Source organism: Bombina bombina, chromosome 9, assembly GCF_027579735.1.
Source record: "Bombina bombina isolate aBomBom1 chromosome 9, aBomBom1.pri, whole genome shotgun sequence".
Classification (NCBI taxonomy): Eukaryota; Metazoa; Chordata; class Amphibia; order Anura; family Bombinatoridae; genus Bombina; species Bombina bombina.
In genome coordinates this window covers 21,521,088-21,593,176 of record NC_069507.1, presented here as the reverse complement: position 1 = coordinate 21,593,176, position 72,089 = coordinate 21,521,088, and the positions used below count along the sequence as shown (strand labels likewise).

Sequence of the window (72,089 nt, the reverse complement as noted above, 5' to 3'; positions counted from 1 at the left end):
ATCCTCTTCCTCTAAGGCAAAACAAGAGGGAATTTTTGCTCAGTCCAAGGCGGTCTGGAGACCATCGGACCTGGAACAAAGATAAGCAGGCCAAGGAGCCTGCTGCTGCCTCTAAGGCAGCATGAAGGAACGGACCCCTATCCGGTAACGGATCCTATAGGGGGCAGACTTTCATTCTTCGCCCAGGCGTGGGCAAGAGATGCCCAGGATCCCTAGGCATTGGAATTTATATCCCAGAGATATCTTCTGGATTTCAAAGATTCCCCCCCCAAAAAAAGGGGAGATTTCGCCTTTCACAATTATCTGCAAACCAGATAAAGAAGGAGGCATTCTTACATTGTGTACGAGATCCATCCAGTTCCAAGAGAGGAACAGGGACAGAGTTTTTACTCAAATCTGTTTGTGGTTCCCAAGGAGAGGGAACCTTCAGACCTATTTTGGATCTAAAGATTTTAAACAAATTCCTCAGAATTCCGTCATTTAAGATGGAAACTATTCGTACCATCTTAACTATGATCCAGGAGAGTCAATAGAGGACTACAATGGATTTGAAGGATGCTTATCCTCACATTGTGATGCATAAAGATCACCATCGTTTTTCAGGTTTGCCTTTCTAGACAGGCATTACCAGTTTGTAGCTCTTTCCTTTGGGATATCTACAGCCCCAAGAATCTTTATGGAGGTTCTGGGGTCGCTTTGGCGGTCGGGGCATAGAAGTGGCCCCTTATTTAGACGACATCCTGATACAGGCGTCAAACATCCAAATTGCCCAGTCTCATACGGACGTAGTACTGGCATTTCTGAGATCACATGGGTGGAAAGTGAACAAGGAAAGAGTTCTCTATCCCCAATCTGAAGGGTTTCCCTCCTAGGGACTCTGATAGATTCTGTAGAAATGAAAATTTACCTGACGGAGTCCAGGTTGTCAAAGTTTCTAAATTTCTGCCGTGTTTTTTTTTTTTCATCCCATCCGCGCCCTTCGGTGGCTCAGTACATGAATGAAATCGGCTTAATGGTAGCGGCAAGGGACATAGTACCGTTTGCACGTCTACATTTCAGACCGCTGCAACTATGCATGCTCAGTCAGAGGAACGGGGATTACACAGATTTGTCCCCCTGTTAAACCTGGACCAAGAGACCAGAGATTCTCTTCTCTGGTGACTATGTCGGGTCCATCTGTCCAAGGGTATGACCTTCCGCAGGTCAGATGGGACAATTGTTACAATAGATGCCAGCCTTTTAGGTTGGGATGCAGTCTGGAACTCCCTGAAGGCTCAGGGATAGTGGACTTAGGAGGAGACCCTCCTTCTAATAACTATTCTGGGAGTGATATTCCATGCTCTTCAGACTTGGCCTCAGTTAGCAACTCTGAGGTACATCATACTCAGTCGGACAATATACACGACTGTGGCTTACATCAGCCATCAAGGGGGAACAGAAGTTCCCTAGCGATGTTAGAAGTCTTACAATAATTCACTGGACAGAGACTCACTCTTGTCTATCAGCTATCCATATCCCAGGTGTTGAGAACTGGGAGGTGGATTTTCTAAGTCGTCAGACTTTTCTTCCGGGGGAGTGGGATTTCCTCCGGAGGTCAAGACCAAGCAGGAGAGGGCTTTGGTGTTTTTGACAGCGCCTGCGTAGCCACGCAGGACCTGGTATGCAGATCTGGTGGACATGTCATCCTTTCCATCACAGTCTTCTTCTGAGACAGGTCCCTCTACCTCAGGGTCCTTTCAACCATCTAAATAGAATCAATCTGAGATGGACTGCCTGGAGACTGAACGCTTGATGTTATGAAAGCATGGCTTCTCCGAGTCAGTCATTGATACCTTAATACAGACATGAAAGCCTGTCTCTAGGAAAATTGAACATAGATATGGTGTAAATATCTGATTGTTATGAATCCAAGGGTTACTCATGGAGTAAAGTCTGGATTCCCAGGATATTATCTTTTCTCCATGATGTTTTTGAGAAAAGGGTTGTCAGCTAATTCCTTAAAAGGGGACAGATTTTTACTCTGTCTATTTTTTTGCACAAGCGTCTGGCAGGTATTCTAGACGTTCAGGCATTTGGTCAGGCTTTGGTTAGATCCAAGCCTGTGTTTAAAACTATTGCTCCGCCATCGAGCTTAAACCTGATTCTTAAGGTTCTTCAAGAAGTTCCGTTTGAACCTTTTTTGTTCCATAGATATCAATCTTTATCTTGGAAAGTTCCTTTTGGGTAGCTAATTCCTCGACTCGTAGAGTCTCCAAGTTATCTGTGTTACAATGTGTTTCTCCTTATCTGGTCCTTCGTACGGATAAGGCAGTCCTGCGTACCAACCTGGGTTTTTTCCTAAGGTGGTATCTAACAAGTACATCACTCAAGAGATAGTTGTTCCATGCTTGTATCCTAATCCTTCCTCAAAGAAGGAACGTCTATTACACAATATTGGACGTGGTTTGTGCTTTAAAGTTTTTCTTACAAGCTACTACAGTTTTCATCAAACGTTCACCTTGTTTGTTGTCTATTCTGGACAGAGGAGAGGTCAAAAGACTTCAGCAGCCTCTCTGTCTTTTTTGGTTAAAAAGCATAATTCATTTAGCTTATGAGACTGCTGGACAGCAGCTTCCTGAAGGGATTACAGCTCATTCTACTAGAGCTGTGGTTTTCACTTGGGCCTTTTTTAAATGTGGCTTCTGTTGAACAGATTTACAAGACGGAGTCTTGGTCTGCGCTTCATACTTTTCAAATTTAACAAATTTGATACCTTGCTTCTTCGGAGGCTATTTTTGGGAGAAAGAGTTTTTTACAGGCAGTGGTAACTTCCGTTTAAGTACCTGCCTTGTCCCTCCCATCATCCGTGTACTTTAGCTTTGGTATTGGTATTCCATAAGTAATGGATGATCCGTGGACTGGATACACTTAACAAGAGAAAACATAATTTATGCTTACCTGATAAATTTATTTCTCTTGTAGTGTATCCAGTCCACGGCCCGCCCTGTCACTTTAAGGCAGGTAATTTTTTCATTTGAACTACAGTCACCACTGCACCCTATGGTTTTTCCTTTCTCTGCATGTTTTCGGTCGAATGACTGAATATGGCAGTTAGGGGAGGAGCTATATAGCAGCTTTGCTGTGGGTGGACTCTTGCAGCTTCCTGTTGGGAAGGAGAATATATTCCATAAGTAATGGATGATCCGTGGACTGGATACACTACAAGAGAAATAAATTTATCAGGTAAGCATAAATTATGTTTTCTTATAAAATCGGACGTCTCCGATATACATAAAAAACTAAAACATCAAAAAAACTTTGTTGCCACCATAGAGTATATATTGAAAATATACAAGATGCGCATATAAATGCAAACAATGTATGAATCGTCACAGTCCCCAAGTTTAAAAGTCATAAACCACAGAGGCTTAGGGTATTCAGGGTGACCGGGTGTTTGTTACCTTACTGTCCGGATAATATTGCAGCCCCGATAACTTGCAGGTCTCTACACCTCCGTAGGAGTACACACATGATTACTGATGTCACAGATGTGGGCGCTGTTTCAACGTTGCAGTCCTATTGGTCAGGACTGTTCCTTCAGACGGCAACATTTTTCTCAGCTGATTTCAAAGTGTAGAATGTGTATCTGCTCTTTAGTGCAAATTGCACGCAGGATACCGATCACAACATTTGATACAAACAATGGCCACATAAAAATTATCTGATAGACGCTAGTTTCTAGATAGGAACTAGCGTCTATCAGATAATTTTTATGTGGCCGTTGTTTGTATCAAATGTTGTGATCGGTAGTGCAATTTGCACTAAAGAGCGGATACACATTCTACACTTTGAAATCAGCTGAGAAAAACTTTGCCGTCTGAAGGAATGGTCCTGACCAATAGGACTGCAACATTGAAACAGCACCCACATCTGTGACGTCAGTAGTCACGTGTGTACTCCTACAGAGGTGTAGAGACCTGCAAGTTATCGGGGCTGCAATATTATCCGGACAGTAAGGTAACAAACACCCGGTCACCCTGAATACCCTAAGCCTCTGTGGTTTATGACTTTTAAACTTGGGGACTGTGACGATTCATACATCGTTTGCATTTATATACGCATCTTGTATATTTTCCATATATACTCTCTCTATGGTGGCAACAAAGTTTTTTTGATATTTTAGTTTTTTATGTATATCGGAGACGTCCAATTTTATAAGAAATACCTTGTTATTGATAGGAATTACCTTGTTATTAACTCATGGTTATCAGGCATACCTACATTTTAATTTAAATAAATTTGGCAGAGCCATTTCTTTTATTCATTTTTCTATGCATGTTTTTTAGATACACCTTTAGCTCTAGCGCTCCTCTATTCTTTCCTGGTTTATCAGAAATAGTCTGTACCACCCACTAGCAACCACAACTAGATGTTTAATACATCATGATACCACAGAGCAACCACAGCAAGGCTGGTAATATGCTGTTTCACCCTCTAGCAACCAAAGCCAGAATAGCTACCTATACACAATGACATTACCAAACAATGTAGTTTCACCCTTAGCTGTCAAAGCTAGGTTAGCAATAAACTGTACAAACACACATTATATGCCCAGCCAACATTACTCTGTGACACTCCTAACAACCTCTGTTAGGTCAGTCATATGTGTGGTATGTCCCTAGAAACCCATGCCAAGTTAGTAATACATATATGCTATACCATAGCATCCTAAGCCTGCTTAGCAGTTGCTGTATAGAGGCTAAGGGGGGTATTTAACAAAGCGTCAACTGAAAATATGCTGGAATTCTGTGTCGTAATTGTCGTGAGATTGATCCGCCGTAGTTATTTCGGCAAATGTTGAAATTTGTGATGTAACATACAATCCCGTGATCTCAATCCGACGCACATCGATGCGAGTTGAAAACCTGTGGAATTTGAGCGGAATCGTGTTCATTCGCCCTCCTATTCGACACTATTTGAAGCTCTCACAAAGTTATCAACATTTATACAGTTACGCTCATGTCTTTTCTGACACAGCGTACCTGGTTTTCAATCCGCCACCCTTCAGGTCGCGGATGCCATAGAACTCAATGGGAGTCTGAAAACACAGAAAGCTTATGTTCGATGCTGCAAGAGAATGAAGTATATTACATAATAAAAGTAAATTAGAAACTTTATTAAAATTGTATACCCTTTCTATATCAAATAATATTATTGCTCCACATTTGGTGCACTAGTAGATATAGGGATAAAAATGAAAAATACATTACTACTGATGGATTATGCTACAACTTTGTCTCTCATTACAAATCAAGGGGACAATATTATTTTTTACATATTTGGTGCAAAGTTTTGCCCCAAACTTGTCGCACTAATAGATATAGAGATAAAAATGAAATAAATACACAACATAATATAGCTAACATCCTTTTTATTTTTTTAAAAAATCTATGTGCACCATGTTTAAGCAATATAATCTTAAGATGATAGCTCAAAGGGATAGCCCACCTAACTTTAAACTGTCATGAATCAGATACAGCAGAAATTTAAATCACCTCTTTACTGGCATGCTATTTTCAGTGTATTTCTTCCTTCTCTTGAATTTCTTTTTCAGTAAGAAATGTCATTTTATAACACCTGTGAAGGGGTGGTTTTTAAAAATAGATTGCAATCAGGAGGGGTGCGACAGGTGCAGAGAGAAACCTGGCCCAGCTCTTAAAGGGACAGGAAACCCCAAAATATTCTTTCATGATTTGGATAGAACATACAATTTTAAACAGCTTTTCAATTTACTTCTATTATCAAATTTGCTTCATTCTCTTGTCATCCTTTGCTGACGGAATAGCATTTCACTACTGGCAGCTAGCTGAACACTTCTATTTAGCCAATCACAAGAGACAAATGTGTGCAGGCACCAATTAGCAGCTAGCTCCCACTTGTGCAGCTTAAATGTTTATTTTCCTATCCCTTAAAAATATCCATTGATTGCAAATAAATACATATGATACTCTGATTACGTTATATTTGCAATTATTCCTGGTCAGACTAATAATACCTTTACACTATACATATATAGTGGTATAAATAAACACAGAGATATGACAGACAACATTGTTTAGAACAAAAAAAGGACCTTAGGGACTTGTTAATATGTTTGCAAAATATTTCTGACATAACACACACATATACAGTATGTGTATATATATATATATATATATATATATATATATATATATGTGTGTGTTTATATACATACTAAAATATGTACGTCCAATCTTAAAAAAAATATGTCGCTACTTGCTATATCCGCAATTAGTCCTGCTTAGAAAAAGAATACATGTACACTATATACAATAATGTGCTAAAGAGAAATGTCCTTGTTCGTGGACAGTAATGAAATGGTATAAATAAAGTTGAGAAAAACCCGAATAGCTGCAATATCGATGACTGTTAGTTAACACCAGTCCGATGCTCTTCGCACCGTACTTGACGCACATGTTTTTGACGGCTTTTTTGATAAATAAGGAGATCATATTCAGATCCGCGGCCACAATGTTTGGCGAGCGTATTGACGCCTGTGAATGCAACATAGTTGACACTTTGATAAATATCCCCCTAAGGCCTAGTTTCCATTGAGGTAGTAAGGTTTGGAAACTGTTAGTAACATAAAAATTCTCCATAGACTAATTTATATAAAAGTTCTTAACAACAGCTTCCAAACTTTGCCGCCTAAGTTGTTTAACATAACAAATGAGAACAGGTTCTCTGGAGAATTGTCCTGATAACCAACAGGCAGGATCATGTTTTACCCATTTTTACTTACCCCTGTCACTATATATATATATATATATATATATACAGAAAGAGAAGCAATCTACCAGGAACAAACAGCTTAGTAGCTTATTCTATGACAAGTTACCACCTAGGAGCACTGGAGTGTAAAAAGGAGCGCTCTAGGCTAAGGGGGACAAATGGACAGATCAACAATATATGTGGAATAATATATAAAACTTTACTTAAATTTATAAAACAAAAAATAACTGAAAGATGAATTAAAGATCAAGGGCGTGATCCAATATACGGCGTAGTTTTCGGCACAAGCGAGGAAACCCGTGCTGCCCGTACTTTCACCTTGCACATCAGGGTATTACATATACCCCGCAGGCAGTTTCAAAAGTGCCGTAAGTTGGATAAACTAGCGATGTCCAGAAATGAGCGTAACTACAAATTTCTGGAGTTTCTAGTGACTTACGGCACTTTAGAAACTGCCGGCGCCTAAGTAAAAAAAAAAAAAAAATCTCCCGTAACTGTCTAACCTGCCTCCAAAAAATAAGCCCAATTACGTATATCCCCCCCTCTCACTCCTAATAATAAATGTATTAACCCCTAGACCGACAACCTCCCACAACACAATAAGCCTAATTATTAACCCCTAAACCGCCATAGCCCACACCGCAATAAACCTATCCTAGTATTAACCCCTAAACCGCCGCTCCTGGAGCCCACCGCCACCTACATTATATGTATTAACCCCTAAACCGCCGCTCCCGGAGCCCACCGCCACCTATATTATATGTATTAACCCCTAAACTGCTGCTCCCAGACCCCGCCACACCTAAATAAAGTGTTTAACCCCTAAACCGCCGCTCCCGGACCCCGCCGCCACCTACATTAAATTTATTAACCCCTAATCTGACCCCCCTACACCGCCGCCACCTACATTAAATTTATTAACCCCTAATCTCCCGCCCCAACGTCGCCGCCACTATATTAAATTTATTAACCCCCTAAACCTAAGTCTAACCCTAACACCCCCCTAACTTAATTATTATTTAAATAAATCTAAATAATATTACTATTATTAACTAAATTATTCCTATTTAAAACTAAATACTTACCTATAAAATAAACCCTAAGATAGCATACAATGTAATTATTAATTATATTGTAGCTATCTTAGGGTTTATTTTAGGATTTATTTTTATTTTACAGGCAACTTTTTATTTATTTTAACTAGGTACAATAGCTATTAAATAGTTAATAACTATTTTGTATCAGAAACTGACATTTAACACACACTCCTCTTCCAATTAAATACATCAAGTAAGGACTGTGAATCCGTTTTTTTTAACCATTTTTTATTGACCGGTCACTATAAACCTAAGATTGTTTTTATGCTGTTTTTGAAGAAAACCCATAGGGTGGCAATATATATTTTACCATTGTGTATAGTATACACTTGATCTTTTATTTATCTTTTAGTTATTTTTGTTTTATAAATTGAAGTAAAGTTTTATTTATTATTTCACATATATTGTTGCTCGGTCCATTTTTTCTCTTAGCCTAGAGCGCTCTATTTTACACTCCAGTACTTTTTAACCTGTTCGTGCAAGCAGGTACTTATAGAGGGGCCTATTTACTAATGCGTGAACGGACATGAACCGATATTCCGGATTATGTCTGCTGCACATCGATACATGCCGACAGCATACGCTCTCGGCATTTATCATTGCCGTCCCTGCAGATTCGCGGCCAATTGACCGCTAGCAGGGGGTGTCAATCAACCCGATCGTATTGGATCGGGTTGATTTCCAGCGATGTCTGTCAGCCGCCTCAGAGCAGGCAGACGGGTTATGGAGCATCAGTCTTTAGACCGCTGCCTCATAACTTGTGTTTCTTGCAAACCTGAAGGCTCGCCAGAAACACGGGGCTTCAAGCTCCATATGGAGCTTGATAAATAGGCCCCATAGAGCTTTTAGGGGTTTGTTCTTGGTGGACTTCGGTCTTTTTTCAACCTCATCTACTATTCTACTAGGTTATAGGGCCTGAAACTTCATCAGTAGTTTATCTAAGAACCTTCGTCAGTACTGGGAGGTACATTTTACCTTGAGAGATGTTTAGCTCACTATACGGGTTCCATATGTGCGGGTTCCATATGTGCGGGTTCCATATGTGCGGGTTCCATATATGACACCTTGAGCTAAAAACAACTGCAACTTTTGTGATATTATTTTCTATCAGAAACAGTCTAAAAAAATATTCTGTGTGATTTCTCATGCTCATTATAATTATGAAATTAAGTTAGCAAGTAATGATTTATTAACCATTTCTTGGTTAACTGTTAGCTCTGTCTATAGAAGTGAGAGCACTGCTCCTTGATGCAGGTGCATAAGTAGAAATCACTGAGCTCAGTAAAGTCTGAACCTTCCTCCCTTATTTCAACAGCTTCCCTTCAAAAGCACCACTAATACCAATCTGGATAAGGTAACCAGTGCATCATGCAACAAGCAGCTACCGCCATACACAAAACAGCTTTTTCTACCAACCCAAAATTATTCAAAAAGCACTTCCTGGAGTCATGAGGAGTCACTCTTTATTGTTTAGATGAGAACAGATAAGTGCCTCTCTCATTGTGAGATGCAAAGACATACAACTACTAGCTACTGTAATTATCCCCATCTAAGTAGCCCCTACCAATTAAAACAGGCCAAGTAGCTGTGCAGGGATAGTGTTTTGCGACTCAACTTCTCTGGTTTATTAAATTCAGTTAATTTATGCAGTAAGACCGGGGTACTGTAGGGCTAGATGGGTGGGCTCTAGAATGCTAGACCCTTTTTCTGTTGAGACCCAAGTTATGCACCTGGGTCCTCATAGCTTCCATGCATGTTCATATTCTTGTAATGGTGTTTTTTTGGACACACAGAAGGATGCGGAAATACTTGCAGTTCATCTTTTATGACTATGTAACAGGAGTAATCTTAAAATCAGACATGTCCAACCTAAGTCCCTGTTGTCACAATATGACCCAACAGTGTCCAAAACCCACAAAGCCACAGATTCAACTTTTTTGCTCCTGCTACTGAGAAAGAAGTTTCTGTTCTTATATCCTCCTCTCACCTTACTACCTGTCCGCTTGATCCCATCCCCTCACAACTACTGCCCTTCCTCTCTCCTACTGTTACTTCTGTCCTCACATATATTTTTATATTTCCCTCATCCCTTAAACATGCACTTATCACACCTATCCTCAAAAAATCTTCTCTCGATCCATTATCCCCATCCAACTACCTCCCTATTTCACTACTCCCTCTTGCCTCAAAACTTCTGGAAAGACTCGTATATACAGGTTTATCACATTTCCTCACATTAAGCTTACTCCTTTATCCATTGCAATCTGGTTTTCGCCTCCAAAACTCCACAGAAACTGCAATCATTAAAGTTACTAATAACCTAATTACAGCAACATCAAAAGACCACTTTTCTCTGTTAATCCTTCTTAATCTGTCTGCAGCCTTTGAAACTGTACACTTTCGTGCTCCAAACCCTCCAATCCTTCGGCATCTGCTACACAGCCCTCTTGTGGTTCTCCTACCTGTCTAACCTGAACTTTAGTGTAACCTTCTCTGGCACATCCTTTGACCCTTTACCACTTTCTGTTGGGGTACCACAAGGCTCTGTCCTTGGTCCCCTTCTCTTCTCAATTTATACATAATCCTTAGGTTCCTTAAAACAGTCCCATGTGTTTCAATATTATATGTATGCTGATGATACCCAAATCTACATCTCTGCACCAGACCTATCCTCTTCCTTACTAACTTGTGTCACTAACGGTCTTTCCAATATTTCATCCTGGATGTCCTCTCACTACCTTAAGATAAATCTCTCTGAGTTCTCCCCCCTTCTTCCAAAATCCCTACACCCCCCAAACTTTCTCTAATTTTTTTTTAATAACCTCATTAACCCAACCCTGCATGCCCGATGTCACAAGACTCAGATCTCCCTTTCACTCCCCACATCCAGTCTTTGGCCAATTCCTGATACCTCCACCTTAAAAACATCTCCAACATTTGACACTTCCTCACACAAGACACAACTAAGATTTTAATCCACTCTCTCATCATTTCCTTATTGCACTCCATCCTCTCTGGCCTCCCTAGCTGCTATCCATCTCCCTTACAATCGAATCTATCTTATTTACACGTCACTTCTCACCTGCTGCTCCTCTCTGACAGTCCCTTCACTGGCTTCCTCTAACCTCCAGAATAAAACACAAAATCCTGACTCTAAGTTTTAAAGCTCTCAATAACACTTTTCCACCCTATATCTCTGACCTCATCTCCAGATACTCTCCCTCCCCTTCGCTCTGCTCATGACCTCCTCTCCTCTCTTGTTACCTCCTTACATTGCTGTATACAAGACTTCTCCAGACTGGCCCCTATTTTGTGGAACTCTCTGCCTTGCGCCACAAGACTCTCTCCTAGTTTGCAAACTTTCAAACACTCCTTAAAAACTCTACTGTTCAGGGATGCATATAATATACACTAACATGTTCTTATATTAGTTCCTCTCCCCCTTTACTTATCCCCTTTATTTGTGGAACACATTCATGAGAGCTGATTTACAACAGTGAAACTCTTGGCAAGGCCCTCTATCTCTTTGTCTCCAACAATTGTTACCTTGTATATTAGAGCCATGTTTTTAGAGCTGCAGAATCTGTTGGTGCTTTACAAATAACTGATAATAATAAAAATAGTGGCTTTTATTTCAGTGTTTCTCAACTACACTCCTTAAGTACCCCTAACAGGCCAGATTTTAAAGATATCTGAAGTAGAGCACAGGGGAAATAATCATCTGACCAGTAACTATGGTTACTAACCTGCTGTCATCCATCAGCTGATTAAGCTCTAGATAAGATATCATGGTCATCTGACCTGTTAGGAGGGACTTGAACATTTTCTTTCATGATTTGAATAGAACATACAATTTCAAACAACTTTCCAATTTACTTCATTATCTTGTTATCCATTGCTGAAGGAATATCATTGCACTACTGGTAGCAAGATGAGCACAACTAGTTAGCATATCACAAGAGACAAATGTATGCAGGCACCAATTAGTGTCAGGTGGGAGGCTGATCTCTATGCTAAAGCTAAAATTAACCCTACAAGCTACCTAAATTAACCCCTTGACTTCTGGGCATAATACAAGTATGGTGCGCAGCAGCATTTAGCGGCCTTCTAATTACCAAAAAACAACGCCAAAGCCATATATGTCTGCTATTTCTGAACAAAGGGGATCCTAGAGAAGCATTTACAACCATTTGTGCCATAATTGCACAAGTTGTTTGTAAATAATTTCAGTGAGAAACCTAAAGTTTGTGAAAAAGTGAACAATTTTTTTATTTGATTGCATTTTGCGGTGAAATGGTGGCAGGAAATATACCAATATGGGCCTAGATCATTACTTTGGGTTGTCTACTAAAAAAAAAAAATATATAGATGTCAAGGGATATTCTTGGATTCCTGACAGATATCAGTGTTACAACGTAACTATCGCTAATTTAAAAAAAAAAAGTGGTTTGGAAATAGAAAAGTGCTACTTATTATTATTATCGGTTATTTGTAGAGCGCCAACAGATTCTGCAGTGCTATAAACAAAGGGGAAGTACAACAAAACAATTATAGGGATCAAATGGGTAGAGGGCCCTGCCAAGAGTTGCACTGTTGTAGTCAGCTCTTAAGAAGGTGATCTACAAACAGCTGAACTCTTAGGCTTACATGCTAAGGGGGTTCAGGGGATAGCAATGGGGGAGTGGAACTGGTATAAAGTAAGGTTAGCATAGGTTGTATGCATCCCTGAACAGTAGAGTCTTTAGGAAGCCCTTGAAGCTTTCAAAACTAGGGGAGAGTCTTGTGGGGCAAGGTAGAGAGTAGGGATGGGCGAATGTTTCTAAAAATTCGAAATTTAAAACGAATTTTGATACATTCGTTCGTTCGAATCGAATTTTGAATGTTTATATAACATTCTAACATTCTATTTTCAAATTTTCGTTTTCAAATTTTTCAATTTCGAAATGTAATATTCAAATGTGATATTCGAATTCGAATTTAAAATAGTATTTCTCTTGTAAGGTGTATCCAGTCCACGGATCATCCATTACTTGTGGGATATTCTCATTCCCAACAGGAAGTTGTAAGAGGACACCCACAGCACAGCTGTCTATATAGCTCCTCCCCTAGCTGCCATATCCAGTCATTCTCTTGCAACTCTCAACAAACATGGAGGTAGTAAGAGAGAAGTGGTGAAATGTAGCTGTTATTTTACTTCAATCAAAAGTTTATTATTTTTAAATGGTACCGGAGTTGTACTATTTTGTTCCAGGCAGAAAAATAGAAGAATCTGCCTGTGATTTCTATGATCTTAGCAGGTTGTAACTAAGATCCATTGCTGTTCTCACACATGACTGAAGAGAGAGATAACTTCAGCGGGGGAATGGCGTGCAGGTTATCCTGCTATGAGGTATGTGCAGTTAAGATTTTTCTAGAAGATGTGAATGCTAGAAAATGCTGCTGATGCCAAAATTATGTAAGTTAAGCCTGAATACAGTGATTTAATAGCGACTGGTATCATGCTTACTTTCTGAGGTAATACTATTTTATATTTTCAATATAAAGCGTTTGCTGGCATGTTTAAACGTTTTTATATATACTTTGGTGATAGAACTTTATTGGGGCCTAGTTTTTTCCACATGGCTGGCTTAAATTTGCCTAGAAACAGTTTCCTGAGGCTTTCCACTGTGTTACTATGAGTGGGAGGGGCCTAATTTAGCGCTTTTTTGCGCAGTAACTTTTACAGACTGAGACATCCAGATTCCTCCAAGAGTCCCCTGAATGCTATAGGACATCTCTAAAGGGCTCTTAGGCTTTCCAAAATCGTTTGTTGGGGAAGGTAGGCCCACAGCAAGGCTGTGGAAGTTTGGTGTGTCTGTTAAAAAACGTCTATATCGTTTTTTTTTATCCGGTTTTTGAACTAAGCGGTTAATCATCCATTTGCAAGTGGGTGCAATGCTCTGTTAGCTTATTATACACACTGTACACATTTTGTTTGATTTACTGCCTTTTTTCACTGTTTTTCAAATTCTGACAAAATTTGTTTCTCTTAAAGGCACAGTACCGTTTATTATATTTGCTTGTTAACTTGATTTAAAGTGTTTTCCAAGCTTGCTAGTCTCATTGCTGGTCTGTATAAACATGTCTGACATAGAGGAAACTCCTTGTTCATTATGTTTAAAAGCCATTGTGGAGCCCCCTCTTAGAATGTGTACCAAATGTACTGATTTCACTTTAAGCAATAAAGATCATATTCTGTCTTTAAAAAATGTATCACCAGAGGAATCTGACGAGGGGGAAGTTATGCCGACTAACTCTCCCCACGTGTCAGATCCTTTGACTCCCGCTCAAGGGGCTCACGCTCAAATGGCGCCAAGTACATCTAGGGCGCCCATAGCGTTTACTTTACAAGACATGGCGGCAGTCATGGATAATACACTGTCAGGGGTATTAGCCAGACTACCTGAATTTAGAGGAAAGCGAGATAGCTCTGGAGTTAGACGAAATACAGAGCATACTGACGCTTTAAGAGCTATGTCTGATACTGCCTCACAATATGCAGAAGCTGAAGAAGGAGAGCTTCTTTCTGTGGGTGATGTTTCTGACTCAGGGAAGATGATGCAACCTGATTCTGATATTTCTACATTTAAATTTAAGCTTGAACACCTCTGCGTGTTACTCAGGGAGGTTTTAGCTGCTCTGAATGACTGTGATACAATTGCAGTGCCAGAGAAATTGTGTAGACTGGATAAATACTATGCAGTGCCGGTGTGTACTGATGTTTTTCCAATACCTAAAAGGTTTACAGAAATTATTACTAAGGAATGGGATAGACCAGGTGTGCCGTTCTCTCCCCCTCCTATTTTTAGAAAAATGTTTCCAATAGACGCCACCACACGGGACTTATGGCAGACAGTCCCTAAGGTGGAGGGAGCAGTTTCTACTCTAGCAAAGCGTACTACTATCCCTGTCGAGGACAGTTGTGCTTTCTTAGATCCAATGGATAAAAAGTTAGATGGTTACCTTAAGAAAATGTTTATTCAACAAGGTTTTATCCTACAGCCCCTTGCATGCATTGCTCCTGTCACTGCTGCTGCGGCGTTCTGGTTTGAGTCTCTGGAAGAGGCTTTACAGGTAGCAACTCCATTGGATGACATACTTGACAAGCTTAGAGCACTTAAGCTAGCCAATTCTTTTGTTTCTGATGCCATTGTTCATTTGACTAAACTAACGGCTAAGAATTCTGGTTTTGCTATCCAGGCGCGCAGAGCGCTATGGCTTAAATCATGGTCAGCTGACGTTACTTCAAAGTCTAAGCTACTTAACATTCCCTTCAAGGGGCAGACCCTATTCGGGCCTGGTTTGAAGGAGATTATTGCTGATATCACTGGAGGAAAAGGTCATGCCCTTCCTCAGGATAGGTCCAAATCAAGGGCCAAACAGTCTAATTTTCGTGCCTTTCAAAACTTCAAGGCAAGTGCGGCATCAACTTCCTCTAATGCAAAACAAGAGGGAACTTTTGCTCAGTCCAAGACGGTCCGGAGACCTAACCAGACCTGGAAGAAGGGTAAGCAGGCCAAAAAGTCTGCTGCTGCCTCTAAGACAGCATGAAGGAACGGCCCCCTATCCGGTAACGGATCTAGTAGGGGAAGACTTTTGCTCTTCGCCCAGACATGGGCAAGAGATGTCCAGGATCCCTGGGCATTGGAATTATATCCCAGGGATATCTTCTGGACTTCAAGGCTTCCCCCCCAAAAGGGAGATTTCACCTTTCACAATTATCTGCAAACCAGATAAAGAGAGAGGCATTCTTACACTGCATACAAGACCTCCTAGTTATGGGAGTGATCCATCCAGTTCCAAAGGAGGAACAGGGACAGGGATTTTACTCAAATCTGTTTGTAGTTCCCAAAAAAGAGGGAACCTTCAGACCAATTTTGGTTCTAAAGATCTTAAACAAAATTCCTCAGAGTTCCATCATTCAAGATGGAGACTATTCGTACCATCCTACCTATGATCCAGGAGGGTCAATACATGACTACAGTGGATTTAAAGGATGCTTATCTTCACATTCCGATACACAAAGATCATCATCGGTTTCTCAGGTTTGCCTTCCTAGACAGGCATTACCAGTTTGTCGCTGTTCCCTTTGGGTTAGCTACAGCCCCAAGAATTTTTACGAAGGTTATGGGGTCGCTTCTGGCGGTCCTAAGGCCGCGGAGCATAGCAGTGGCCCCTTATTTAGACGACATCCTGATTCAGGCATCAAACTTCCAAATTGCCAAGTCTCATACGGACATAGTGTTGGCATTTCTGAGGTCGCATGGGTGGAAGGTGAACGAGGAAAAGAGTTCTCTATCCCCCCTTACAAGAGTTTCCTTCCTAGGGACTCTGATAGATTCTACTAAATCTGGATCAAGAGACCAGGGATTCTCTTCTCTGGTGGCTATCTCGGGTCCATCTGTCCAAAGGTATGACCTTTCGCAGGCCAGATTGGACAATTGTAACGACAGATGCCAGCCTTCTAGGTTGGGGTGCAGTCTGGAACTCCCTGAAGGATCAGGGATCGTGGACTCAGGAGGAGTCACTCCTTCCAATAAACATTCTGGAACTAAGAGCGATATTCAATGCTCTTCAGGCTTGGCCTCATCTAGCGACAATGAGGTTCATCAGATTTCAGTCGGACAACATCACGACTGTGGCTTACATCAACCATCAAGGGGGAACAAGGAGTTCCCTAGCGATGTTAGAAGTCTCAAAGATAATTCGCTGGGCAGAGATTCACTCTTGCCACCTATCAGCTATCCATATCCCAGGTGTAGAGAACTGGGAGGCGGATTTTCTAAGTCGACAGACTTTTCATCCGGGGGAGTGGGAACTCCATCCGGAGGTGTTTGCACAATTGGTTCATCGTTGGGGCAAACCAGAACTGGATCTCATGGCATCTCGCCAGAATGCCAAGCTTCCTTGTTACGGATCCAGGTCCAGGGACCCCAAGGCAACGCTGATAGATGCTCTAGCAGCGCCTTGGTCCTTCAACCTGGCTTATGTGTTTCCACCGTTTCCTCTACTCACTCGTCTGATTGCCAAAATCAAGCAGGAGAGAGCATCGGTGATCTTGATAGCACCTGCGTGGCCACGCAGGACTTGGTATGCAGATCTGGTGGACATGTCATCCTTTCCACCATGGACTCTGCCGCTGAGACAGGACCTTCTACTTCAAGGTCCTTTCAACCATCCAAATCTAATTTCTCTGAGGCTGACTGCCTGGAGATTGAACGCTTTATTTTATCAAAGCGTGGTTTCTCCGAGTCAGTCATTGATACCTTAATTCAGACACGAAAGCCTGTCACCAGGAAAATCTATCATAAGATATGGCGTAAATATCTTTATTGGTGTGAATCCAAGGGCTACTCATGGAGTAAGGTCAGGATTCCCAGGATATTGTCTTTTCTCCAAGGAGAAAGGATTGTCAGCTAGTTCCTTAAAGGGACAGATTTCTACACTATCTATTCTTTTGCACACGCGTCTGGCGGATGTCCCAGACGTTCAGGCATTTTGTCAGGCTTTAGTTAGAATCAAGCCTGTGTTTAAACCTGTTGCTCCACCATGGAGTTTAAATTTGGTTCTTAAAGTTCTTCAGGGGGTTCCGTTTGAACCTCTTCATTCCATAGATATCAAACTTTTATCTTGGAAAGTTCTTTTTTTGGTAGCTATTTCCTCGGCTCGTAGAGTTTCCGAGTTATCTGCCTTACAATGTGATTCTCCTTATCTGATCTTCCATGCAGATAAGGTAGTTCTGCGTACCAAACCTGGGTTTTTACCTCAGGTGGTATCTAATAAGAATATCAAGTTCTAATACATTGTTTGTGTAATTATTGCCAGCATTGTACAAGATTTGTGTATATATTGCCAGCATTTTCCATTGCTTATTTGAATCGCACCTTGGTCTATTGTTTGTCACACAACCAGCACTTTTTTGTTATCACATTCACACGTAGTTATTGTTGACTCCATTTCAACACTGGCCAGGACCCTGTGCCAAAGACTCTAATTTGAGTGCGGCGTATGTCAAGCACTCCATTTTCAGGATCTATACCGCGGCCAATCTTCAGATATGGATCCATAACTGTATACTGATTTCTATTGTGCTATAAATCTAGCACTTTACTTTTCAGTTTTTTCACAGCCTCTTTAAATAGCGCCACCAGCAACCTTGCTGCCACTATTTAACGGCTTGAAATAGGAGGTGGTTTTCCACCGTGCTCACCCACGTATCGATACACCTCCTCACACACCTTTACCCACCATTTGGGGCAGGGTCAACAGTGAACAGCTGCTTTTATATATTGTTTTATGGTTTATTATTTTTTATTACTTTCTGTTTGACCAATTTTAATATTGTTGCTAGCGGGAGTAATGTAACAGTTCTCCCTTAACAGCTGTTAAGCTTCTATGTTATAGGTTTCCACGTAGGAAATCAGGTATACCGCTTTTATTACTTTGTTTTTAACTAGTCTTAACTGTATATAATAAAATCCATTTAGCACTCAACCTAACCTCTTACGTCTGTGTGTATATATACCCTTAGGCCTTTTGGCGCTGTGACCACTTCCATCTATTTCTATTTCTGAACCCAGGACAATATTTAGAAACTATTTATTTTGGTTGTTTTTTGTGGTTGTAGATGTATAACAGATTTTGGGGGGCAAAGTTAAAAAAAAGTGTGTTTTTTCCATTTTTTCATCATATTTTATAATTTTTTTTATAGTAGAATATAAAATTTTATGAAAATAATGGTATCTTTAGAAAGTCCATTTAATGGTGAGAAAAACGGTATATAATATGTGTGGGTACAGTAAATGAATAAGAGGAAAATTACAGCTAAACACAAACACTGCAAAAATGTGAAAATAACTTTGGTCCCAAACGGTCAGAAAATGGAAAAGTGCTGTGGTCCTTAAGGGGTTAAGAAACACAGGGTTTTTTTTACCTTCCATTTCTACAAGCTTAATATGTGTGATTTTTTTCAGTACTTTGATCTTACAATAACAATATTACTTTTCTAGTAACTTTTCTGTTTTCTCTAGAAAAAGGCGCTTGAGAGGTGACATGATTACTTTATATAAATACTAGTGGGAAAGCCTGCCCAGAGGGCAGTCTATTGGGGTGACGCTGCATCAAGGTGGATTTTCTCACCACACCTTTTGCTCTCTTTCCCCCCTCTCTTTTGTTCTCTCTCCTGTCTCTCTTTTACTCTCTCCCGATCTCTTATGCTCTCCCTCTCCCCCTCTCATGTTCTCCCTCTCCCCCTCTCTTATGCTCTCCCTCTTCCCCCTCTCTTTTGCTCTCTCTCCTCCCCTCTCTTTTGCTCTCTCTCCCCCCCTCTCTTTTGCTCTCTCCCCCCCTCTCTTTTGCTCTCTCCCCCCTTTCTTTTGTTCTCTCTCCGCCCTCTCTTTTGCTCTCTCTACCCCCTCTCTTTTGCTCTCTCTCTTCCCCTCTCTTTTGCGCTCTCTCTCCCCCTCTCTTTTGCGCTCTCTCCTCCCCTCTCTTTTGCTATCCCTCTCCCCCCTCTCTTTTGTTCTCCCTCTCCCCCTCTCTTTTGCTCTCTCTCCCCTTCTATTTTGCTCTCTCTCCCCCCTCTCTTTTGCTCTCTCTCTCCCCTCTCTTTTGCTCTCTCCCCCTCTCTTTTGCTCTCTACCCCCTTCTCTTTTGCTCTCTATCCCCCCTCTCTTTTGCTCTCTTTCCCCCCTCTCATTTGCTCTCTCTCCCCCCTCTCTTTTGCTCTCTCCCCTCTCTTTTGCTCTCTCTCTCCCCTCTCTTTTGCTCTCTCTCTCCCCTCTCTTTTGCTCTCTACCACCTTCTCTTTTGCTCTCTATCCCCCCTCTCTTTTGCTCTCTCTCCCCCCCTCTCTTTTGCTCTCTCTCCCTCCTCTCTTTATCCCCTCTCTTTTGCTCTCTCTCCCCCTGTCCTTTTTTTTTTTTTTTTTTTAATTAGGGCACTCCCACTGCCTTCCCTTCCCTGCTGAGCCGTCCACCCACCACTCGCCCACACCTCCTGCCGGCACCAGAAGAAGATCATTACAGACGGTGACACACACAGTGTCACAGTCTGTAACGATCAGGCATCTGGCCTCATATGGAGACGGAGCACAACAATCGTGTTCCGGCTCCATATGCGGCAGATGCCTGAAGCTTCAAGAGCTCCAGCTCTCAGCTGTTATGTTAGAGAGTTGGCGCTCCTGAAGCTGTCTCGTCGCCGTGAGGTGGCTGCGCATGCATTCAACATTCCTTTGAGGATGCGTGCGCAACTGCCGACGGCGACGGACATTACAAACCAAATTATAGTATAGATATTCAAGGCCCATATACAGAGATGGCAGAAGTTCTGTTTATTCCAAGACAATTATTTGTGACAAGGGGTCACAATTTAAGGCTGGACGAAAGGACATTTGATCTCCTGCAATGGAAATGTTTTTTCACTGTAAGAGCAATAAAATTGTGGAACTCATTACCAAAGGAGGTAGTGAATGCCATTACCTTTAAAAATGGTTTGGATACATTTCTGGCTAGAAACAGAATTCAGGGATATGATTGCTTGTGTTAAATTGGTCACCTTTTAAACTGGAGCTTTCTTTTTGTAAGTATATTAGATTTGTAAAGGTCGAACTTGATGGACTTCGGTCTTTTTTTTCAACCTCATCTACTATGTTAATATGTAAATGTGTACTGATGGTGATTCAGGAGACAAAAATAATTATAGGAATTCTTATACGTATCATGTATATTCTTTGCGTTTTAAAGATGTACAGTGTGTATAGAGAAAATGTAATGCTATAAAGTTATATTATTGATTCATAGGCAACAGGCAGACACAAACAATAGGACACTGAAATGGATTTGAAATATTGTCAAAATTTATTTCAGAACACAGAACATGGATACATCAATGCAAAATAAAATATGCTTGGGTTTTTCACATTTCGATACCACAAACTTCAACATATACAAAGTTTACAGAAGATGCTACCTTTTAAATGATGACGATTCTCAGTTGCCAGTATTTCAAAGGCAAAGACAACTCTGTCATAAATTTAGAGAAATTTGGATCTGAAAATAATTTTGTACATTTCAAGTTATGTATCAAAATTGTTAGGTTTAAGGACCGTGGTCACATTATGCAACATACAAAAACATTCTGTGTAAACTATTGAAATGAAATATAATAGTTAAATAATACCAATGAATATATGAATGTAGACCTTGGTAACTATGAGCAGGAGCATACATTTGTTTCGGTTTACAGTACGATTATAGCTTGTCAGTAAAAAATGTGTTCCCTATAAACAAATGTAAGTTTGTTAACTTAAATGTAATTAAAACAGCAATATTTACTAAAACTGAACAGATATCTTCTGTTTTAAACTAATAAAAGCAGCCACTAAAATTACGATTACATCCATTCAAGTCTTTAGGTGCATGAAAATCTTCCCAAATCTATAGGTTTGTTTGTCCAAATTGGTATAAAAACGAACAAATAAAACCCAATATCTGATATCAACAATTCTTGTACAGATCTCTTGCCACAGAACTATGAATAAGAAACAAGTTTAACAAGTTTTGGATAGGACATATTTAGTGTAAAGTCTTTAAATAATATCAAATCAAAATGTTAGAGGCTTATAAGAATTCATGTCTTGGCGACCAGAGAGTGCTGAAATTAATTTGTACTCAATGTGCCACAGTCCTCTCTGGCAGCTGAGGACTAATATTACAAAGCAATATCATAATTTTAAGAGAGATTTTCTGACAGAGTTATCTAAACTTTAAACCAGCAAAAGTAAACATCATTTTTCTAACATATTGTGAACTACAAAATCAGTTATGCTCACTCCCTACAGTTGGTATGTCTCTGTGCCTTCAGTGAGGTTGATTACCTATCCCAATATTGCTGGGGTTGCAGAATTTACCATGAGATGTATTGGCAAGCATAATACATGGGAAGCGGTTTCTTCCACCCATCAAAGGATTTAACCAGAACTTAAAAAACTTCTAAAACCTATGACAAGCACTGAATATGCTAAAATAATCACATGCGCTCTCTGCAAGCCTTACGCCCAACATGGTATGTGTATTGAACCTCCATATTTACCTTCATTTATTCTGAGACCTCTTTAATAAGAATACTATTTGGTTTCTTACACTTTAGGAGATGTGTGATTTACTTTTAGCTGGCAAATATTTGCAATCTATATAATAAGGTTTTCCTCATCTTGTAAAGTTAGATCTGTGGAGTTTGTTTTAGATAAATTGGAGGTCACAATGTTAGAGTTTTGTTGTTTTGGGTGAAAAATGAAGAGAGAACTGGAGACCTATAGTGGGAACGTAATGAAGATTTCTATTCACCCTTAAAACAATCGATCCCGTTGAGCATGTTCATGTGATGTCTTGTGTTAACACAGGTAAAACTGCTGTCACAAGTGCTACGCAGTCTATACATTATTTCCCAACATTATCAAAATTCACTGTTCTTAAATTGCCAAGGCAAAACAATATTAAAGATAAGTTACACTTATGTAATTGTATTAGCTACTCTAACTGTTCCATATGCAAAATGACAAACCCCTATTTATGCCTTTGGCTGCCAGTGAGGGCTACATAGTAACACTTTGATACCCTCTCAGTCAGGCAAGGGGTTAAATGTCGTTAAAAAGTGATAGGACATATGCACAGATTGCTCTCTTTGCTCTATGTTTGTGTGAGGTTTTAGAATACATAAGCGTTGGTACTTTCCCCTTTGCAGTTTGTAAGTTTACCCTTAAAGGCATATGTAAAATGTTCAGGGATATGATTGCCTTTGTTAAATGGTTCACCGTTTTTTAATGTGATTCATTTAAGCTCAACTGGAGCTTTTTTGTAAGTATATTAGATTTGTATAGGTTAAACCCTCGGGACTTCTGTCTCTTTTCAAACTCATCTACTGTGTTACTATGTAAAAGATTGATGTCATTCTTAAATTTAATCAAATACATTTTGGCGTTGTTTTCTTATAATTTCGATGATAAAAGTGATGCATTTCAAAACCCACCGTGGTACTCAATATACAAGTCCTATTACACTACTCTACCTAGGATTGGTGCGCGTACAACGCCGATGCGCATGTGCATTTGTAGCCTGTGGTGTATTAGTCTACATCACACACAGATCTACAAATGCTGCAGAGAAACAAAAAACAGTTATCATTGCAAGTGTCTTAAAGCGGAGTTGCAGCAGAGTAGGTATAGTATGTATCTCACACACATAGTAAGCATTTCCCCTGGACTAACAAGCAATCCGTTAAAAAATATAAAATATAATAATGTCAAACTTTTATGTGAACTTTTATTTTAATAAATATAATTCATTTATTTAAGTGTTTCTAGTTTCCCTGTAATAAAAATCTCTATATGCAGATTTATATTACGAGTTATACCAGCCAAATTTTAAAATGAGTTTCAATTGTATTTAATATTAAAACTGACAGGCAACCACAATTGGCAAAAATGGGGCAGTGCTGCACCAATTACACTTATCAGCCACGCTACTCCATTACCAACTTCTGCAATTGTTGTCTTCAAAGGATGTGGTGCGCATGCAACTACATCTTGCTTCCAGTACGCATGCCGCCCCCTGCAGATTGGCCGCTAGCAGGGGGTGTCAGTCAGCCCGATCGTATATGATCGGGTGGATGGAAGACCGCGGCCTCAGAGCAGATGGACAAGTTATGGAGAAGCGGTCTTTGAACCGCTGCTTCATAACTTCTGTTTCCGCCTAAAGGCTCCCACGGAAACGGGGGCATCAAGCTCCATTCGGAACTTGATAATTCGGTCCCTATTTATGAACAAAACAAATATAATGTTTTGTATGTCTTAAAGCTTCGTTTTGGAGACAGTAAGCGCTTTTTATTTGTTATACGATGACAGATCATATACATTTGTTTAAAATCATTCTTTAGTGTACAGTTTTATAATCCTTTAATGAAGATCTGATTGGCTACACCTAATCTAATCCCCATCAATAACTGGAATAAAAGCAAACCTGTGGTGTAGTAGAGAAAACACACATTTTTAGAAATGAAAGAAGAAAAATTATAATTATCCAAAATATTGTTTTAACAATAGTATAACCCTTTTATTGTGACCTATATTTATAAATTATACAGTACAACTATTCCCTAGAAGAGAGTGTCTCTTTAAGAAACAAGGGGCACTTACAAATATTATAATAAGATCCTATGCTGATTTATTAATAATGAATCATCTGAAATTTGGGTAAAAATATAATTTAGGTTCTACTCCCTTTAAAATGATTCCAGTGCTTTAAAAATTAATCAGAGTAACTAAAGACAATTTCTGTCTATCCCTTAAGCTTAAAGAATAAAACAATTTGAAGATGTTGTCAAATAGTTTTTTGGTAAATTATTTAGTTTAACTCAATATCACATCAGGGTGTGGGGGGGGGGGGGGGGACTAAGGAATTGTTTGTTAATCTCAATTTATTTGTAAATGGTTTTGTAAAATAATTTGTGAGCATCCGTTTACATTATGGAAAAACCAGCTAAACATTAGTATGGCTGTTGTAACCCTTGTAACACACACAACACATCTAATTTGTATCACAGTAATCTCACCCCACTGTACAATTCCCTACAATCTAATAAATTCACCACACACCAATCTCAATTATATCTAATACTTTTATTCACTTATTTGAGTTATTTCCATGCCAGGAGAAGACTAGCTATGGAAATGGCTAGGGACAGCTGTCCCCTGAAGGTACTTGGCTAAAATATTGCATCCAGAATGTTGTGGGTGGGGGTCTCGTCTATATTAAGATCTCCTCTCCAGAGAATGCTGAAGTCAACATTCCCCATAATAGGTGAGTCTGGAAACCTTGTCTGGTTAAGGTTAGGTCTAGGTTAGGCCTCGAATATGGACATTTTAGGCCATTTTACAGCTAAACCTACAGCTGGGATTATGGGTTAGGATTAAAGGGCCACTAAAGTCAAAATTGAAGTTTCATGATTCAGATAAAGCAGCAATTTAATTGTTTTCCCCAATATACTTCCATTATCAAAATGTGCACATTCTTTTTATATAAACACTTTCTGAGGCTCTAGCCCCTACTGAGCATGTGCAAAAGTGCACAGTGTTTGTCAATATATGTCATTTGTGATTGGCTGATGGCTATTACATGATAAAAGGGAGGGACAGTTTGGATTAATTTTGAATCTTTTTATTGTGTATTTGTCAATTATTAAATTCTTCTGGGGGTCTTTAACCTTTTCAAGACTGGCCTAATTTGTCTACATCGAAACAATAATCTGATGTAAACAAATTGAAATCATGTGATTGTTCATGTGATCACAAGATTTCCATAATATGATCAGATCAGGGGGGCGTGCCTCTGATGCTAGGCACCCCTTCCAGGCCGCAATCCCATTCAGGAAGTGCTGTTGGCTTAAGCACTGCCAAATGGCTAGGACGTTCCATGTCGTCCTAACGGTGCTAAAGTCCAGCGCAGTTAGGACTGCATGAAACGTCCTAACGTTGGGAATGGGTTAAAGAAGGTTTAATCCCTCAATGGGTGGTTACAATATTATAACAGCCTATTTATTGCTGTCATGGCAGAATTTCCTGTGTGGAATCAACTAGCAGACCCTGATATAAAATCACTATGAAGGCTGTGTGTGCCATTAGATCAGTATTTGGGATATAATGAGATTGCTCCCAGACCAGAGATTGTTTTAAATTTGCAATATTTTTACATTTTATTAGTTTATACTTAATAAGAGTTCAATAAGTGCATTTATACTCAATAAGGGTTCAACAAGTGAGTTTATACTTAATAAGAGTTCAATAAGTGCATTTTTATTTAATAAGGGTTCAACAAGTGAGTTTATATTTAATAAGAGTTCAATAAGTGCATTTTTATTTAATAAGGGTTCAACAAGTGAGTTTATACTTAATAAAAATTTAGCAAGTGCTTTATGTTTAAGTGCTTTTTGTTCATTTCTACATATTTTTTTTGTAATTTTCATGAATGTTTAGTATTTAAATGACATGTAACACAGAACCCCACTTTCATCTTGAAATGAAATGCACATGAAAGAGGTTACAAAAATAAAATGAGAGTTTAGGAAAATTATTTATAATTATTTTTGAAAGTATTTGTTCAACAAAAACCTTTATATTTTTTTTAAATACGCTAAAATAAACAAGAGCTGTTCAACATGCCCACATCCTCAATAAGGGAGTAAGCTTTACACTTGGCCTAGTGCCAGTGATATCACATGACTAGTCACAAGCTGCTATGACAAATAAATTTACCCTAGAAAAAAACATCAAGCGCAGGCCAGATGTACATGCAGGCAGATTACATTCATATATGGATATGGTCATGTGCATTAAATATTAATGACAAGGGGGATAATTTATTTAGCTTGTGACAAAATACTTACAAATAATTTTCATAACTTGCCATTTTAATTTTTTTTATAATATTTTATTAAAAATATATATACATATTAAACCCTGGGTTGCCAAAAAATGGATTCCTGACAGCCAAGGGGTTAACACTTCCATACTATAACTACAGGGAAATGTTGCTGCTTGTGCATAATATGAAACATAGGTTTTTTTCATACACATGAGAATAAATTGAAGACTAAGCTCAATTTGTCACAAAATATTCAGATTTGGAAAGTGCAAATTGAAGTGAGAAATTCTGGATTAATCAATTAATAACATCATTTAAACTTGCCCAGTGCTGCACAGTACAGTCAGGGAGTGGAAAAAATGACAAATAATGTTAAAAGAGAACAGACATGACCGCTGTAGGATAAAGCTATAATTAATATTTATTTCAAATGTAATTAATTGATTTTGTTTGTTTTATTCCCACAACTGTCAGCCTGCAAGTTTTGCTTTGCATATACTGTATATATACTGTATATGCCCTTGAGTGGCCTCTAGCATTGTTGGGCACACTGGGTAAAATAAATATTACCAATGGATTGTATTTCACCAGCATGCTCCTGGTATTATAAAAAGTACCCTATATACTGCACCTCTGTATAAGGTTAAAAGGTATCGGTTTCATAAAATACAAGTAAATGTAATTACTTTAAATTTTTTATGTTTTTTTAAACAAAATCTATTTAGAAGAGGCTTTCTTGCCTCACCCATAATTAGCAACGTCTGCTAAAACATTTTCCCTTTAGTTTAATGATGTATTTATTAATTAACAAATCATTAGGCACTTCAAAAAAAAAAAAAAAAAGAAGGCAAAGGGTGGATAAAATCATAGTTTATGTAGTGCCATGGGTTTAACATGAAATATGGTACGTGGGGTTTTATATATATATATATATATATATATATTTTTTTTTTTTTTTTTATTTTGTTTCTTATTGTTATCTATTTTCATGGTGTTCAGGAAAACTGAATAAATACAGATATTCTTTTGTCCCTTTATATTATCTTTAAGGTTAAAGGTGTTATTAAATAAACCTTTGGTTCAGATTCTGGAATTTTGGGATTTCTTAAAAAAACACTGTAATTGGCTGAAATAGTTTTAAACATATATTTATGTAATCTGAACCAAACAGAATGATTCCTCTTAATGTACATCTAAATGCTTGCATGTCATATGTCCATGTGGCTTATGTACATTGGAGAAAATTCAAAAACTATATCATAGAGCACTAGTTTTCAAATCTGTCCTCATGCTTCCCGAACAAGCCATATTTTCAGGATTACCCTGGGGGGAGAGCAGGTAAAATAACCATGTTTACTAATCAGCTGATTGTTTCACCTGTGCTTGATTCCAGATATCCTCAAAATCTGACCTTTTACTGAGGTTTAAGGACAGGTTTGAAAACCAGTATCATAGAGGGATAGACTGTAATCTAAATAATCTATATCTCTACAAAGACAGCAAAATGGAGTATAAATAAAAAGTAATTAGACCCTATGAAACATCTTATTTTTTTAACGATTATTTCTGGTGCTTCTTTGCTCAACAGATTTGCAATAATCAAATATTGCTAGGGATATTGATCTTTAAAGTTTACCCATATATAACAAATTAAAAATACAAGTTCCATTGATTATGACATTGAGGCCCAAAATGTAAATTTATTAAACAGAAACAGATGGGTACTCATAAACAAGTACATTATTATAACAATTAAGTGCTTTGTGTTCTTTAAAGTGATGGTAAACACAGCCTTTGCTGAATGTAAATATGAATTTGCTGTTTGAAAAAATGGATATAGGCACCTTTACTTTATATCAAGTTCATACCAGTAAGGGTTAAAAATAGTAATTTCTTTATACTCCCTCCTACCACTGCCATCTTAATTAGAAAAAAACTAACTTTTTTTTACGTGGTGATGTATTCACCACTCATCAGATTCTTGCCGTACGGCTCACACAAACATTGGATAAGTGGTTAACATGTCACCTTGTTAAAAAATAGGTTTTCTAAGTGAGATGGCAGTGGTGAGAGCGAGCGTAATAAAGGACAGACTATTTTTAACCCTTCCAGATATGATCTTGATATAAAGTAAAGGTGCCCATGTTAATTTTTTTTATGAACAATTAATTCATATTTACATTCCTTAAAGGCTTTAATGCTATACAATAAATAATGTTGTGTTTTCACAACCAGAAATAATAAAGTGCTTTTTATGGAAGAGATCAGGACACATACAAGTCATTTATTCATAGGAAGTAGAAGTGAAGTTAATTTACTGTATCTGAATTTCCATCTCATGTTTTATTTTATATATACTGTATATATATATATATCCCAATTATCAGAGAATCAAAAGCAACCTCATTTTATAATTAACCCATATAAAAGAATATAACTGAAAATGGAACTGACTAACCTTCAGTTTTTACTTTCTTGAGTGCCATTTTATCTTGTAAGTATACTATGTCTAAGCCTTTATCCCACTACATTATAAATACACAACACACATACAATTCAGACACCAGAAATACATTACAAGCTCCTTAAAATAAACAGCTATTTGTCCTTCTACTATTCTGCAAGCCATGTACCCTTTAGGCACAGAACACAACTGAACTGTGTACGGTCGCTGGGTAATCAGTAGAAAGGCCATTTGGACCTTATGGCAAGAAACTGGTATTCAAATCCACAAAGATTCTTTTGAGAATATCTATGTACCTGTGTTATGCTTGTGTGCCTGCTCAAATGACGTTTCATCTAGATTTATTTCAACAACATTTTATACTATAAGCAAATGTGGGGCTTTTTAACATAAAATAATTTCCTTTTATCTATTAGCAGCACCTCTGGAGTCTTTAACTGACCATTCTGGAAGCCAATGGAAAGCAAATATTACTTGTACACGTGTGCAATCGGTACATTTATTTCCATGGGACAACAGGAATTTACAGATAGGATATCCAGCTTCTCTGTATATTGGGGAGAACGTAAATGAGCCTATATATTTCCTCTTAGACAGATGATGGTCTGGAACATAACATACAGTACTAAGTAATCTACTCCGATAGGTCATATCTATGGCATTCATTTTATAAAATCTTCCCATTTCAGGGCCCAATGTCTCAGAACTGAGATTTAGTGAAGAAACTGCTTAAAAACATTTGTTTCTACAACTAACAGGAAATCAAACTGCTATAAAAATCTTGTCTATGTACAAACAGATAAAATGGCACTTAAAACTTGTCCACTTACTGCAATTCATTCTCCTTGCAGAGAGCCTAAGAGCAGTCAGGAATAAAACCTCTGAGGTTATCTAGAGATCTGGTCAGTGTGTAACACACAACTTACAGTCAGCAGCGGTCTTGTGGCTGCACACAGACTATTGTAACTTCACATGAGGAAGTAACGGTTGGTTAAGTAACAAAGACGGTAAAAATGTCACTGAGAAAACAGAAGAAATATGAACATTTCTGGAAAACTAATAATGGGGAAAGCAAATGTAAGAAGATATGAGTCACACAATATAACCTAGGGCGCAGTTATAATTACTTTAAGTACATAATTAAGTGAACACTGCTGGATCATGTTAAAGTAATCATATTTAGCCTCCTGCTAGCTTTTTGTTTTTATTTTGTTAAAATAAAAAAATGCAATGCCTTTTGTTCACCCACTTCTGTGGCTTCCGTCCCCAGTACGCAGCTTGCGGGCTACTATGATCTCTTTAGATACTCGTTTGCAGTCAGAGGCTAGGCCAAGCTTGCACATGAGATCAATAAAGCACGTGGTGAAATTGTTACGGACTCCAAACTCACTGGCAGAGTAGTCGTATGGAAACGTGTGGTGGTAGTTATGGAAGCCTTCACCTGCAAGAAGAGAATGAGATAATGATTGTATTAAAGGGACATAAAACACTAAGGGCTAGATTACAAGTGGACTGCATGAGAACTAGCGCAGCGATGGGGGTACGTCACTCAGCAATGGGCAGAAAAGGTTTAATATATATATACATATAGTAACACAAGTATGAATATAATTATATATATATATATATATATATATATATACCTGTCTATTATCTATCTAAATATATCTCATTGTACTGTTTAAATGTGATTAATCTTTTGTAATCTCCAGCTTGATTTGCTAAACTATATTGTTTGAACAGAGATACATAATACCAACAAGTGCAGTTGAATTATTTGGCTACTTTGTTACACAAGAGATTAGAAACAGCAAGTGATGCATGAATTGATTGTTAAGCAAACATGTCTCTGGGGGCCTAGGTCAGAGACAGAAAAAAATGACATTGCCACTGCAAAGTAAGGATTTAGCCTGGAAATGTGACCAGTATATTAAATTATAGCTACAGATATTTATTTAGCTTCGGAGAGAAACCACAATTTGGTCTTTCATTTTAAAAAGATGCAGATATAGCAGAAATATTCCTATGTTCCTGATACAAATTCCTCCGGAACACTGCTACATTGCAAATTCTACCTTCAGTGGGGAACAATGTTGACTATGGGGCCAATTTATCATCAGTCTGTCCGACATGATCCGCTCAGCGGATCATGTCCGACAGACATCAATATATGCCGACAGCATACACTGTCGGCATTAAACATTGAACAAGCAGTTCTGGTGAACTGCTTGTGCAATGTCGCCCCCTGCAGATTCGCGGCCGCTAGCAGGGGGTGTCAATCAGCCCGATCATATAGGATCAGGCGGATTGATGTCTGCAGCCTCAGAGCAGGCGGAAAAGTTATGGAGCAGTGGTCTTAAGACCGCTGCTTCATAACTGCTGTTTCCGGCGAGCCTAAAGACTCATCTGGAAACAGGGGCATCGAGCGCGATAATTCGGCCCCTATATGTGATTTGAAGTTTAACTCATGATGGTTTCGATGGTTAACTAGCTTACTGCAGTTACTGTGACAATATCAAGGTTAAAGCCTGTTCCAGCGCGATAATTCAGCCTTCCAAGGTAAAAAAATTAAATGGTTAAAAAAGTTTGCTTAGCAGTCTAGGGATATACGCCTGAGAAACCCAGCTGTGTATCTTGTTTGCTGTGTCCAGTTAGTGACAGATACAAATGAATTCCAATTGGTTTGGGAGAAAGGTCTATATGAGAAATTTAATTAAAAAGACGATAAACACCATGTACAAGACATTTCTGCTGTGTTGCTATATAATAACATATAAGAAAATGCTACACATTATTTAAAAAACAAATTAACATCTTGTTTGCTGCAATTGTTTTTTAGTAGCCAAACTCCACCCACCTATGAATATACACATATTAACACATAAATATATAGGTATACAAGCATATACATATACAGTATATTTACAGGAAACACACAGTTCCCATAGACTGCAATGCAAAGGCACTTTTCAATGCTGTTTTTTTTTCTAACACCCCACAGCTGCAACTTTCAACCTCTTAATACTGCTTAGTGCAGTTGTTTTTTAAAAAAAATAAAAAAAATCTACATTTTTTTAAATAAAAAACTATAATGCCCTCTATTTTGAGGGCATTTGGGGCACTTTTAGAAAATTTACCAGAGATCTGATCATTGGTTAATGTTCTGAGCACTAATTGCTATCGTGAACTTGCAGTAGCTGGTTATTTATTGTGCGCCCGCAAACAGTAAAATGTGACCGTTTGCGGGCATGTGATAAATTAGCGCTCCACTTGTAATCTAGCTCTTGTTATTGAAGTCATCATCGGTTACAGCTTTCTGGAATATAGTTGTGCATTTGCCTTGTTGTTAAAACTAAACTGCACATCAGGGATGATGCAACACAAGTTAGCTGAGTGACAAAAAACACTAAAATCCTCTGTTATCAATGTCTAGTATCATTTAAATAGGATATTAATATTGATAAGCCAATTTATTGAAAAAGTTAACTATTTTATGCATTTTGTGTCAGAAAACAGTCAAGAGAGGAGACATCTCTGAAAAGCCAAACTTGACAGTTTCAATATGCAAACTTGAATTTCACTATATTTACTGACTCGAATTACAAAGCCCTGTGTTCTGAACCAGAAATACCATACAATGCTCAAAGGACGTCTTTCCCTTCCAAAAACTTGTTAAAAGCATAAATCATCAGATAATCTGAGTAACATATAATGGCAAGGAAGAAGGTATTGGGAATTGCATTTAATAATATGGCTACTTATATCAGTATTTAAAGAACAAATACTCCTGACCAAATTGTTGTATAAAGATTATGGGGACGATCACACTCTATGGTTAGATCATTACTGACTTGTTAATGACTGAAGATGAGCCCTTTTTGACGTTGGCATGATCACAATCTGCTAATTTTATTATTTATCTGTAGCACTTTTTACTTTATCTGAAAAAAAATACCCAATGTGCCAGTTCTGTTTGACTGATAATCTAAATTATCAATAACAACGTATGTATGGGGACATTTTTCACCTATCAAATTCTACAACCACAAGGACTTGATAACCCCCAGATAACATTTTTCAAATTATTACAGAGTACCTCGAAACGTTTTAGAATGGTACTTGGTTTTCCCGCATGGGCACTGAAATTACCCACCACCGTATTGGATGACAGCAGGAAAGCAGCAGCACCAAACAGATGCAAACACCACCTACTAAATCAGTTAAAATGTAATGAAGAACACATTTACACTAATGAAGAATTCCAACAAACACAAATGCCTATTGTACCCATAATGCCCCTGTTCAAATACCTTAGAGAGACTCATCTCTATGCTCTTTGGTATGCAACAGGGTTATTGCACGTCACTTATTAGCATCACTATTAAAATGGATCAAACAAGATACAAACACTTAAACCTGTGATATCACTAAACTCACAAAAACAACATTTTCTTTAGACCTTAATCCTGGCCATTATGATTTTGGATCTTGAAATCCGGTGAGCAACAAGGCAAATAGCAATTTTGTGATATTTTCAGGAAGTGACAATTTGTGCTTGAGAAGGATTAACAGCAGAAGCATTTTGTGATTGTGATTACTGAAAAAATGCACTAACTATCAGTTGATATTCAGAAATTGTTATCTGCCAGAGAAAGTGCAAGATTGTGATTAAGCCTTAAATGATTACGTAATTTTACTTTTAACCAATGGTGGTATGTTTAACCCTTTTTAAACTAATAGTTAAACATAGCACAGTAGGCTATGACTACGGCCCAGAGCCAAAACGCGTAAGCCAGTCTGTGCTACGCTGTGTTGATTTGTATGTTGAGGTTTGCTTTAACCTGCTTTTAACATTGGACCAATAAAGTAAAGTTTTTATTATCAGACGGCTTTCACCCTTTTTTGGATATGGCTAACTGGAACATACATATACTTTTATAAATGTATAGGCAAGAAAGTAAAGAAGTTACATACCAATTGCTCCTAGGGTTACAAATCGGTTCTCCCTTGGACTGATGTGTACATCGTATGGACGATTTCCAAACATATGAGCTGCGCTATTTACCAACCATGTACCATTCAGCACCAATGCGTATCGCAAGATACAAGGAACATAGAAGGCAGTAGCGAGCGATTCTCCCCAAAAGTACCATGGAATTACAGTGGGAAGAGTGAAACACATCAGAAGTATGGACTTCTTATAGTGCCTGGTATGAAAAAAAGAGAAAGCATTAGTTACATTTAGAAGTTAGTTTATGAATAACTATTTACAATATTACAAGACTAAAAGTGTCCTATAGGGGATGGTCTATCAACGATTCCAGCATGTTTTGGATCAGAGTGAAGCTTTCCTATGTTTCTGTCTATATTATTTTCTATTATTATGGAAAAGAATGGCATATAACTTTTTGTTCTTTATATAAGTTCTCATTTTGCCCTCATGGACTGTTCTCCTTGGGAAAAAGATATGTAGAAATGTGGCTGCCTTGCAAATTACAGCTCCTGACACCTTTAAGAACTGGCAGTGCTACAATAATGATTGGTAATGCCCCTACAACCACCAATAATCTACCTCCAGACACTGCATGGTTGGGAACATTTGGCCAGGTCATTGCTTCAGGAACATTCAGCCTGGTGCACATCCCCTTCCCCTTGTGTATCTTTGGGTTGCATCCTTCCTCAGACTCACCTTCTCTGGAACATGATGACTTTGTCTGCTTCGAGATCACTCAAGTCAAGCTTCTTGCCTTTCTCAATTACATCAGGATGTTTACGCATCAGAAGCCACCCAATGTGTGAGAAGAAGAAACCTCTTACGGCATTATGGGGATCTGCATCTGTTTCTGAGTATTTGTGGTGTGCGCGGTGGTCACGGGCCCACTCGTAAATATCGTTCTAAAAATAGGGGAAAAAAAGCCTATTTAAGGGTAAGGAAACATGTAACTGTACTGTATAAATAAATACAGTAGAATTGCTTAATCATAATGGGCATAGTAAAAAGACAATGCAATAGCACTTACTCTGGATTTTAAATGAGCAGTAGATTTTTTCTGACAAATTTAGAAAATTACTTCAATTTGATGGCCCCCTGTATCATGTGACAGCCATAAGCCAATCACAGACTCATGTATGTAAACACTGAACTCTTGCACATGCTCAGTAGTAGCTGGTGCCTCAGAAAGTGTGCATATAACTGTATCATGTGACAGCCATAAGCCAATCACAGACTCATGTATGTAAACACTGAACTCTTGCACATGCTCAGTAGTAGCTGGTGCCTCAGAAAGTGTGCATATAACTGTATCATGTGACAGCCATAAGCCAATCACAGACTCATGTATGTAAACACTGAACTCTTGCACATGCTCAGTAGTAGCTGCTGCCTCAGAAAGTGTGCATATAACTGTATCATGTGACAGCCATAAGTCAATCACAGACTCATGTACGTAAACCGGGGTTAAAGGGACATGCATCCCACATTTATTTGTTCATGATTCAGGTAGAGCATGTGATTTTAAACAACTTTCCAATTTACTTGTATTATTAAACTTGCTTCAATCTTTTTTTATTCTTCATTAAAGGAGAAGCATTGTACTACTGGGAGCTAGCTGAACACATCAGGGGAACCAATGACAAGAGGCATTTATGTGCAGCCACCAGTCAGCTCCCAGTAATTCACTGCTGCTCCTAAGCTTACCTAGGTATGCCTTTTACTAAGGATAACAAGAGAATGAAGCAAATGTGATAATAGAAGTAAATCACGAAAGAAAAATGTTGTGTTTCATGTCCCTTTAAAGGCGCATAAGTTAAAAATAACATAATCAAGTGTTGCTCTTTCTCTTGCTATCATTTGTTAGAGCTGAGCTCCTGGCCCTAATAGCATACTGAGGTCTTAAACACTAGTTTACAGGAGAAACACAATCGATAGCGCAGGGTGTAAGATCTTGCGCTATATAGAACGCGCCATCTGGCATTAAAAGTGAACGGCTAAACAATTTAACAGGAGCAAACCCTGTACTTGTAATAGGTAGCACGTGACCAGAAGGAAACCATTATTATTCATAGTACAGCATCATTGGCTGAGCAATATCCAGCATGACCCCAAGAAGCCTATTAAATATAATTCTGTACTTGTATTATGAGAGCAAAAATAGATTGTGCCTGCGCGAGATTAATAAAACAATAGTGACAATATTTTTGCGCTTCACTACATGTATGACGTTGGCCTAGTCATCAAATCATGTTTGCAAAACTATCTAGTGGAATAATTTGCCACAGCATTGCAACTCAGATTGTGGGATTAAAAAGATTCTAACAGCCAGGCGTTGTGTGTCACTCTGTTCCAATCAATAGAGCAACCTATATCTTGTAACTATCAGACATCCCAACCTGCAAAAACTAATTTCAGGGAGGTGGCTTCTCCCGCTACTGCGCCGCCACCCCAAACCCCCCCCCCCTCCCAGTTATATATTGGACACCTATAAACCCTAAATAAGATAGAGACTTATCATTAAAGTAGCTTCCCACTAAAGGCACATTAAAAAAAAGTAGCTTTATTGCACAACCACATACAACAAACCTATTTTCCAGTGATCGTACACTTGTTGAATGCTTAAATATTTTAGAATACAAAGTTAATTTACGTGCAGTAAATAAGGTAGTATTTGTGTTTTATTTTATTAAAATCAGTGGGGGCTTTTTGGTTACTGATGCACGCTTTAAGGGTTCTATAACGCCCCAGCAACTAAAGGCATTCCTTAAAGAAACACTTTTCCGGATTTGGGCCACATTGGATCATGGTACTTGGAGTTTCAGTGAGATTGCATTCCATTTGCTGGCATCAGGGAGCCGCTATTACAATCAGGGAGACTCCCTGAACTTCAGGGAGGGTTGGGATGTCTGAACTATACACCTCGTGGCGCATTAAATTAGTTCCACTGTGACAAAATGAGAACAAAACACTTCTATAAAACAGTCAGCATTAATATCAGCAAAGCAGAAGTCTTAAAAACTGTTTAAGAGACAATATTATGAGCTTTCAGATAGCGAGACAGGAGATACTTCACAAGGACAAATTATACTTTATGAATTTCACATGCTTGGCTAAGTGTAAGTGAAAAGTCTCCATCACAACTCTAAAACACCTTGGAATGTAACATGGCCATCCCTTCATTTGTCTCAGCGAAATAGCAGAGACACCTTTTGCTCTATCCAGTGGGATTGTTTTACCGTAACAATAACAGACGTGCAAATATTTTACAGCTACAAACATTTACAATGACCATTTCTGAAGTCTTGCAGTTGTAGTTAGATGTTATTCCGTGTTGCTAATGGTTTGTGTTTGATATATTCTTTATTTGGCCACCTCAAGCAACTATAGATGCTAATGCCCGGAGTAGCCATAAATGAATGGGACAATTCCATACAGAGCTCAGTATCTGTGCACATCTCCGTATGCTCTCATGGAACAGAGCTACGTTTCAACAAAGAAGACCAGATATAAATAAAAGGTTGTTGTTTTTAATTGTAAGCTCTATCCGAATAATGAGTTTTATTTGGACTTCCATGTCCCTTTCAGCACACACCGTGAGAGTGGAATCACGATTAAAATGAAATTCTAGAGAGATATAGAGCATTTTACTTTGAAACTAGGATGTCCTACTAACTTTTTAAGGTGAACAAAGGAAGGCAGCTCAGTAATGAATTAGCGCCACAGGAAGAGACTCTTGTGTTTAATTGCACATAAGGTCTATATAGTTTTTGGTCTTAGCTCAGTAATGAATACAAAAAACAATATACTATATAAAATATTCAGTCTATAAAAGCTTTATTAACAATGTCTGCATTCTACTCAGAATCTTATACTATGCAAGATGTTTGCTCCACATATATACTTGATTTATTCAGACCTGCAGGGCACACAGGATTACTTTCAATGTTATTTTTAGACTGGGTAAAAACCCAATCCTTTTAGTTCACAGAAATCATTATGGAACAGAAGAGAAAGAAGACATAAAAGGGTTAGATTTACCCCATAAGCAGTAACAATGAGTCACTGTATGTTCAGGATTATTAAGAAGAGTGTGTACGGAAAGTGATATCGCTCAGTCAGTAGCGCTGTTAGGAAATACAGATTCATTTTGCCCATATTGACTAGCACCGCAGTTATAATTTAATGGGCAAGAAAGTGTATTTTAAAACATATTATAGAAAAATGAAATCTGTTGCCCAGAATAATCCGACTTTTAAGGAAAATTAAGCTAAGACATTCTCCATAAAAAGTGTTCAATTACCTTATTTATTAGAGTAGAACATGCAATGTAAATTCATTATCTGTTTTGCATACTTTCTGCGTCTTGCACAGCCCTGCTACATGCTACACATTGCAAAAATGAACTTACATCAGACCAAAGCAAAAGGAGACCAGGTAAACATTCTGGGTTCGATTTATCAAGCCATCAATCGTCCCCAATGCATCTGTTTCCGCTCGAGTCTTCAGGCTCGCCGGAAACAGGAGTTAAGAAGCAGTGGTCTTAAGACCGCTGCTCCTAAACTCGTCCACCACCTCTGAGGCGGCGGACAGCAATCAGCCTGTTCGTATACGATCGGGTTAAATGACACCCCCTGCTAGCCGCAAATCTGCAAGGGGCGGCATTGCACAAGCATTTCTTGTGAAATTCTTGTGCACTAATAAATGCTGACAGCGTATGCTGTCGGCATTTATCGATGTGTGGCTGACATGATCTTTGTTAAATGACTGATATACACTATGCTTTTACTACTTTTAATTTCCTATTATTATGTTGATATAACAAACACACATACAGACACACAAACATACACAGAAACACACACATAAAGACAAACAAACATATACATAATCATACACATAGGGGCCGATTTACCATCTGTCGGACAGACATGATACTCTGTAGCGATCATGTCCACCCGACATTGCTGAATGCCGACAGTCTGCATTTAACATTGCACAAGCAGTTCTGGTGAACTGCTTGTGCAATGCCGCCCCCTGCAGATTCGCGGCCAATCGGCTGATAGCAGGGGGTGTCAATCAAGACCGCTACTTTTTAACTCCTGTTTCCGGCGAGCCTGAAGGCTCGCACGGAAACAGGGCGATTAGGCACAATACGACCGATAATAAATCGCCCCCATAAAGACAAACAAACATGCACAGAAACGCACACATAAAGACACATAAACATACACAGAAACACAATCATAAAGACAAACAAACATACACAGAAACACACATAAAGACAAACACACAGAAACACACATAAAGACAAACACATAAAGAAAAACAAATATAAACAGAAGCACACACTGTTATACAGACACACAAACATACACATAAAGACACACATACACAGAAACAGACACATTTGCAGCTATATTTAATATAAATGTTTTAACATAACTTTTTATTATTTAGATAGATAGATAGATAGATAGATAGATAATTAATATATATATATATATATATATATATATATATATATATATATATATATATATATATATATATATATATATATATATATATATATATAGAGAGAGAGAGAGAGATAGATAGAGAGATTAGCTAGCTATATGATAGATAGAGTAACTAACCTGAAATGCCATGGAGTTTGCAACTGCCAAAAATATTCTGAGAGGGAGTTTTGCCTTATATGAGCGATGACTCCAAAGTCTGTGCGCACCCGCTGTCACCCCCAGGGCGCTCATCAAGAAGCAAAGCAGAGCTGTAAAAACAAATGGCTACAAGTTAGTATCTAAATACTCAAATGTAGTGTATTTTTCTGTAAAGTATCCTATCCAAACACAGCTGACCTTCAAAATACAAATTTTCCCAAAGTAATATGTAATAGAAATAAATGCTAACAAGTTTAAAGTAGCGCAAATTATATGCAGGTTTGGACCTAGTGACCCAAATGCAGAGCTAACTTATATAATAACAAACTTATGTTATTGCCCTTTATCACACATTTTATAAAAGAGATATCTCATACAGCTGATATAAAACACTGTTTGCAAATATAAATAACATGGGTGTCTCTAATGTTAACATTCAAATACTCCGATATACATAGTATCTGTTAGACATGTGCACAGCGGAAAATTTTGGATCGGTTCGAATTCGGATACATTTGAATGTTTTTGTTTCGGATTCAAATAAATTCGGATGTATTCAGATGTATTTGTTTCAGATTCGATTAGTAAATTGGGAAGTTCGGTATGTGTTATGTTGATTCAGATGGTTCCAAGTTACACAAACAGAATTTTTTCACTGTTCTATCTCACTAAATTTAATTTTTATACTGAATTGTGATTAGTCAATGGCCATTCATGTAACAAATATATCCAAACTAATTTGGATTTATTCGTTACAAATGCATTCGGATTAGTTTAGTTTCTTTGCTAGGGTAATTCAGAAATTAAAATTGATTCGAATCTCTGAATTTGGTGAATTCGTCCGAATTTTGATTCGGAACGAAACAATATGCACATGTCTAAAATCTGTCTGACTTATAAAATCTCCATACAAACATACATTCAATCAAACATTTAAGCAATCACAGAGCTCTGTGTAAAAATAAAAATAAAAACAATTATGCTCCGATAATTGCAACAACCTGTGTGTTTAAAAAGACATTCTTAGTTGGTTAAAGTTGCGGCTATTTAGCCATAAGTTGTTAGAACAATGTCTCTTTAACAACCTAATGTCTATAGATACAAGTTTAAGGAAAGTAAAACAAGGAGTTTTATTGTAGCGATACCTTAATGTTGTTTGTTAATCCTCATTCAGCGTTTCTTTGAATTTCGTCATGCAGCCAATCATCACGCTGCTCTTTCTCTGTGGATAATACAAGTTATTCCAATATGTGTGAATAAAACAACTGAGCGCTCAATGTAATCAAACTTAGATGTGATTGTCTCCTCTGGTGGGGTATCTACATGTTTCGGCTGTAAAGCCTTTATCAAGATCTTGATAAAGAGGCCTATTTATCAAATGTCTGTCGGACCTGATCCGACAGTGCGGATCAGGTCCGACAGACACCGCTGAATGCGGAGAGCAATACGCTCTCCGTATTCATCATTGCGCCAGCAGCTCTTGTGAGCTGCTGGTGCAATCCTGCCCCCTGCAGACTCGCGGCCAATTGGCTGCCAGGGGGGTGTCAATCAACCCGATCATACTTGATCGGGTTTAATTGTAGCGATCTCTGTCCCCCTGCTCAGAGCAGGCGTACAGGTTTATGGAGCAGCAGTCTTTAGACCGCTGCTCCATAACTTGCATTTCTGGCGAGTCTGAAGACTCGCCAGAAACACGGGCCCTCAAGCTCCGTTCGGAGCTTGATAAATGGGCCTCAAAGTCTTTACAGCTGAAACGCGTAGATAGTAGAATCTGATGGCTGAGCAAATCCACCACCAAACACTGGCTGACAGTTTTGCCAGAAAGGGACTAAAAGAAGAGGAAGCGAGTGTAAAACTTCTAGTTGTAGTACCCCATCGGAGGAGACATTCAGATCTAAGTGTTATTACTTTGAGCGCTCAATTGTTTTATCCATACATATTGGAAGAACTCGTATTATCTACAGAGAAAGAGCAGCGTGATGATTGGCTGCATACAGGTCACGCGATTGATGACGAAATTTAAAGAAACGCCGGACACTGAAAGGATTAACAAACAACATCAAGGTATCGCTACAATAAAACTGCTTGTTTGACTTTCCTTAATCTTGTATCTTTACACATTAGGTTGTTAAAGAGACATTGGGGTCAATTTATTATTGTGTGGATGGATATGATATGATGTAGCGTATCATGTCTGCCGCACATAGATAAATGCAGACTGCATACGCTGTCGGCATTTATCAATGCACCAGCAGTTCTTGTGAACTACTTGTGCAATGCCGCCCCCTGCAGATTTGTGGCCAATCGGCCGCTAGCTGGGGGTGTCAATCAACCCGATCGTATTCCATCAGGATGATTTCTGTCCACCGACTCAGATCAGGCGGACAGGTTATGGAGCAGCGGTCTTTAGACCGCTGCTTCATAACTTCTGTTTCTGTCAAGCCTGAAGGCCGCATCAATCTCCATACGGAAATTGATAAATATGCCCTATCGTTTCTAACAACTTGTGGCTAAATAGCCGCAACTTTACCCAACTAAGATTGTCTTTTTAAACACACAGGCTGTTGCAATTATCAGGACATTGAATAGCAAAACGTTTTTATTTTTACACAGAGCTCTGTGATTGTTTGTATGAAGATTTTACAAGTCAGACAAATATGTATATCAGAGTATAGAGACACCGATGTCATTTATATTTGCAAACTGTTTTTTATATCAGCTGTATGAGATATCTCTTTTATTAAATTTGTGATAAAAGGCAATAACGTAATGTTATTATTATATCAGTTAGCTCCGCATTTGGGTCACTAGGGCCAAACCTGAATATCATTTGCGCTACTTGTGGGCATTTACAAGTAGTGTCTGCTTGGTCGAAATGACCAGCAAGATATGATCATGTATATATCAGTAATATTGCCCGTATCATCTCCAAACAACAGATACTGCCATTGTGTTACCCAATATGTAAAGTAAGGTGATTTTAATCTGCAATTTGACTCTTTACTAAAGTGAAACAAATTCTATGTATTGTCATTACTAATTGTAAATACAAACTGCTTTCTGGTGAGATTATAGATTTAAATCTCATAATGAAAGCGTAACCACAAAACAAAAGCACCAGATATTGCTTTAGGAACCTGGCAGGTCTTATACATATAGCAACAGTGGGAAGCGTATCAGTATTGGTACCACTGGTAATTCTAGCTGGTTGTGTTGTTACTTATAATTTCAATTCAGAACTGTGACACCATCAAATCTCAAAGATGCCAGTTGCCCTGAATTTGCCAGCCAGTGCCTATTTACATGCCCTGAGCTCTACTCAGAACAAGGAGAGAGGCAAACGATAGTAAGCTTAAATTTGTAGTTCAATTTCTGTCCAAATCTGATCTTATCTAGGGTGGGAAGAAGATAGGTCCAGTTTTCATGTTCTGGTGAAAAACTCTATTAGTAGATAGTAGGGTAGATTTATAAAATGGCGGGCGGACATGATTCGCTGTAGTGAATCATGTCCACCCGACATCAATAAATGCCAACAGCATATGTATGCATATTAGCAGTCAACTGGCCTCTAGCAGGGGGTGTCAATCAGGGAGGAGGTGGCGGACAGGGCAGAGGTGGCGGACAGGTTATGGAGCAGCGGTATTACGACCTCTGCTTCTTAACTCTTGAAGGCCTGCTTTATTGGGCTGGTATTTGTGAAAACTAGAAAGATACATAGGTCCTTTATGCCACATGAGTTAGGGCCAGAGGCCTCTGCACCATGCAATACTTACTCTGTGTCCTTTGTCATGTACAGCTCTTCAACCTTCTAAATGGTAATATATGCTGTATTTCTCCAATAACGCAACTCCTGAACTAATTGCCTTATGACTGAGAAGCCAGTACCTTTCTAAAATAAAAGCTGCTTCTGTTTTAAGAGATACAAGATTTGTGCATATTCTGAGAATATTATCATTTGATAAACTTGCCTGCTTTTAATTAATAGGATTTCCACATCATTTACACTGACTTGCATGAGAAAATGAAAATACCAATGTGGCCCTCATTGTATAAATGACTGGACAGCCCTGCTCGCTGGCACCAAGTGTTATGTCATTGTGACCTATATGTATCCATTAGATTATGCACTATTTGCACAACTGCAGAAAGACTCCTATTTAATCTTAATAAAATATACTCCTAGCTTTGCTGCTTGAACTATAAAGAAGCAAGATGCTTATGTAATAAATAACATTAGAATATAATTATTTATAGACGGACACCATACAGAGCTGTGCAGTTCTGATAGCAAGAAGTAATGAGGTTATACAAGAGGTTGTCTGGGTTCTCGTCTTGTGATAGAGAATATAGGGTTTCAGTAAAGATTCTGTATAGGGTATATACCTGGGGCAAGCACACATTTAGCCTTAACATGTTTGTGTTAGGGTTGTAAGTTCCCTAAGTGTAATAAATGTATACTCCCTTGTTATGTACTCTACAATCTCATAACACTGGGTCAGATTTACTAAATGTCATCTGTAAAATACTAATGCTAATTTCAGTACTGGCTGGTTGCTGTATTTATTTAAAGGGCCATTATATTAAAAAAAATCACATGCTCTAATTCATTAAATAAAAGACTTACAGCCCTGAGCCTCTATTTAACCTCACAAAAGGGTTAAAAACATAATAGAAGCAACACTTGGGACCTACAGAGCATTACTAGTACTTAGCAGAAACTGCATCTGAACCACTTAGGAGCGGTAGTTACACAGCTCGTTTGTGCAACTAGTGCAGCTGATTGGATCAGCCGAAGTTTCTGCTTCGTACCAGCAGTCCTCTATGGCCCCTGAGCAGTACCTCAAAGGGGTTAAACACATTAGGCAAGATTACAAATGGTGCGCTACTTAGCACTTTCACTCATGCGCAAACACTGCTAGAAGTAAACTTAGTGCATAAGTTTGCACGCGTTTAACAAGTTGAAAGTAAAATGTTTGTGTGGGAGCGAAACAGATGGGTGCTAACTTCAGGACTTCAAATATCGCAACTGTGCTAACACATTTGCCCTATAGACTTCAATGGAGCACGTTATGGAAAAAAAATTACACATCGCTCATGCGCTAACCTAACACCACATTAGACCAAGTGCGCTTAACCCGGCATAAGTTATTCATATTTCACATAGAAGAAAATATTATTTTTATTTTAAATATATATTTATCTATATAATTATTTTAAAACAAATGTAATTTATATATTATTATATTATATATTAGCTATATATCTATATGAATATATACAGGTATAGATTTATATAGATATATATATAGGAAATATTTATTTAAAAATACAAAGCACATTCTACTATGTGAACGTACTATATTGGAATGTAAAATATTTACAGTAAATAAACATTAAAGCACATTTTAAAATATTAAAATTGAATACAAATTATTTTTCATGTTTTAAAGGGATGTGAAAACCAAAACTTTTCTTTTGTGGTTCAGACAGAGCAAAGCATTTTTCCTGTTTACTTCTATTATCATATTAGTTTCATTCCCATGATATTCTGTGTTAAAGAGATACCTAGGTAGCATCTGGAGCACTTCATGGTAGACATAGTACTTTCATTCATATGGGGGTCGATTTATCAAGCTGCAGTGGACAGGGGCGTACATATTCGCCCCTGTCTGCCGCAGCTCACCTCTGGCTGGCTGAATTCCGCTGCCGGAATAGAACGCAATTTTGCATTCTTGTGAAATGTCGCCCCCTGCTGTCAATCTCCCCGGTTGGACGAGACCAGGGAGATTGAAATTTGCCACCTTAGAGGTGGCGAAGAGGTCAGGAAAGCAGAGGTCTGATGGCCGCTGCTTCATAAATACAGACTGCAGGTTCTCTTGTCAGAACCTAGAGGGGCGAAAGGCTGGTGAAGCCTTTGATAAATCGACCCTATACTGTTTCAGAAATGAGCCAGCTCCTAAGCATACGTCACTGAAAATATCCAGCTGTGCTTCACATGCAATTGCAGAGAATAATGCTCACACTAAAACGGTGATAACTTTAACTAGAAGCATTTCTGCCATTACATTTATATTACAAATATGTTTCTATTCAAAGATGTAATTCATCTCTGCACATTTCAATTTTGACTGAAATGTCCCTTTAAATGTGTCTTGTAATTATTACCTTATGCTTCAACATACAGCACTGTGAATGAGATTTACACACAAAATGTAATGAGAATACAAGTATGACTAATTACCTGTTGGCTAGACTTTACACAAATGGGAAGATCTTAACCTTTCTGCTTTTATACTTTTGTACTTACAATTATGAAAATCAAACTGCAAAACCTTTCAAATGCCCATTTGGAAAAGTAAATAAAAATGCAGCTGATTTTAATGGGATTGAAACAGTGAGCAGAATAATTAAACACATCTCATTTCCCCCTAGCATGAAGTCTTAATGCCATATTCTGCTTAATCTGCACTTTCCGTTCTCTATTTTTCATGATGCCTGACAGTTTTTATGATAGTGGCTGCGTGTTCATGTAACTATGTGCTGTTAATCCCAATAAAACTGGTTACAGGCAGAGACAGTTTAACCCTTCAGTATACACAGGGCTCACTGGGCAGTTTAACTCTTCAGTATACACAGGGCTCACTGGGCAGTTTAACCCTTCAGTATACACAGGGCTCACTGGGCAGTTTAACCCTTCAGTATACACAGGGCTCACTGGGCACTAGAATCCCTCAAGAGCGCATTCAATGGTTCTGTGATTGACAAGGGCATAACATTTGTACATTATCTATTTGTAGATGCAGTTCTATAAACAAAATGAGATGTTTATGTTTTACCAAATGTAAAGGCCAAGTTTTAGGTAAATATTCTAAAAATGTTTATAAATAATAGTGGTATAACTGAGCGCACAGTGTGCATATAAACATGTTTTTATGCACAACAACTCATGTATAAATCACTTAATGTCTATAGAAACTGCCAGAGTCAATGACAAATCTTATCTTTTTTTGTATACAGCCCTTGAGGATACATAACTGGAGAAGGCGTTAATAGAAAGAAAGAACTGTACTGTACTTTACATGCAACAATAATTACTATAACTCCCTTACTTAGGAGGATGACCATTTTACTAGCTACATATTTGTACAAAATCCCATTCTTACGCCTGTTATATAGAGAATGAGGATGGGGAAGAAATGGTGCCCAAATCTCACTCTAGATCTATCTATCTATCTATCTATCTAGTCTGTCTCTCTGAGTCTTCCTGTCGGTCTATCTATCCCTCTATTGTCTATCTATCTCTCTATCTGTCTGTCTCTCTTTCTTCCTGTCTGTCTATCTATCTCTCTATTGTCTATCTATCTATCTATCTCTCTCTCTCTCTCTCTCTCTCTCTCTCTCTCTCTCTCTGTCTCTCTGTGTCTTCCTGTCTGTTTATATATCTATCTGTCTATCTATAGGTCTAGTCTGTCTCTCTGAGTCTTCATGTCTGTCTATCTATATATCTATCTCTCTATTGTCTATCTATCTTTCTATCTCTCTATCTGTCTGTCTCTCTGTGTCTTCCTATCTATCTATCTATCTCGCTGTGTCTTCCTATCTATCTATCTATCTATCTATCTATCTCTCTGTGTCTTCCTGTCTGTCTATCTATCTATTGTCTATCTATCTATCTATCTGTCTATCTATCTGTCTGTCTGTCTCTCTGTGTCTTCCTGCCTGTCAATTTATTATCTATCTAAACCAGAATCATCATTAGGTCTTGAGAACTTAATTTGAGCAATCATTTTATGATATAGGATTAATCTAAATTAAAAAAACATGTGTATGATGCCAACAATTAGTAACAGTCAAAATGTAACTAGATAGTGGGTAATACAAATACAATACCCAAACAATCGCAGGGCACACTCAGTCAACTCATGTGAAAAGTTGTTTTTTTATAGACATCCCAGACTACAAACACAAATTACCATAAACTTAAGAAATGATTAATAAATGCACATTACTGATACACATAAGTACAACACAGTGAATGTAGCAGAATTAGTAACAAATTAAAGTAACATCTGCAGATGTATAATGAGATGGCATCTACGTAATTGGGAACTCAAAGATAGTAACTAGTCCACAGTCACTCAAAGATCTGGAACCTCACACTGCAGTCATTCCTCACTGGCGCTAATTCAGGTACACATTTCAAGGGAACTAACAACCACAACAGAACTGCAGACAAAAATGAGTTAAGCTTCTATGGGTTATACTTCTGCTGGATGACGCGTTTTGCCTATACCCTTGTGTAGGCAGCATGGGTGTCTTAAGACCAGCTCCCCTAGTTTTCATCTGCTGATGTGCTAACTACCTGGATGGCAGCTTTTTGTAACGCTTATTGGTCTGTTGGCTGAATTCACTGTATTGCAGTTTGACGGTGGGGCACCCGGTTCTGGCTGGAGGTTGTGTAGGAGGTACAGCGTATCTGGTTACTCAGGCTTAGGTAACAGTGGGCTTTTTTCCCCATTGTGGATACCCTGCACAAACTGGTTTAACCACTGGGCATTTTACTAGTTCAGTTGTGGTCGTCTGTGCCCTTGAAATGCGTATCTGAATTAGAGTCAACGAGGAATTACGTTTTGTGAGTTTTTCCTGATCTTTGAGTGACTGTTGATTACTTTTTACTATCCTGGAACTCCCAATTACGTAGATGCCAGCTCATTATACATCTGCAGATGTTACTTTAATTTGTTACTAATTCTGTTACATTCACTGTGTTGTACTTATGTGTATCAGTAATGTGCATTTATTAAAGCGACAGTAAAGTAAAAATTAAACTTTCATGATTCAGATAGAGCAGTGATTTTAAATAACTTTCAAATTTACTTCTGTCATCAAATTTGCTTTGTTCTTTTAGTATCTTTTTTTTAAAGAGTAAAACTAGGTAGGCTAATAAGTGCTCAGAAGTGTGCACGTGTCTTTAATACTCTATGGCTGCAGTGTTTTGCAACATTATATAACAAAGCTACAAATAATGTTGCAAAACACTGCTGCCATAGAGTACTAAAGACACGTGCGCACACTCCTGAGCTCTTATGAGTCTACCTAGTTTTACTTTTCAATAAATGATACCAAGAGAATGAAGCAAATTTGATAACAAAAGTAAAATGGGAAGTTGTTTAAAATGTCATGCTCTATACAAATCACTAAAGTTTAATTTTGACCTTACTGTCCCTTTAATCATTTCTTGAGTTTATGGCGAGTATTGTTTGTAGTCTGGGATGTCTAAATAAAAGCACATGAGCGGACCGAGTGCGCCCTGCCATTGTTTGGGTATTGTATTTGTGTTGCCCACTTTCGGTTATATTTTGACTATTTAATGACTTTTTTCAGGAATGAGGTATTGAGCGAGCGCCATTAATCCCTTTTTAGTAACAGTGCTAAACTACTAATAGCAGATAAAGTGTTCTTACACCAAATCAAGGTCATTGGCTTTGCAGATGGTATAAAAACGATTCCATAAATTGCCCCAAAGTGTAGCAGCGACATCAGGATCACATTTCTCCAGACAATTTGTCTTGGGGGTTTAGGTCCAAGCTTTTCCTTGTACGTCTCATCAAAGATGTCATCTGTCATAACTCTGTCTGCTCCAATGTCTTCTGGTTTAACTGTGGCACTTTCCACGTATGTCTGGCTGCCTCTATACATGGTTGCGAAGCTCTGCAGACAAATAAAAACAAGATCACACAATTTGTTAATAGAAATAAAAATCACATTCTTTATGGTTCAGATAATCTTATTCCAGAGCTTTATTAAAAAGGCCTCAAATAGTTCTTGCTCTTACTAAAGTGCGTTCATACAAGTTGTTTTTTATTTTGCATAATTATTCCTTTTGGAACAAAAGTTGTCTTTATGTTATTTATGTAAAACAAACTCTGCAGCAACACTACTGAGCTTAGCAGACACAAATGCAGTCACACTTACTCTCCCTACACAGTTATGCTCTCCTGGAAAGCGGCTAAGGGCCCAATTCTCTTATTCTTTCACCAGAGACCTTTGAAATCAATCTATGCTGCTACATATTTAAAATCTATGGTTCAATCTTGGTAAGAAATTCTCACTTTCCTAGTTGTGACATCAAAGTAATATAGTTGTTTTCACTTCTCAGAAAAGTGAATGGTTTGAACTACTAAAGATCTATAAAAGTTCAATATTAAATCCATCAGTTTAAAGCGTAAACTGTAACATGTAAAGAGATTGGTCCTCTCATAAAAAATGAGTTAAAGATTATGTTATTTAAAGGGACAGTAAACAGTTTGAGACTGCAATATAAAATGCCTAATTATGCACAGTAAAACAACTTGTCAAAAGAAAAGTTCTAGGGGTTTTTATTTTATTTTTTAATTTTATTTTGTTAATTAACATTATCAGAAAGTACCAGAATCTTCAATTCTATACATCAATATAAATTTGTGTTTTTTTATAGTCCTTATAACATTTGCTACTGCAGTATTTTCCAATAAATATGCACATTATCTGAGTCAGCACCATACAACCTCTTTATGAACAAATTGCAGACGTATTCCAGTGAGCACCTCTAGGTGGTATCTTAATAGCGTTCTGACACTTTAGTACAGCAAGAAATGCCTATTATTAGAGGCAGTGATAATAATAATGTGTGTGAGGCTGATAAATACACAAGGAAGGAGAGGTGTTTAATGCAGGTGAAGGGGATGCCCCTCTGTCTTACAAAATGTGATTGACAAGATGCTGTGAATCTCACACACAGGGGGTAAGGGCTGGAAGTGCAACAGTAGGAGCTGTACATTCTTGTGCAAATAAAGATACAGATCTCATCTTAAATACAGCACCTTAGATGCTATTGCACTTGTACACATCACTCGCTTTACAACTTAATACTCTGACAACTGCCAAATGCATCATACTGTCTAACTGCCAAATGCAATGTATTGGCCTCTCCGAAATTACAAAAATGTCTGAACCCTAATTCTTGTTAGGCAGATATATATCATAAACTCTCATATGTTGCCTTCCCTTTATCACTAACAGGGCTCAGAACATTTCCTATGCTGCCTTCCCTTTATCACTAACAGGGCTCAGTACATCTCCTATGTTGCCTTCCCTTTATCACTAACAGGGCTCAGTACATCTCCTATGTTGCCTTCCCTTTATCACTAACAGGGCTCAGTACATCTCCTATGTTGCCTTCCCTTTATCACTAACAGGGCTCAGTACATCTCCTATGTTGCCTTCCCTTTATCACTAACAGGGCTCAGTACATCTCCTATGTTGCCTTCCCTTTATCACTAACAGGGCTCAGAACATCTCCTATGTTGCCTTCCCTTTATCATTAACAGGGCTCAGTACATCTCCTATGTTGCCTTCCCTTTATCACTAACAGGGCTCAGAACATCTCCTATGCTAAAAGGCAAAGAAGAAAAGGTGCCCATATGGTGTAGTACTGTATAAAAGTCTTCGTTTTTTTTAAAAAGTAATCGAATATTACTCACAAGTCTCCTAGCACTACCAAAGTGCTATATGCGCAGTCTGGACCTTAAATAAGCTGTCCAGTGAGCTCACTCCTCAATATGTGTTGTAAATGGTAGTCGTATATCGTCCGTGTAAAACCTCTTAAAGAGAGTATACTTTAAACAAGTGCTGGCATACTAATCCCAATGTGGTCACAATAGGAGGAAACGCAGAGGTGCATCCTGAGAAACTAAAACCTGTATATCAAGATTGTAGACACAAGGGATAATCGCAACTTAAACCTCCGTTTGGATATAAACAACACAAGTGAGGTATAATTGTAAAAGCACTGTATTAAAAACATACAATTGGTAAAATCACAATGTGTTTCCTCAGGTGAATAGATATAAAATGTAACATATCTAGCTTATAAAGACCATTGGCGTCCTCAAATAGTAAGTGCGCATGCGTCTGTCAAAAGACACCCCCCTCAAGCCCAATCATGATTCGATCTACAATTGGTCAAATGTGTCAGAGGTTGGCTTACGCATCATGCACCTGACTGGGGAGGCCACGGTGTACAGACTTGATTATACAAACAGACATATATTTGACATTCATAAATCTTTTAAATCTATCTTTGCAACACACTCCTAAGTACGGAACACATATGTAGCGAAAAGGTCATATTTAACCTCACAGACAGATGTCAATACATCAAATAAGCCATGTAATAGAAAAAGCTAAAAATAAATACAATATATATATATCTCCAGTACGTGTATATTAATAACTATTGGTAAATAAAAAATTATTATTATTATGATTTCCCTTGTGTTACGGAAAAATACCCTGCCCAAATAACATATATACATAAAGAACTAACCTATGTGTAACATTACATATATGTTATGACCTGTGCAATCATACTAAGGGATATAAATATTTATGAATAATTATATATACATATGTGTGTTCTCCAGCCATATTTGTGACCTATTCGTGTTATACTTCTAATATCTGAAGGTGTTAGGTGCCTAATAGTGTGTGTTACTATTGATCCTTTAACATTGCTTAATGCTCAAATGCTGCCATATCAATGTTTTCATTTAGACCAAATGGGGAAAGGGTTTTTAATTTCCATATCCAGAATGTCTCTCGTTGACTTAGTTTGTTGAATCTATTCACTCCCCAAGTATCTGCGATTTGTTCTATAGGGATCATTTTGATGACATCTGTACACTTTGAATGTTCACTGGCTATATGTCTAGGTATACTAAGTTTAATCAGCTTATGTTTGATATTCCTACTGAGTTCACCCCATCTTTTTTTGATGGGTCTACATGACCTTCCAACGTACTGTAAACCACAAATGCATTGCAGTAGGTATATTACAAAAATAGAGTCACATGTAAAGTGCATGTTAATCATAAATATTTCACAAGTCAAGTGGGAGGTAAATTCATTGACTTTACCTGGAATATAATTACACAAACCACAAAGTTTCTTCCCACATTTATATGTCCCAAATGGTTTCATTTTAAAACTAGTGTTACCTTGTATAGTTTTCTTATTTAAGTCAGTTTGAAACCGTGTTCTTGTCTGTCTAACATTACCCTTTTTTGCTAAGATTTTACTGGGAGCCAGTTTGTTCTTAAGTGTGGGTGCTCTTCTAAAGGTACATTGTGGACAACTACCTATTAGATCTTTTAGAATTCAGTCACCTTTTAAAATAAACCAGTACTTCTTTAGAATCCCTTCAATTATTCGGTAATTACTATTATACCCAGTGTATATCATTCCTTTTATCTCTTTTACTGTTGGTCTCTATTTTACTCATATTGGATTCATTAGTGTTTGATTTATTTATGATCTTATTGTCATTAATGTTTTTAGACTGATTCTTTGTAGTCAAAAATCACCCCTATCTTTCATTTTTGCCTTTTTATACCCTTGGATGATCAACTCTTCTGGGTATCCCCATTCCATGAATCTATCTTTTAAGATAAGGGCCTGTTTCTCAAACTCCCTAATGTCTGAACAATTCCTCATTCTACAAAATTGGTTAAACTGTATATTCCGTTTCCATGGTAAATGATGATTACTTCTGTAAAATAAATAGCTATTAGTGTTGACCTCTTTAAAGAATGACTTAGTAGCTACTGTCCCTTCACTGTACCAATATAGTATAAGATCTAAGAACTCAATACTCTCATGATTGATCTTAGAGGTAAAATTGATCCCCAGATCGTTTTGGTTTAGGTGTTCAATAAATGTATTGGATTTCATAGTATCCCCTTCCCAAATGAAGATCAAGTAATCGATATAGCGTCCATAGAACACCAGGCTCACCCCAAACTCCAAGGAAAATATGTATTTTTCCTAAAAAAAAACCATAAAGAGGTTGGTGAAACTTGGGGCGAACCTGGTGTCCATGGCCGTCCCTTTAACTTGTAAGAAATATTCCTCCTGATATACAAAATAATTGTGCTGTAGCACAAAATAGATAGACAATCAAAAAGTATTTTTGCTTGTCAGGAAGGTAAAGATCTTGATCTAAATAGTATCTCACTGCATTGATACCAAAACTGTGTTCTATGTTGGAATTTAAAGAGGATACATCACAGGGGGGCGTGTCTTTTGACACACGCATACGCACTTAAGATTTGAGGATGACGACGGTCTTTATAAGCTCGATATGTTACATTGTATATCTATTCACCTAAAGAAACAGTGTATCGCTGAGAAAAGCGCTGTGATTTTACCAATTGTAGGTTTTTAATACAGTGCTTTTACAATTATATCTCACCTGTGTGGTTTATATCAAAATGGAGGTTTAATTTGTTATTATTTCTTGTTCCTACAATCTTGATATACAGGTTTTAGTTTCTCGGGATGCACTTCTGCGATTCCTCCCAGGGGCGTATTATGGCCTAGGCCAATAAGGCACGGGCCTAGCGCGGCAGATTTGAGGGGGTGGCACTTTTTGGGGCCGGGGCACTCAAGAATTGGCCCTTTATTGGTGTCTAACTGAGTCCAGGCAGGGGCAACATTCCATCCACAATTCCACATCATAGACGCAGCCACGCAGCAAGTGACGGATGCTGCTTAGAGCTCAGCAGATCAAAAACTGGCCACAGCCACACTAATGCATGAGGCAGCAGCAGCTCTACTACGGATGGGTGGGAATGGAACCTCTCAGCAGTGTATTTTCACAGTAAGTCAGTCCTATTGTATACGATCTACTTCAGACCCCTTTATTAATGAAATGAAATGAAATATCGCCAATCGCTTAAGGCAGTAAAGATTCTTGCTAAAATACCGCTGGCACTGATGGGCTTGGCTTGCGAGAGAGGAAATAGAATTATCTGACACTCCAGTGCGGTGCACGCCGCAACGGCTTAAATATTTATTCCTGACAATTTAAACGGCACAAGGAAAGACAATCATCATTGTCACTGTGCCGTTTAAATTGTCAGGAATAAATATTTAAGCCGTTGCGGCGTGCACCGCACTGGAGTGTCAGATAATTCTATTTCCTCTCTCGCAAGCCAAGCCCATCAGTGCCAGCGGTATTTTAGCAAGAATCTTTACTTCCTTAAGTAGCGATTGGCGATATTTCACAACTGAACTCACAATTCATTAATAAAGGGGTCTGAAGTAGATTGTATACAATAGGACTGACTTACTGTGAAAATACACTGCTGAGAGGTTCCCACCCATTAGCTTCTGTCATAGAAAAACCCGGGCCTGAGTTTATGAATCAAACAAATTGGGGCAGAAGAATTTTGATTGCCTAGGGCAGCACAAAACCTTAATACGCCACTGATTCCTCCTATTGTGACCACATTGGGATTAGTATGCCAGCACTTGTTTAAAGTATACTCACTTTAAGAGGTTTTACATGGACAATTAACGACAACCATTTACAACACATATCGAGGAGTGAGCTCACTGGACAGATAGCACTTAGCATATAGCACTTTGGTAGTGCTAGGAGACTTGTGAGTAATATTTGATTATTTTTTTTAAAAAAAAACAAAGACTTTTATACAGTACTACACCATATGGGCGCCTTTTCCTCTTTGCCTTTTAGATTTCTTCTGTGGGTGTGATGCCACGACCATTCTGAAACTAGGCAGCTAGACAATCCCCTTTGGGACTGATTGCAAACAGGCTCAGTACATCTCCTATGCGGCCTTCCCTATATCACTAACAGGGCTCAGTACATCTCCTATGCTGCCTTCCCTATATAACTAACAGGGCTCAGTACATCTCCTATGCGGCCTTCCCTATATCACTAACAGGGCTCAGTACATCTCCTATGCTGCCTTCCCTATATCACTAACAGGGCTCAGTACATCTCCTATGCTGCCTTCCCTATATCACTAACAGGGCTCAGTAAACCTCCATTGCTGCCTTCCCTTTATCACTAACAGGGCTCAGTACATCTCCTATGCTGCCTTCCCTATATCACTAACAGGGCTCAGTACATCCCCTATGCTGCCTTCCCTTTATCACTAACAGGACTCATGCATCTCCTATGCTGCCTTCCCTATATCACTAACAGGGCTCAGTAAACCTCCATTGCTGCCTTCCCTATATCACTAACAGGGCTCAGTATATCTCCTATGCTGCCTTCCCTATATCACTAACAGGACTCATGCATCTCCTATGCTGCCTTCCCTATATCACTAACAGGGCTCAGTAAACCTCCATTGCTGCCTTCCCTATATCACTAACAGGGCTCAGTATATCTCCTATGCGGCCTTCCCTATATCACTAACAGGGCTCAGTACATCTCTTATGCTGCCTTCCCTATATCACTAACAGGACTCATGCATCTCCTATGCTGCCTTCCCTATATCACTAACAGGGCTCAGTACATCTCCTATGCTGCCTTCCCTATATCACTAACAGGGCTCAGTACATCTCCTATGCTGCCTTCCCTATATCACTAATAGGCTCAGTACATCTCCTATGCTGCCTTCCCTATATCACTAACAGGGCTCAGTAAACCTCCATTGCTGCCTTCCCTATATCACTAACAGGGCTCAGTACATCTCCTATGCTGCCTTCCCTATATCACTAACAGGGCTCAGTACATCTCATATGCTGCCTTCCCTATATCACTAACAGGGCTCAGTACATCTCCTATGCTGCCTTCCCTATATCACTAATAGGCTCAGTACATCTCCTATGCTGCCTTCCCTATATCACTAACAGGGCTCAGTAAACCTCCATTGCTGCCTTCCCTATATCACTAACAGGGCTCAGTATATCTCCTATGCGGCCTTCCCTATATCACTAACAGGGCTCAGTACATCTCCTATGCGGCCTTCCCTATATCACTAACAGGGCTCAGTACATCTCCTATGCGGCCTTCCCTGTATCACTAACAGGGCTCAGTACATCTCCTATGCTGCCTTCCCTATATCACTAACAGGGCTCAGTACCTCTCCTATGCTGCCTTCCCTATATCACTAACAGGGCTCAGTACATCTCCTATGCTGCCTTCCCTATATCACTAACAGGGCTCAGTACATCTCCTATGCTGCCTTCCCTATATCACTAACAGGGCTCAGTACATTTCCTATGCTGCCTTCCGTATATCACTAACAGGGCTCAGTACATCTCCTATGCTGCCTTCCCTATATAACTAACAGGGCTCAGTACATCTCCTATGCTGTCTTCCCTATATCACTAACAGGGCTCAGTACATCTCCTATGCTGTCTTCCCTATATCACTAACAGGGCTCAGTACATCTCCTATGCTGTCTTCCCTGTATCACTAACAGGGCTCAGTACATCTCCTATGCTGCCTTCCCTATATCACTAACAGGGCTCAGTAAACCTCCATTGCTGCCTTCCCTATATCACTAACAGGGCTCAGTACATCTCCTATGCTGCCTTCCCTATATAACTAACAGTACTCAGTACATCTCCTATGCTGCCTTCCCTATATCACTAACAGGGCTCAGTACATCTCCTATGCTGCCTTCCCTATATCACTAACAGGGCTCAGTACATCTCCTATGCTGCCTTCCCTATATAACTAACAGGGCTCAGTACATCTCCTATGCTGTCTTCCCTATATCACTAACAGGGCTCAGTACATCTCCTATGCTGCCTTCCCTATATCACTAACAGGGCTCAGTACATCTCCTATGCTGTCTTCCCTATATCACTAACAGGGCTCAGTACATCTCCTATGCTGCCTTCCCTATATAACTAACAGGGCTCAGTACATCTCCTATGCTGCCTTCCCTATATCACTAACAGGGCTCAGTACATCTCCTATGCTGTCTTCCCTATATCACTAACAGGGCTCAGTACATCTCCTATGCTGTCTTCCCTATATCACTAACAGGGCTCAGTACATCTCCTATGCTGCCTTCCCTATAACACTAACAGGGCTCAGTACATCTCCTTTGCTGCCTTCCCTATATCACTAACAGGGCTCAGTGCATCTCCTATGCTGTCTTCCCTATATCACTAACAGGACTCAGTACATCTCCTATGCTGCCTTCCCTATAACACTAACAGGGCTCAGTACATCTCCTATGCTGCCTTCCCTATATCACTACCAGGGCTCAGTACATCTCCTATACTCCCTTCCCTATACAGCTAACAGGCTCAGTACATCTCATATACTGCCTTACCAGCCTCACTGACAGGGCTCAGTACATCTCATATACTGCCTTACCAGCCTCACTGACAGGGCTCAGTACATCTCATATACTGCCTTACCAGCCTCACTGACAGGGCTCAGTACATCTCATATACTGCCTTACCAGCCTCACTAACAGGCTCAGTACATCTCATATACTGCCTTACCAGCCTCACTAACAGGGCTCAGTACATCTCCTATGCGGCCTTCCCTATATCACTAACAGGGCTCAGTACATCTCCTATGCTGTCTTCCCTATATCACTAACAGGGCTCAGTACATCTCCTATGCTGCCTTCCCTATAACACTAACAGGGCTCAGTACATCTCCTATGCTGCCTTCCCTATAACACTAACAGGGCTCAGTACATCTCCTATGCTGCCTTCCCTATATCACTAACAGGGCTCAGTACATCTCATATGCTGCCTTCCCTATATCACTAACACGGATCAGTACATCTCCTATGCTGTCTTCCCTATATCACTAACAGGGCTCAGTACATCTCCTATGCGGCCTTCCCTATATCACTAACAGGGCTCAGTACATCTCCTATGCTGTCTTCCCTATATCACTAACAGGGCTCAGTACATCTCCTATGCTGCCTTCCCTATAACACTACCAGGGCTCAGTACATCTCCTATACTCCCTTCCCTATACAACTAACAGGCTCAGTACATCTCATATACTGCCTTACCAGCCTCACTGACAGGGCTCAGTGCATCTCATATACTGCCTTACCAGCCTCACTGACAGGGCTCAGTACATCTCATATACTGCCTTACCAGCCTCACTAACAGGCTCAGTACATCTCATATACTGCCTTACCAGCCTCACTAACAGGGCTCAGTACATCTCCTATGCGGCCTTCCCTATATCACTAACAGGGCTCAGTACATCTCCTATGCTGTCTTCCCTATATCACTAACAGGGCTCAGTACATCTCCTATGCTGCCTTCCCTATAACACTAACAGGGCTCAGTACATCTCCTATGCTGCCTTCCCTATATCACTAACAGGGCTCAGTACATCTCATATGCTGCCTTCCCTATATCACTAACAGGGATCAGTACATCTCCTATGCTGTCTTCCCTATATCACTAACAGGGCTCAGTACATCTCATATGCTGCCTTCCCTATAACACTAACAGGGATCAGTACATCTCCTATGCTGCCTTCCCTATATCACTACCAGGGCTCAGTACATCTCCTATACTCCCTTCCCTATACAACTAACAGGCTCAGTACATCTCATATACTGCCTTACCAGCCTCACTGACAGGGCTCAGTGCATCTCATATACTGCCTTACCAGCCTCACTGACAGGGCTCAGTACATCTCATATACTGCCTTACCAGCCTCACTGACAGGGCTCAGTGCATCTCATATACTGCCTTACCAGCCTCACTGACAGGGCTCAGTACATCTCATATACTGCCTTACCAGCCTCACTGACAGGGCTCAGTGCATCTCATATACTGCCTTACCAGCCTCACTGACAGGGCTCAGTACATCTCATATACTGCTTTACCAGCCTCACTAACAGGCTCAGTACATCACATATACTGCCTTACCAGCCTCACTAACAGGGCTCAGTACATCTCCTATGCGGCCTTCCCTATATCACTAACAGGGCTCAGTACATCTCCTATGCTGCCTTCCCTATATCACTAACAGGGCTCAGTACATCTCATATACTGCCTTACCAGCCTGACTGACAGGGTGCTACAATGCATGACATACAAATAGTAAAAGTTTGGTTCAGTTTTTTTGTAGTTAAACATTCTAGAGCAGATCAGAATACAGTTACTATTCTTATACTTTAGGGAGAACATGAGTTTTTTTGTAAGCACCAAGATAAAAAAAGAACAATCTTGCAAACAGATATTAAAGGTTATAAGGACACCTAATACTTATGAAAAGAGATAGACCTGTACTGGGAATATTCTGTACAGATTTGTGTGAAGTAATAACATGAGAGCAGTCAGCCATTGTCATTATTACATTAAACTTTCATACAGTGCAGCCAGAACTGGTGGGTGCACAACAGAATTCTATCCTAGTGTCTCAGTATCTCCAGTTAGCAGGGATAATAAATATATATATATGTAATTGTATAAACCAATATGAAGCTCAATATGACGTCACAGGATTTGTAAAATTGTTGAATTTTACATTATTTAGAAGAGATCTGAATGGATCATTAGTTAATACATTTTATTGGGAAAGCAATCTAAATATATAATTTAATGGACGTGCAACCCTAAAGACATGGTCTCTGAGTTTCCAAATATCTGATGTCATTTTTTTTTTATTCTCAGGAAAATTTTAACGACAAAAAATTAACATTTTATCAAACAAAAGAAAAATCTATGCTATTTTTTTTTTAAACTGGATCATCAAATAGAATTAACCATAAATCTTTACATTGCAGACCAGTTGTCTATATAACGTTTTCTTCCTTATAAAGCAAAAAACAGACATAGAAAGACTAAAATATTACACGTGTTGCCAGCTAACCCATCTTATTGCAATATGGCAGCTTATGGAAAAACACAACTAGTCACATATTTGTGGGGGGGGGGGGGGGCTGTAAGAACCCAGAGGGTAGATACACGATATGATCTGCCCTATATCACTGCATATTATACCCCATACCTGGGGAGAGATCTGATCCTGGCAGAATAGCAGAAGCTGTAAAATATTAATGTCAGTAAATAACAAGGGGCATACTGCAGTATATAATGTACCCACTAAAGGCTGCACTTTATTCATGTAATCAGATTGATAGATTTGATCATTAATATCTCACACAGAACCTAATCTGATAGCAGCAACAAGAAAGCTCTCAGCTGCAGGAATAGTAACGCAGCACAGAAATAAGCACAATGGGTTTGCTTGTCAATAATCTCAACGCAGTGAGAATTTAGATAGGAAGGCGTGGAGCTGCCCTGTGATGTCTAACACAAATGTTCCAAAACACACAACAAATAATATAATCTGATACAACATTGTATCCGTTTTACACAATGTATCCAAGATGCACAACCAAATCTGCAACACAAGCTGTAGATGATGCAATGCACTTCTGCATTATAGAAAAGCACCGGCTGCCAATAACGGCTATTGTGTATAGATCTAAACATAATACAGTCACCACTGTACAGCAACAGCTAACACAACAAACACACAACATGCAGCACAATAAGAGAGATGAACCGTACCTGGGGTGTGAAGGAAGCTCAGCTGGCAGTGCAGTGTCTGTTCACTTGTGTGTCAGCTCTCAGTCTGTGCCTCCCCCTTACAGTGACACAATGCTGCCAGGCCTTGGTACTGAGGTGTCACACTGAGGGTTTGTCTTTTTACTCTCAATCAGCTTCCCTTCAGGTCTCACTGTGTGACAGTGTGTGCTGTGCTGTGTGTCAGTGTGTGTCACTGTGTGACAGCGTGTGCTACTGTGTGACAGCGTGTACTGTGCTGTGTGTCAGTGTGTGTCACTGTGTGACAGTGTGTGCTGTGCTGTGTGTCAGTGTGTGTCACTGTGTGACAGCGTGTGCTACTGTGTGACAGTGTGTACTGTGCTGTGTGTCAGTGTGTGTCACTGTGTGACAGCGTGTGCTACTGTGTGACAGTGTGTACTGTGCTGTGTGTCAGTGTGTGTCACTGTGTGACAGTGTGTGCTGTGCTGTGTGTCAGTGTGTGTCACTGTGTGACAGCGTGTGCTACTGTGTGACAGTGTGTGCTGTGCTGTGTGTCACTGTGTGACAGCGTGTGCTACTGTGTGACAGTGTGTACTGTGCTGTGTGTCAGTGTGTGTCACTGTGTGACAGTGTGTGCTGTGCTGTGTGTCAGTGTGTGTCACTGTGTGACAGCGTGTGCTACTGTGTGACAGTGTGTACTGTGCTGTGTGTCAGTGTGTGTCACTGTGTGACAGCGTGTGCTACTGTGTGACAGTGTGTACTGTGCTGTGTGTCAGTGTGTGTCACTGTGTGACAGTGTGTGCTACTGTGTGTCACTGTGTGACAGTGTGTGCTGTGCTGTGTGTCAGTGTGTGTCACTGTGTGACAGTGTGTGCTGTGCTGTGTGTCAGTGTGTGTCACTGTGTGACAGCGTGTGCTACTGTGTGACAGTGTGTGCTGTGCTGTGTGTCAGTGTGTGTCACTGTGTGACAGCGTGTGCTACTGTGTGACAGTGTGTACTGTGCTGTGTGTCAGTGTGTGTCACTGTGTGACAGTGTGTGTCACTGTGTGACAGTGTGTGCTACTGTGTGACAGTGTGTACTGTGCTGTGTGTCAGTGTGTGTCACTGTGTGACAGTGTGTGTCACTGTGTGACAGTGTGTGCTACTGTGTGACAGTGTGTGCTGTGCTGTGTGACAGTGTGTGCTACTGTGTGACAGTGTGTACTGTGCTGTGTTTCAGTGTGTGTCACTGTGTGACAGTGTGTGCTACTGTGTGTCACTGTGTGACAGTGTGTGCTACTGTGTGACAGTGTGTACTGTGCTGTGTGTCAGTGTGTGTCACTGTGTGACAGTGTGTGCTACTGTGTGTCACTGTGTGACAGTGTGTGCTACTGTGTGACAGTGTGTGCTGTGCTGTGTGTCAGTGTGTGTCACTGTGTGACAGTGTGTACTGTGCTGTGTGTCAGTGTGTGACAGTGTTTACTGTGCTGTGTGTGTCACTGCTGTTTGCAGTTCTCACTGTGTGGCAGTGTGTGCTGTGTGTGTCACTGTGTGACAGTGTGTGCTGTGTGTGCCACTGTGTGACAGTGTGTGCTGTGCTGTGGGTGTGTAACTGATGTTTGGGTCTCGCTGTGTGCCACTGTGTAACAGATATTGTACCCCCCTGTGTGTAGCAGGTATTGTACCCCCTGTGTGTAGCAGGTATTGTACCCCCTGTGTGTAACAGGTATTGTACCCCCTTGTGTGTAACAGGTATTGTACCCCCTTGTGTGTAACAGGTATTGTACCCCCTTGTGTGTAACAGGTATTGTACCCCCTTGTGTGTAACAGGTATTGTACTACCTGTGTGTAACAGGTATTGTACCCCCTTGTGTGTGTAACAGGTATTGTACCCCTTGTGTGTAACAGGTATTGTACCCCTTGTGTGTGTAACAGGTATTGTACCCCTTGTGTGTAACAGGTATTGTACCCCTTGTGTGTGTAACAGGTATTGTACCCCTTGTGTGTAACAGGTATTGTACCCCTTGTGTGTGTAACAGGTATTGTACCTCTCTGTGTGTCTACCAGGTACTGTACCCCCCCTTGTTTAACAGGTATTGTAACCCCCTATGTTTGTACCAGATACTGTACCCCCCTTGTGTAACAGGTATTGTAACCCCTCCTGTGTGTGTACCAGATACTGTACCCCCCTTGTGTAACAGTTATTGTACCCCCCTTGTGTACCAGGTATTGTACCTTTCTGTGTGTACCATGTAATGCACCCCTGTATTTGGGTGCCAAGTAATGTACCCCCTGTGTGTGCAACAGATACTGTACCCCCCTGTGTAACAGTTATTGTACCCCCCTTGTGCACCAGGTATTTTACCTTCCTGTGTGTACCAGGTAATGCACCCCCTGTATTTGTGTGCCAAATAATGTACCCCCTGTGTGCCCCCTCAGTGATACAGCCAGTTGCAGAGATCAGCCTGGTGCCTGTGATCCCCCATAGAGTTCTCTCCTTGCTGACTGTGGGGATTGTATTGATAAAGTGATGCCTGTGAATTCATTCCAGTAAGAGCTGCATCAGCCTATTGGCTCAGAGGAATTTGGTGCCACATGCTCCGGCTCCTGCCATTGGTCCCCATCTATCTGCTGACTGCAGACTGCTGTGCTCCTGAGTGCTGCAAGCTCCGCGCATGCGCACTGCCCCCTCATTGCCCCGGCTCCCAGCAGAGCCACTGAAGCGCTCTGTTTCCCACAATGAAGAAGATGTGGCGTGTTGTGACCGACAGTTACCTCTCCTGCTGTGTGGTACAAGGCTATATACAGCAGCAGCAGCAGCCTGGTACACACAGGGTTAAACACGCCAGTATCGGCGTCATCACATGCACTTCATATATTCTAAGCACTGCAAAGGGCCAATCCCATGCTCTGTATTACAAGGGGTTAATCGTATACCAAGCACTGCAGAGGGTTAATAACATTACATTGCAAGGGGTTAATCATAAGAAGCTATGCAATGCAAAGGGTTAATAACATGATCTACATTGCAAGGGGTTAATCATATGAAGCTATGCAATGCAAAGGGTTAATAACATGATCTACATTGCAAGGGGTTAATCATATGAAGCTATGCAATGCAAAGGGTTAATAACATGATCTACATTGCAAGGGGTTAATCATATGAAGCTATGCAATGCAAAGGGTTAATAACATGATCTACATTGCAAGGGGTTAATCATAAGAAGCTATGCAATGCAAAGGGTTAATAACGATCTACATTGCAAGAGGTTAATCATAAGAAGCTATGCAATGCAAAGGGTTAATAAAATGATCTACATTGCAAGGGGGTTAATCATAAGAAGCTATGCAATGTAAAGGGTTAATAAAATGATCTACATTGCAAGGGGGTTAATCATAAGAAGCTATGCAATGTAAAGGGTTAATAAAATGATCTACATTGCAAGGGGTTAATCATAAGGAGCTATGCAATGTAAATGGTTAATAACGATCTACATTGCAAGGGGTTAATCATAAGAAGCTATGCAATGTAAAGGGTTAATAACATGATCTACATTGCAAGGGGTTAATCATAAGAAGCTATGCAATGCAAAGGGTTAATAACGATCTACATTGCACGGGGTTAATCATAAGAAGCTATGCAATGTAAAGGGTTAATAAAATGATCTACATTGCAAGGGGGTTAATCATAAGAAGCTATGCAATGCAAAGGGTTAATAACATGATATGCGTTAGAAGGTGTTAATGAAAACATGCTGTGCTCCCAAGGGATAGTCACGTGATCTACTATGCAAAGCTAAGGATGAATAATTCACGGCAATGAAGAGGTTAAGCACGTGTCATTTAGTGCAAAGGGTTTATTTACATGTCACAGACTACAAGGCAGTAATGTCACATCATGCGTCTAACCATAGCAGTTTTATTACATAAATGCTCACTCATGTCAAGTACTGACTCACTGGTGGATACACAAACTACTACTATAAGGGGTTAAAAGCTGTAGAGACTGACAAACAAAGCTATTGATGTCACTACAATTTCATACAGATAACATTAGTTTGTTTACTTTTTCACTGGGAACTTCACAGATCTGTATGTGTTTATTACATTATTACCAGATCCATTCTACCCCTCCCCCCAAATCTGAGTCTAAGTGGTCTTTTCATCAAGAAGTGAATGGCAGGTGAATTCATTTGAATACCTTCTATTAATTATGCACTATGAAGGGCTACACCAATGAATATTTCCTGCAAGAGAAGCTGAGATAGCCCTGCACAATGTGTACAAATCACCTTAATATGAGAATTGCAGGTTATATGCAGCATTAACTGTGCATTGTGCAGGGCTAAATCATCTCCTCTTGCAGGAGATACTGGGTTTGGCCCTTGATCATGCTTAGCTAATGACAGATTTTAAATCATCTGCAACTCATCTCTTTGTGAATAGAGCCCTAAGTGACTACATTTACAGTAACCCAGTAACCCAGAATCACAACAGTGTAGTTAAGATTGCTTCTGCAGCCAAGTGACTCTCTTTGGCCTTGAACAGCATACAGCTGAGCTATATGTTTAGTGCAACCTGTGAATACATTTAGCTATGGGCAAGTGGTCTAATTCTATTCACTGGTTGCCAGAGAAATTTTGTACAGATAGCTTGTCAGTGTATTATGTGTAAATATGAGACACATTTAGCTCTCATCACAATGCTATCTGGTTTGCCCCTGCTCTAAAGGGTGATGTTAAAACAAACAATAGTGACTGCACTGTTTTTTGGACCTGGATGGAAGTTACACAAACATGCATTTCCTGTTTAAAAAATACAATTTACTGCTTTTATCAAATAGATATATTTTAATGTACTATATTTTAAGTAAAGTGTTAAACTATAGTTACACTTACATGAGAGCTCCTAGTTGCTCCAGATAAGGATGTGGGGGTAGGTAAGAGGATACATGTGTATGCCTGATCTGATTGGTTAACATATCCATTTCATTTGGAGCAGTAGGAGGGTACCAGGTACACAGCTTAGACCATTGTTTCTCAACCGTGGCCCTCAAGTACCCCAACAGGGCAGTTTTTTATAGCTGAACTAGAGCACAGGTGAAATAATCATCTTATGGATGAGAGCAGGTTAGTAACCATGGTTACTGATGAGCTGATTACCTCACCTGTGCACTGGTTCAGCTATAATGAAAACCTGGCTGGTTGGGGGTACTTGAGGACCACAGTTGAGAAACACTGGCTTAGACTATGTATTTAACCCATATCATTTTGGTTAAACCTATAGTAACACAATGAAGTTTTCTATACAAATAATACAATAGATCATGTTAGTTTTACACTAGACTACAAAATGAGCCATAAATGTTAAAATGTGAGTTCCCTATAATTAGTTAATGAAAGTATAAAAGCATTGCAAAAAGAATGTATTATTTATTTTGTCTGCTTGTGCTCTAGTTGATGAGGAGATTATGCAATTTGGATGTCATGGCTACATATTACACAATGATGTGAAAGAACAGCACTTTTACAGCTAACACTATTTGCCCACAATTAAAGTGATGCAATAAACTCACCAGGATGGTCAAGTGGTTACATTTCTTACTGCACTTGATAACAAAACCACACACATCATGCTAGCACAGTGATTTTAACATTATTTTGTTTTAAAATGTTTATTTGATATGCATATCTTTTTCAATGCAGTGCTTAGTTACTGCTATATACACAGTAATGGCATATATAGGAAATTGGCTTTTTTTGCAATGTATGTATGTATGTATGTATGTGTATATGTGTTTGTATGTATGTGTATATGTGTATGTATGTGTGTATGTATGTATGTATGTGTATATGTGTTTGTATGTATGTGTATATGTGTATGTATGTGTGTATGTATGTATGTATGTATGTATGTGTATATGTGTTTGTATGTATGTGTATATGTGTATGTATGTGTGTATGTATGTATGTATGTATGTGTATATGTGTTTGTATGTATGTGTATATGTGTATGTATGTGTGTATGTATGTATGTATGTGTATATGTGTTTGTATGTATGTGTATATGTGTATGTATGTATGTGTATATGTGTTTGTATGTATGTGTATATGTGTATGTATGTGTGTATGTATGTATGTATGTATATATGTGTATGTATGTATGTATGTATGTAGGTATGTGTATGTGTGTATGTATGTATGTATGTATGTATGTGTATATGTATGTATGTATGTGTATATGTGTATGTATGTATGTGTGTATGTATGTATATGTGTTTGTATGTATGTATGTATGTATGTATGTGTATATGTGTATGTATGTGTGTATGTGTGTATGTATGTGTATATGTGTATGTATGTGTGTATGTGTATGTATGTGTGTATATGTATGTGTATGTGTGTATGTATGTATGTATGTGTGTATGTATGTATGTATGTGTATGTGTGTATGTATGTGTGTGTGTATGTATGTATGTGTGTATATGTATGTGTATACGTGTATGTATATATATATATATATTATATATATATATGTGTGTGTGTGTGTGTGTGTGTTTATATGTATGTGCATATGTGTAAGTATGTGTATATCATACATACAATCTTGGTATCTATCTGTCTATCTTTCTATCTATATATTTCCATCTAACTGTATATCTGTTTATCTATACATTATCTATGTATCTGTTTATCTTTCTATCTATATATATATATTATTATATAATATATCTACATATCTATCTACCGTCTAGACACATAGATGGTAGATAGATTGATTTTTTGATAGGTTGATTGAAAGATAGAAATAGACAGATAAACAGATAGATATAGAGAGATAAACAGATACATAGACGATACATATATTGATAGATAGATAGATAGATAGATAAATAGATAGACAGATAGATACATAAGATAGATACATAGATGTTAGATGGATTGGTTGATTGATAGTTTGATAGAAATATGCAGATAGATAGATAGATAGATAGATAGATAGATAGATAGATAGATACATAGATAGAAACATAGATAGATAGATAGATAGATAGATAGGTAAGAAGAGGTGATGCTAAAAGTTTGTTATACTTTAAAATGCAGCCAGTTGAATAAATATAATGTTGAAGCACTGTGAGCAATGTATAAAAAAAATAAAATAACTGTTAACTAATATTATTTGCACTTACCAGGGAGGTTTCAAGCAGGGGAGAACCTTGGTGCTTCAGGATAAACCTAAAAGCAGAACAGAGAGTTTTTATCACCGAATCCCCAAATTTATAGCCAAGATCTCATATCTGGGGTTGATCTGCCCCTTATCTCTAAACCCCACCTTCTGGGCATGTTCTGGCATTTCACTGCCACTGTACAGTGGGGCAGATAACACAGCTGTAAAAAGGCATCACATAATATATAATCTATGTCTTCAGATACCAGCCAGAGATTTTTTTATGATTTCTGAGTCTAAATTTCAAAAGAATAATTTTGTCACCCATTCCAAAGCATGACAAACCAAAGTTTATGTTTATTTGCTTGTGATCATGCCATGGGTTGTGTTGCAAGATGCAGAGAATAACACAATCTCCAATCATAGTTACATCAGGGAATGTCTGGATGCAGCACAGAAATTTGTCACAGTTAGAAAGTTCAAAGTCTTGTGGTGGAAGTCATGAGGGTCAATCTGAAGAGCAGATTAAAGTTCAAACTTTCATGATTGTATTTTTGCCAATACATTTATTCAGTAATTACATTTATATGAGTGTATTTATCACAGGTTTTAGAAAGTAATGTGCTGTGTTATTTATTAGGCTACAGAACTTTTTTTTTTTAAACGGACACTGAACCCAATTTTTTTTCTTTCGTGATTCAGATAGAGCATGCAGTTTTAAGCAACTTTCTAATTTACTCCTATTAAAAAAAAATCTTCATTCTCTTGGTATCTTTATTTGAAAAGCAAGAATGTAAGTTTAGATTGCAGCCCATTTTTGGTGAACAACCTGGGTTGTTCTTGCTGATTGGTGGATACATTCACCCACCAATAAACAAGTGCTGTCCAGGGTCTGAACCAAAAATGGTCTGGCTCCTTAGCTTAGATGCCTTCTTTTTCAAATAAAGATAGCAAGAGAACGAAGAAAAAAATGATAATAGGAGTAAATTAGAAAGTTGCTTAAAATTGCATGCTTTATCTGAATCACTAAAGAAAAAAAAAATGGGTTCAGTGTCCATTTAACTTAATTGGTTTATTTCTAATACAACCACTTTATATTGTAGTTTGAAAGTGTATACAATTAACAACTTTTAAGCACTGTACTCACCCAAACATGAACACTATAGAAAAATCTCTTAAAACCACAATCCCTCCAAAGCAATGCATCTAAGAACAGCTGAAAAAAAGATTGTATTTTCTTTTGACCCAGTATATTTTGGATCTAAATTATCTTAGATTTTGATAAACTCTCTAGCAGTTTTTCACAACATACCAGTTTTGACATTTGGTTTATCTTAGACACAGGTGATATATGTACACAAACAAGCTGTCTATGCAAATGACATTCTTTAAAACATATATGTGCTTACACAAAACACAAAAACATGTTCCTTCATTTGAAAAAGCTGTGCAAGCCTTTGCAATATTACCCCAAGTTAGATACAAAGCTGGGAGATCCACCTAGTAGACCCTTAATTTCTATAAATAATAGTATCAAAAATATTGTCATCAAATGCTTCCCAAAGTCTCAGTTTAAAGCTTCATATGTGCAGTCTTACATCAATATTTTCTAGAAAATGGTCACAATAATCCAAATAAACAAAAGTGTTTTACTCTTGAATCTGTGTCATTAATTGTACAATTATTTCAAATTAAATAGGAATGATTGAAAATGAGGTCATTTTCTTGAGAGTTAATTTGCTGCCACTATTTATTCCAATTTATTACTGGGTCCTTATAAGAATTTTTCATGTAGTCCAGATCACATTAGGTACAAACCTTCTCATAGAGGGCATACTAATAAAATAAATCAGGAAGCAACAATCTTTTTATGATTTAATTGACTACATAAAGTAATACAATAGGAATTAAGTTTACATGTGAGATCAGTGATACATATTTGTGTTTTTTCGATATTAATATATATCTGTGGAAAATATAACTTAAATCAGCAGACATTTTAGGAAAATTAATTAAAATATGAAGGATTACTAATACTTAAAGGGACAGTGTACGTTAAATTTGTCTCTCCTTTAGTTTGTTCCCAATTATAAATTTTATCTTCTGGACTGTACTAAAAAGTGTTTACATATAACTCATTTACCTTTATTTCAACATTTAAAATATCTGATTTTGTCTATGGCATCTCTACATATACTGAAAGTTTCTATACTTAAAGGGACACTGAACCCAATTCTTTTCTTTTGTGATTCAGATAGAGCATGTAATTTTAAGCAACTTTCTTATTTACTCCTATTATCACATTTTCTTCATTCTCTTGGTATCTTTATTTGAAATGCAAGAATGTAAGTTTAGATGCCGGCCCATTTTTGGTGAATAACCTGGGTTGTTCTTGCTGATTGGTGGATAACTTCACACACCATAAACAAGTGCTGTCCAGTGCCTGAACCAAAACAATAGCCTGGGTTCAGTGTCCCTTTAAGTCTTGGCGGTAAAAAGGCTAGCGGAAATAATTACACTCCCAGTGGGATTTAGGAGAGATAAGTAATAAAATGCTAATTTTCAATTTTTCTCTAATGAAATAACGCTCTATGCTCAGGTAATCTGTTTGTGAAGCAGAGAATATAGCCAGTGCAATATAGCCCTGCATGACACAACAGTGCTGCATCATTTACACTTTGTGCACTGTTTTTTATGTTAGTTTACACTTCAGATTAAGTTTTATTACATTTAAACTATGCACTTTCAAGTTTGTATTTTATTTTGTGTATAACAGTGTATTTAGGATTATGATTTTACAAATTCTGCTAATGCTTTCACAGTTTCTGTGTAACCTTAAAGGGACAGTATACACAAATTTTCATATAACTACTATAAAGAAGAATATGCACAGATACTGATCTAAATATCCAGTATAAAACCTTTTAAAAACTTACTTAGAAGCTCCAGGTTTAGCAATGTTGATGAGATTAGCTGGAACACCCAGTGAAAGGGGCTGGGGGCAGATACTCTCCCCCCCTTCCCTGCATATGAAAAGACAGATTAGACAAACAGGAGCCAGCAGTAGTCTGTAAACGCATGTATGCATCTGACACTTTGGGGCTTGTTTAGGAGTCTGAAAATCAGCACAATGTTATTACAAAATAAGCAAAACTATAGATTGTTACAAAAACATTTACCGATGGGCTAGATAAATAGATAAACTACATAATATTTATGTAAAGAAAAATCTAGTGTACAATGACCCTTTAACAAATTAGGATCACATTTTGCATATGTATATGTATATTTTACAAATTACATTGTACTTTGTATTTCTTCTTCATTACTTCATTACTTTCTATGGGCCCGATAAGTAAAGATTCTCTCGTATGGAGAGAAATTATAGTGCAGACTTCACAGGGGCTGAACTCACTGAATCCTATAAGAAAAAGAAACGAACCTGGAAAACCAGAGAGATGAGAGATGCCTTCAATAGAAAGTAATGAAGATCTCTGGGATAAAGTATTCTACACAGGAGAAAGAAATTAACTGGAGAACACCTGGGGCTGATATAAAGGCTCAGTTTGAATCAATTACAAATTAAGCTGAAAAGTTTTCACTACAATTTAACTTGCTTTTGCCTATAGTTTAGTCTATATTACTTTTCTGTCAGTTAAATAAATGTGTTGTGAATTTTGAGTAAGCTTCACCTGCATAAATCTGGCAAGAAAAATCAGTGAGACTGGCTTGTTTAAAATGGTTACAGCATTTCACAAGACTTGTGAGAGAGCTTCAGACATACCCTGGGAACTCCCCTCTTCAGCCCAGGTATTTTCCCTGTACCTCCCACTTTCCGAAACTGTCAGTTTTAGTTTACAATGGAGCAAATACAAAGTGCAATGCAATTTGGAAAAGATACACAGAAATATACAAAGCATGATCCTAATTTGTTAAAGTAACACAGAAACTTTAAAAACATAACCAGAATTTATAAAATCACTGCTGCATCTAAATCTAAATCTGAATGTATTAAAATATAAAAGAGAAAGTGCAAAGTTTAAATGTAATAATATTGAAAGGACACAATCTAAAGTGTAAAGTTATATAAAATACAATGCACAAAGTGTAATTGTAACAAAACTCTCATATCATGT

General features: G+C 38.6%; 1 protein-coding gene across 2 annotated transcripts; it reads right to left on the bottom strand.

The window, feature by feature from the left end:
- Positions 1-20,762: 20,762 nt before the first annotated feature.
- LOC128639790 (acyl-CoA desaturase) lies at positions 20,763-68,198 on the bottom strand. 2 transcript variants are annotated; one of them, XM_053691942.1, is made up of 7 exons: positions 68,119-68,198; positions 67,976-68,021; positions 48,923-49,169; positions 39,438-39,568; positions 34,498-34,703; positions 33,783-34,015; positions 20,763-30,249 (listed from the first exon to the last, which is right to left on the bottom strand). In XM_053691942.1, the coding sequence occupies exons 1-7, from the start codon at positions 68,127-68,129 to the stop codon at positions 30,050-30,052; spliced, it is 1,074 nt and encodes a 357-aa protein (XP_053547917.1). In that variant the 5' UTR covers positions 68,130-68,198; the 3' UTR covers positions 20,763-30,049. The 2 variants fall into 2 exon arrangements, with proteins under 2 accessions (XP_053547917.1, XP_053547919.1); XM_053691944.1 differs by lacking the exons at positions 67,976-68,021; positions 68,119-68,198 and adding an exon at positions 60,831-63,315.
- Positions 68,199-72,089: the final 3,891 nt, after the last annotated feature.

What these genes read in the sequence shown, in the direction of transcription:
- LOC128639790 (XM_053691942.1), bottom strand. An exon ending in CAAACTCCATGGCATTTCAG is followed by an intron (nt 34,704 to 39,437) that starts GTTAGTTACTCT and finishes CCCTATTTTTAG; the next exon opens with AACGATATTTACGAGTGGGC. An exon ending in TGTAACCCTAGGAGCAATTG is followed by an intron (nt 30,250 to 33,782) that starts GTATGTAACTTC and finishes CTCTTCTTGCAG; the next exon opens with GTGAAGGCTTCCATAACTAC.